General features: G+C 32.9%; 7 protein-coding genes across 12 annotated transcripts; 3 read left to right on the top strand and 4 right to left on the bottom strand.

Annotated features, from left to right (window-relative positions):
- Window positions 1-5,174: 5,174 nt before the first annotated feature.
- LOC11412767 (SPX and EXS domain-containing protein 1) lies at window positions 5,175-13,591 on the top strand. Of its 2 annotated transcripts, none has more exons than XM_039830755.1 (14): window positions 5,175-5,375; window positions 5,504-5,634; window positions 5,904-6,037; window positions 6,573-6,611; window positions 6,743-6,835; window positions 6,957-7,073; window positions 8,682-8,777; window positions 8,966-9,079; window positions 9,648-9,701; window positions 10,036-10,083; window positions 10,423-10,573; window positions 11,815-11,980; window positions 12,499-12,568; window positions 13,081-13,591. In XM_039830755.1, exons 2-14 carry the CDS (start codon window positions 5,565-5,567, stop codon window positions 13,336-13,338), a joined length of 1,410 nt encoding a protein of 469 aa, XP_039686689.1. In that variant the 5' UTR covers window positions 5,175-5,375; window positions 5,504-5,564; the 3' UTR covers window positions 13,339-13,591. The 2 variants fall into 2 exon arrangements, with proteins under 2 accessions (XP_039686689.1, XP_003597031.1); XM_003596983.4 differs by having other exon boundaries at window positions 5,176-5,370.
- Window positions 13,592-13,726: 135 nt separating this feature from the next.
- On the top strand, window positions 13,727-15,474 carry LOC11413228 (cyclin-U1-1). Its single transcript, XM_003596982.4, has 2 exons — window positions 13,727-14,539; window positions 14,984-15,474. Exons 1-2 carry the CDS (start codon window positions 14,118-14,120, stop codon window positions 15,261-15,263), a joined length of 702 nt encoding a protein of 233 aa, XP_003597030.1. The 5' UTR covers window positions 13,727-14,117; the 3' UTR covers window positions 15,264-15,474.
- A 2,743-nt stretch (window positions 15,475-18,217) lies between these two features.
- LOC11412766 (peroxisome biogenesis protein 22) lies at window positions 18,218-23,409 on the top strand. Its single transcript, XM_003596981.4, has 8 exons — window positions 18,218-18,530; window positions 19,500-19,736; window positions 19,880-19,927; window positions 20,719-20,775; window positions 20,864-20,965; window positions 21,657-21,722; window positions 22,665-22,766; window positions 22,887-23,409. The coding sequence occupies exons 1-8, from the start codon at window positions 18,420-18,422 to the stop codon at window positions 22,989-22,991; spliced, it is 828 nt and encodes a 275-aa protein (XP_003597029.1). The 5' UTR covers window positions 18,218-18,419; the 3' UTR covers window positions 22,992-23,409.
- A 1,970-nt stretch (window positions 23,410-25,379) lies between these two features.
- LOC112418982 (cell wall protein DAN4) lies at window positions 25,380-38,292 on the bottom strand. 5 transcript variants are annotated; one of them, XM_039830750.1, is made up of 13 exons: window positions 38,007-38,290; window positions 37,549-37,836; window positions 37,337-37,424; window positions 37,060-37,135; window positions 36,116-36,242; window positions 35,405-35,468; window positions 35,202-35,252; window positions 33,364-33,432; window positions 27,784-28,818; window positions 27,562-27,697; window positions 26,703-26,978; window positions 26,514-26,621; window positions 25,380-26,006 (listed from the first exon to the last, which is right to left on the bottom strand). In XM_039830750.1, the coding sequence occupies exons 9-13, from the start codon at window positions 28,812-28,814 to the stop codon at window positions 25,557-25,559; spliced, it is 2,001 nt and encodes a 666-aa protein (XP_039686684.1). In that variant the 5' UTR covers window positions 28,815-28,818; window positions 33,364-33,432; window positions 35,202-35,252; window positions 35,405-35,468; window positions 36,116-36,242; window positions 37,060-37,135; window positions 37,337-37,424; window positions 37,549-37,836; window positions 38,007-38,290; the 3' UTR covers window positions 25,380-25,556. The 5 variants fall into 5 exon arrangements, with proteins under 5 accessions (XP_039686684.1, XP_039686688.1, XP_039686683.1 ...); XM_039830754.1 differs by lacking the exons at window positions 26,514-26,621; window positions 26,703-26,978 and having other exon boundaries at window positions 36,116-36,538; window positions 38,007-38,292; XM_039830749.1 differs by lacking the exons at window positions 37,060-37,135; window positions 37,337-37,424; window positions 37,549-37,836; window positions 38,007-38,290 and adding an exon at window positions 35,558-35,636 and having other exon boundaries at window positions 36,116-36,538.
- LOC120578253 (uncharacterized) lies at window positions 28,924-33,009 on the bottom strand. The gene is made up of 4 exons (XM_039830748.1): window positions 30,451-33,009; window positions 30,062-30,373; window positions 29,886-29,985; window positions 28,924-29,807 (listed from the first exon to the last, which is right to left on the bottom strand). Exons 1-4 carry the CDS (start codon window positions 32,742-32,744, stop codon window positions 29,025-29,027), a joined length of 3,489 nt encoding a protein of 1,162 aa, XP_039686682.1. The 5' UTR covers window positions 32,745-33,009; the 3' UTR covers window positions 28,924-29,024.
- Window positions 38,293-41,234: 2,942 nt separating the features above from the next.
- LOC11411425 (histone-lysine N-methyltransferase ATXR2) lies at window positions 41,235-47,774 on the bottom strand. Its single transcript, XM_003596979.4, has 15 exons — window positions 47,564-47,774; window positions 47,413-47,488; window positions 47,099-47,184; window positions 46,654-46,997; window positions 46,331-46,443; window positions 46,206-46,237; window positions 45,485-45,636; window positions 45,185-45,272; window positions 45,060-45,108; window positions 44,908-44,962; window positions 44,648-44,717; window positions 44,435-44,504; window positions 42,286-42,362; window positions 41,932-41,988; window positions 41,235-41,728 (listed from the first exon to the last, which is right to left on the bottom strand). The coding sequence occupies exons 1-15, from the start codon at window positions 47,648-47,650 to the stop codon at window positions 41,618-41,620; spliced, it is 1,467 nt and encodes a 488-aa protein (XP_003597027.2). The 5' UTR covers window positions 47,651-47,774; the 3' UTR covers window positions 41,235-41,617.
- Window positions 47,775-59,662: 11,888 nt separating this feature from the next.
- Window positions 59,663-61,513, bottom strand: LOC11416048 (peroxidase 3). Its single transcript, XM_003596975.4, has 4 exons — window positions 61,177-61,513; window positions 60,907-61,095; window positions 60,604-60,766; window positions 59,663-60,375 (listed from the first exon to the last, which is right to left on the bottom strand). Exons 1-4 carry the CDS (start codon window positions 61,459-61,461, stop codon window positions 59,960-59,962), a joined length of 1,053 nt encoding a protein of 350 aa, XP_003597023.3. The 5' UTR covers window positions 61,462-61,513; the 3' UTR covers window positions 59,663-59,959.
- Window positions 61,514-65,738: the final 4,225 nt, after the last annotated feature.

Here is a 65,738-nt window from a genome sequence, read left to right as displayed (position 1 = left end):
GGTCACCCAAATTGGGTGTTTGCTATTTATGGTTATCATTGGTCTTAATTGAAAGCTTCAATTTTATATTCTAATTCACGTTAATTTTAATTTATTAATCTTCTCAAAAGTAAGGTCTGCAATCAATGGAGAAACATCACTTTGATCTCTACTCGTCGATGAAATATACGCATTGAAATCGAAAGCAATTTAGAAAGAATGACTTCAAGCAAATGTTGGGACAAGAGAAGGGAGAGGGAATTGTATGCGTCTCACTTTTGATTCCTTTTAATTTGATAGATGGAAGCCATTGGATTAAGTTAATTTAATGCTTAAGATTTGGTGTAAGTTATTAGACTTGCACTTGGTTACAAAGGATCTGACTTTTAACCTTTTAATGTATATTGTTCTTGATGCTTTTGGTCAACTTTAAATCGAATCTTGCTAATAGCTAATTACATTGAAGTAGAAATGTCACTCACAAGAAGATGGAGGATTTGAATTGTGACACTTCGAAATTTGGGCTACTTCTCAACTTTGAGAAGATCTTCAAAATTTGCTAATATGAAATATGTATCAAAATGAATTTGATATTTGACGAGATTGGATGAACGTGCTGCTTGCTTGTGAACTATCAAATAAATGAGAAAATGGATGGAGAAGATGACACAGTGAGGCTGTCAAAGTTCATCCTAACTAGGCTAGTCGAATCCCCCACAAACTGTGAGATTTTCCAATATGATGCTTGAGAGATCTTCTCAAATATTCCACTATTTTCTCTTGTTTTCTTGGTCTGCCTAACCATACAAGTTATGGACAACCTTATACTTCCCACAATCCACATTGAACACCCTAAAGATGATTGTGATGTTCTATCGGCTAATTACAATAGTTGTGTGTGATCTTGATCAGATTTTGATCAATTTGATATCACAATGACCTCTCTCTCTCTCTCTCTCTATATATATATATATATATATATATATAGGTCATATAAAGTGAGAGGAGTTTTTATTGTGAGAGGTGAGAGACTTAAATCATGACCCTTGGATGAATCTTTACGGTGGTACTTATTTTTTATAACTGTAGCATAGTATCTTTTCAACAACTTCTTCCATCCATCGTTCCCTTGCGTTGCGTCTTCTCTTGTCATCGATCAAAAATTGCAGAATTCCTTTCTTCAATCTAATTTCTCTTTTCGAGTTCTTTCAGAAGGTCGTAGTGTTGCATTAACTCTATTCTACTTTGTTTTAATAAAAGATTCACGGTTTTGGAATCAAACTAACAAAGAATCAAGAAGGGGATTAAGAACTATTACTTCACTGATTGGGAGAAACAAAGAAAGAAGAATGCTTGCGTACAAACAGAATAGACTTGTACAAATTTGATCTGATTCGTTAATATTAATTCAAGGGTCATAATTTAGTCCTCTCATCTCTCACAATAAAAGTCCTCTTATATATAAGTTCATCTCCGATCTCACTTGATGAATCTAAACTTTTCAAATATAGTTAAAATGATATGCTAAAGATATCGTTCAAATTGATGTTTTATGAAATTCTCATTCTAAAGTTCATTCTGATCTTGCTTATGATTTTCATGACTTCGATATCATGTGCTTCTCAACTTGCAATTCTAATCTACCTATCTGCAATCTTAAGTACACGTGATTTTAATTTTGATCTTAAAAAAATTGATCTTGACCAATAAGATGAGAAACACCATGAGCACCGGTCATCATCTTCACTGATCTATCTCATATTTCCTTGTTTAATCTTGCTTTTTCAATTTTATGCTTCTGATCTCATTTTGAAGTTTTCTCGATCAATCTGAAGTTTTTATTAACACATTCTAATGTTCATAATCATATTCATTTGGATACATTTTGCATCAATGCCCCTAATTAAGAAAAAAAATTCCGTGCAAGGTGTTAAACCTGGTTACAGATGGTTACCCTTCATAATTTTTGCCATTAAGCCACACAAGTTTTTGTTAAATTAATATCACTTTTAAATTATATATTCAAGACATCATGCTCTCATTAATTACACTTCATCAACAAACCTCTAAAACCGCCACCACTTCTTATCCCACCTTTTCCACTTTCCATAAACGGTCATTTTCTCTCCATTCAGTTACGCGCAACGTTTTTGGTTCTTAAACAGTGGTTCAAACAATTATTTCGATGAATTAAAATTAAATAGTTATTCTGGTGTGTTAATTGTTGTTAGTTGCACCCCCACTTCTTATCCCACCTTTTTCACTTCCCAAGAAATTGTCATTTTCTATCCCTTCAGTTACGTGTATCGTTTTTGGTTCTTTCTTTGATGTATTAATTGTTGTTAGAAGTTTGTTTGTACGAGTTGAATGACTTTTATTGAAATACATAATTCAAAGTGACCACAAGATCCATCATAATTTTTAGATTTTTTTCCTTTTCTCCAAATTTTGTGAATTGATAATTTTTTTTCTCTTTTTCTTCTATTGCTTCTTTACTCCAAATTTTCTTTTTGTGAATTGATAAATTGTTGTTAGAACTTTTTCTTCTATTGCACCAAATTTTGTGAGTTGATAATTTTTTTTCCTTTGCTTCTTTTCTCCACAGGAGTTGGGGTTCGAATCCCGAACACTCCACTTCTCCACAATTAAATTGTGTGAGCTCTAGCCACTAGACTATTTGACCGGAAAAAAAAAAAGAATTGTTCACAACAATAATGTTCATAGTTAAATATATTACTGAATTTCAAATGTATATGACTTACACTCAATCACAGCAAAAAAACTCATATATCACACACATTGGGGTTCGTCTTGTTCGAGAATTAGGAGGGGAGGGAAGAGGAGGGGAGGGAGATATTTTAATTAAAAATATGTTTGGTTCCAAGGGGAGGGGAGAGATTTTAAAATTAACCTTAAACTTAATTAAATATGGATAATAAAGTAACAAAACAATTGTACCAAAAAAAAAAAAAGTAACAAAACAATAACGATGTAATCGATAACAACATGATGTAGGCGATGAAGTATTGGATTAGTAGTAGAGTTGTTTCAAGTAGTAATAAAAGTTGTTATAAGAAAAATTTGAAATAATAATAAAAGTTGTTACAAGATAATATAAACTATAGCTTAATAATAATAATAATAATAATAATAATAATAATAATAATAAAAGTTGTTTAAAGGATAATATAACCTAATAATAATAAATGTTGTTATAAAGATAATATTGAGATTTTAAATTAATCTAAGGATAACTTTGACACTGCAATAAAATTTGCTCCGCTCCTCACCCCTTCTAAAAATTGAACCAATCACTTCAAATTAAAAATATTCCCTCCCCTCCCAACCAAAAGTCTCGACCCAGATGGACTTAGGGTTCGTTTGATGGTCAGAATATGATAGAGGCATGATATGATACTCCCTCCGTTTCTAAATATAAGCAAATTTTACTTTTTAGGTTCATTCAATTAATGATGTATGTGGTTCATATTATGGACCACATACATCATTAATTGAATATGAACCACATACATCATTAATTGAATGAACATAAAAAGTAAAATTTGCTTATATTTAGAAACGGATGAAGTATAAAGCTCGATACAAATAAGATATAATAAGGGCATGATAAACATTAATCATATCATGTGTTTGATGTGCACATGATAACAAACATAATACCATTATAATTAAATGAAAAAATTGCTCTCATAATTAATTAAAGATCGTAAAAATGACATGTTATTAATTATAATAGAAAATACATGTTATCATTATTTTAAAAATGAAAATATTTAAAAAAATGAAGAATATCTAATCCCATCAGGATAATTTCTAACTCAGCATATTCATGATAGAAATTACAAAGGAAAGTCAGGATATGATAGGAAAATGGTTTATTTTATCATATCTTTTTGGTGCATCAAACATGAGATTTAAGCAGGATATGATTAATATATTATATCTTGTCTCTCTATCCTACCATCAAACGAACCCTAGAGTCTTGTTATTAATAATTTCTTTAATAATATTATTAAAAAAAAACTTTAATAATAGTGAAAAACTCAAACAGTTCACATTTTTTTTTGTTGGTAAAATGGTACACCTAATTTAAGGTGTACTGTAACCATAGTTTTAAAAACCGGACCGGTCGGTCGGACCAGTCAGACCGGGAACCGGTGGTATGTCCGGTTCGAGCAGCTTAATGGATTGGCTGTGCACTTGAACCGGTGAAAACCAGTGTGGTTCGGACAAAACAGGTAAAAACCGGCGACTCGGCTGGTTTAATGAACCGGACCGGTTCAATGCATTGAAAAGTAAAAAAAAAATAAAAAATTTAGAAGGGATGTATGAAGGCGGTCATCTCTCAGGCATCAGCTTTCTTCCCAAAAGCTAAAATCGAGTGGTGACCCATTTTTTCAAACACATCACTTTGTTGTTTTAATTACATAGAGTTGAAAAAGATGATGAGAGAAGTTTAGATCTGTTCTTTGTTTATTCACATCTGTCTTAGATTTGTTGGAGAACCAGAGAGAATGTGAGTTGAAGAAAAGATGACTAGAGAGCCAGTAAAATAGCAGTGGCGGCAACAAACACTCCCATTTGAGAGATGATAATTTCCAATTAGGATTGTGAATAGAGGGGACAATGAATTTGGGCCCTTGTTTTCCTTTTTCACTTATCCTGAGATATTGGGCTGGCCCAAATTTATCTTTTTACATATTATATTTATATCAATAAATATACCATGCGTCCCTTCCCTCAAAAAGAAATTTACCATGCATTCCCTTAAAATAAAATAAAAAAATGTCATGCCTAACATTGTTTTTGACATTTTTTTATGAAGATTAAAAAAATTTAAAAGGGCAATCAATTAGGGAAAAAATATAATGAAATGAATTGGGAAAATTATATCTTAAAAAATGGTAAATTTGCAAGGAACTTGGGAAATTTTAAATTTTAGTCTTCGAGTCATTCGATTCAATCCGGTTTAATACCAATACAAATTTAATATAGAGACCGAGTCATCTAACCGAGTCATCCGGTTTAATCCAGTTCCATCATGCGGTTCGACCAGTGACTCAATGGTTCGATCAATAACCCAATGACCCAGTATCCTTACCGAGTCGACAACCGAGCCGAGTTTTAAAACTATGGTCGTAACCAAAAAATATTTAAGGTGTATCATTCTTACATGCGACGCATACATACATACACTACTTGAGTAAAACACTGCATTGCGTAAAGGCTGTTCTCTTTTCAGACAGTTGAAAATAGAATACAACGCATTTGATACTTTGATCTTCATTTCATGTGTGCGTTCTACTCAACCCCTTTCCGCACAGATCCACACTCATCGCTACGCTAATCGATTCAATTCAATTCCATCAGGTTAGGTTTATCTTTCTCCCACTTTTCTGGATCCACATTTTCAATTATCATTTATCATCAATTTTCAATAACGATTTAGTTAACTATATAGATTTCTTAATTTATTAATTTTTTGAAAATTTGCATGTTGAAGATTGCTAGAGAAGAATTGGAAGAAGAAGTAAAATCAATCGATATAGTTGATTGTGTTATTAATGTTTGCTGTTCCTGCTAATAGTCCTCACTTACGCAAATCTGGAAGTAGACCTGTTGTTTATGATCTTGGTATTATTTAAGTTTCCGAATTATAGTGTTATTCATGATTCTAGTTTCCGCAATTATAGTGTTTTTTTGTTTTTGTATTTTAAGTTTTTTTTTTTTTTTGTATTCGGTTCCTGCAAATTCAAAAACTCTTGTTTTAAATTTGCAGGGACTGAGTTGAAACAAAAAAACTTACAGGGACTAAAACCAAAACACTCTATAATTGCAGAGACTTAAATTGTATTTGTTTTTGGTGTTTGATTGATAGAGTTTATGGTCTGTGCTGTTTGTAGATGAATTTGAGGAGGAAAATGGTGCTGATGAAAGTTTATTGCATTCTGTTGAGGGAAATGATTCGAGGGGTGGAGCAACTCCAATGAATGGTTCTGGAATGATGCCCTCGCCTGTTTTGTTGTGGAGATTCAAGGTTTTTTTTGTTTTAAAAAGTTTTTTGAACTTTGTAAATTCTCTTCTATTACTATATTACTATAATATGTTTGATGCTTTTGATTGAGTGAATGCCAAAGTTGTCTGTATGATGAAATGGAATGTGTCTTTTTCCTTGGTAAGCTGTCACTGTTGTTAAATGGCAGCCAAGGCACTTCCATGGCGGAGTGACGCGGCGTATTTTTTTAAAACCGCCTGTCATGGTTGCGTCATAAGCCAAATTGGCGTGTTTATATGGAGTATTTTTGGCCTTATGCCATATTCCACCATCTGCCATAAACAACACCGGGAGCTGCTTTATATTTGATTGCTTTGGATAGAACAATCTAGGGTTGGTTGACAATATCTTATCTGAGAATAGACAGTCATTCAGTTATATCATCCTTAGACTTGGACATGTTATTGTAATTATGAGATGCAATATGACTTTAGGTCTATTGTGTTAACTGCTCTCTTTCCTTCTATTGTATTTTATTATAATAAATTTTCAAGAATTAATTGAAGTGAATGTCCAGGTACTGTTGTTTCTTATTTGGGGATGCATCTGTTGCAAGGTCAGTACTGTTTTCCCTCTACTACATTTCTCATCATTCCCTATAATGTGGTTTGAAATTGAGTTTGAGATAATATCTTAAGGATTTCACCATGGTACTTTAACCTTATATGCCATAACGGAAAATTGCAGATTGGATGGGATTCTGTAATGAGAATGAGTGCAGACAAACGGGAATTATTTCTATATGAAGCATTTTTGTATTTTAATCCTCTTCTTCTCGCGGTTAGTTTTTCTTCCCACTATTTCAGTTTTTGTGTGTGTATGCACATATGGATATATACTTTTATATCTTCTTTACATTCTTCATTGTATCATTGTGTTTCATCTCATTTTTATGTTCCAGGCTTTGATGGTTTGGCTTTGGGGAATCAACTTATGGGTTTTTGCTCAGGGTGGAGTTAATTATGCAAAAATATTTGATCTTGATCAAAATCATCTGACTCACGGAGAAATATGGAAGGTATCAACTCATCACTTTAACTCATGTAATATTTTGCGCATAAAATCGGTTTCTTTAGGACCATTAGGGAAATTAAAAAGGGAGTGGCATCGCCTGGAAATTTGAAGTTAGCATCCATTTTTTGTTCCAATATTTGGTTTTCTGAACAATGAACTTTTACTTTTCTTTTTGTTCAGTCTGTTTTTATGCTTAGTACATCAAATAAGCATTGAGTGGAAGTTTAATTAAAACTTGTCAAGACTAATAAAGTACAAAACAAACATGGATTTATTGCTGTTTGCAAGGAACGGACATTCCTGTGCACCTAGGAGAGAATAGGGTTTCCTTAAAAGGTCAAGGTGTAGAACATAAGAAACATACCATTTGCTTCAATATAAAAACACAAACCAAGGAACATGATTCCTCTGGAGGATGTTATGTTGGAATGGAAGGATCAATCTGTGTACTAAACGTGGTATAAGTAATCTTGCTTTTATTACACTACACTTTTTGTTAGTTTTGTGTGCTTTGTTTTCAATTTGGGTGCTTTTCTTTGATTAGAAATGACAACATTAGAGAGAGAGTTGGGGTAGTTCCTATAGTAAAAAAGATGGTTGAACCTAGGCTTAGGTGGTTTGAGCATGTAGAGAGAAGACTTGTGAATTTTGTAGTTAGGAGAGTAGATCAGATGGAGGGGAGTTAGATCACTGGAGGTAGATGAAGACCAAGAAAAACTATTAGAGAAACTATTAAGAAAGATCTAGCGATAAATGAGTTGGATAAAAATATGGTATTTGATAGAAAATTATGGTGTCTTTTGATTCATCTAGTCGACCCCACGTAGTCGGATAAGGCGTGGTTGTTGTTGGGTGTGCTTTGGTTTCAATTTAGTGTTATGATATTGCTGAACAATGGCCTGATGCCTAGAAGGTTCTAATGATATACGATATGACATGGACATGTGAGAGGATAAATTTAAAAATTATAGGATATAACATGGATGTAATTCAACCCTCAAAATTGGTATACAGTTAATATAAGAACAGAAATCTTAAATAGAAAAAGAGAACAAATATTTTACAGATTAGCTTATGGCATTTTAAATATATTAAAATTCTATCATTTATCTAACTGTTGTGGTATTTTTATATGTAGTGGTATGAAAGTTCAAAAAATTTGGAGAAAAAAAGTGTAAAGTACAATTAAAAGTGCCCCAAATGGATACAACACGACACGACTACTGTTTAGAAATCTTTGTGCTTTCTTGCATGATGCTATAACGCTCCCATCATAATAGAGTCTAGTGAAGGGTCAAATTGTTATGGTTATATTATTTGCAGCCTGTACGTTTTCCATAGGCTGATTCTATTACTCAAATCTATGATATTCTAGTCAATAGGCATACGATAACAAAATCAACCGCTGTGCCAAGAACCCACTTGCCTGGATAAAAAATCCAACAGCTGAACTGGAAAATTTTCATGGCTTTCTTCTCAGTTCTCAGCCATTCATTTCTCTAATTCTTTTTCTCTTTTTATACTTTGTTCTCCACTTTCTAATAAGTAATAATTCATCTCAAGTGATTGATTGGTATTTTTCCCCCTAAAATTTTTCCGTTGATTATTGCAGTGTGCTATGTGGATGACAATCATTGTTCCAACTAGTATGACAGCATACATTTATCTTTATTCTCATGGAGAAGTCGCATATGCTGCATCACAACCAGTGTAATAGATGCATCCACACTGATTACATTTGTTTGCTTGGTTATCACTTTTATCAATTTAATATTGTAGTATTGTCATTTATTCATTGTTTTATATATGATAGATGAATATTTAATTTTATTTTGTGCTTCCTTTTATGTATCTTATTTTTGGAAGATTTTGAATTTTGTATGTAACCTTCTGCAGGTGCTCTTGTATGCTGCTATTGTGATGGTTTTAATATTCCCCTTTGATATCTTCTATTTTTCATCTAGATATTTCTTCTTAAGGACACTCTGGCGAATAGTTTTCCCATTACAGGCAAGTTTTCTTTTATTTGGATGTATTGTGTTCTATAGTTCTTGATGTGCTTCTCTTGAAATAGTGGTCAGTTGTTGTTAACGTCTGAATTATATTTATGCTATGCATGTAAGGAAAATATATAAGTATGAAAATAAAATGCTTGATTCATGTATCATATTTACTTGTGTTTTCTCTGTGTTCACTGAAAACACTTAGAAGGTTGAACCTTTCTATGAGTTTTCTTTGAAGACGACCATAATTATTGCAGTGTTAAAACTTTTTTTTTGAAGAAGCTAAATTAGCCCACCCAAATTGGGACCGGGGAGAATCGAACCTGAGACCTTGAGGAGGAGCACACTCTCAGGTCCCAAGCCAATACCACCAGGCCAACCCAAGTGGGTTTGCAGTGTTAAAACTAGATGGGAATTATTGTTGTTCTTTATTTATTCAGATTCTTAGGACTTGATATCTGAGCCTAAATCTTACCCTTGTTTTTCTCTATCCCTCACCAACTTATGCTTTTGGCATCTTGTTGGGGAATTAAGCTTGCATATAATTTGACACTTTTCTATTTTTATTAAAACAGGCAATATCATTCGCGGATTTTTTCTTGGCTGATATTTTAACTTCAATGGTAAAGGTATGTTTTCCTTCCAATATTATATTTCTCTTGAAAAATCTGTTTTCTCTCCCATGTTAACCTTCATTAATGATTTTATTAACTAGGTTTTGAGCCTAAGTATTAGTTTATTATTTCTAGATCTAGAGGTATACTTTTGCCTGTCTAAAGGTATATACTTTTGCATGTATGTACCTTTGTTACTAATACAGAGGTCCAACACTGGCGCACACACATGACACAACCTGAGAGTTTAGAATTGGCATAATTTGTTGATCTAATCCAAATTTCAGTTCCTAAGTTTCTTACTAATGCATATCAATTTTATTTTGATTGTCATTACAATTTTATGCAGGTCTTTTCTGATTTGGAGCGTTCAGTATGTAGAATGGTCCACCAACAGGTTTGGTTCTTATAAATCCATGTCTCCTATTCTGATCATTCCATGAATTTGGTCAACTTGAATATATAATAAATTTCTTTTTTATAGAATTGAGATTATGGAACAAATTCCCTTTATCCCATGCAAATTGTTTTCTAGAGCTCAATCAGCTCAGTGATTCTATAATATTGAGCTTTGTAATTCAACTACAATTTTGATTGTGCTTACCGTTCTCCGTTCTTATATAACTTATTTACTAATGATTAGACTTTTGGACCTGTATACATAGATTTCCCTAAAGTTGATGCTTCAATTAATCATTTGTCTCATGAGAGGATGCATTTTTTATTTTTTTTGTAGGTTGCAACAATTGCTTGGTTGGAAGCTGATTCTGTTTGTGGCAGTCACTCTGTTGTAATTCCATTAGTTCTTGTTTTGCCTTACCTTTTCCGCTTCAACCAATGTCTCCGGCAGTACAAAGATACTGGAGAGAAAACTAGTCTTCTGAATGGTAAGATCTCTTTGTTGCTCTAATTAATGCCCTTTTCTGTTTCCTTTTAGAACTTGTATTGTATCACTCATCATCTAAATTTTGCAAGTTTATGCAATTGTTGTTATACATTACTACAACAGTCAAAGCCATTTTTCACAAAAGTGATGTTATGCATAGTTTAATATGGACATTTTCTTTTCCTTTTCTGTTTGGCTTTTATTGTGAAATTATGTTTGTAGTCAAATAAATACCACACCATTTAAGGTATGTTTTCCTCTAGTTTGCTTGTGTTGCTTCCAATTGTTTGGGACTTCACTTTGAGAGCTTCTGTTGCAGTTTGAAATAAAATTTGTCAGGCGAACTTAGGACATTTATTTTAGTCTATGTTGGAGTCATCTTTTGCGCACAGGTTGAGCTTAGTTCAACTCCGCTAACAAGTAACAAATTTATAAGGTGGGGATTGCCCAAACCTTATAAGCACCAACAAAAGTCATATCTCTAGGCGACGTGGAACCAAACTAAACCCACGCCTCACACATAGCACAGTGAAGGCGCTAGAGGATGCAATGAAGACAGCTAGAGTTGGACTGCAATTAAAACAGATTTTAACACATCCCACACCCCCCACCCCACCCACTGTAGGCCTAATAGATCAGAAGCATGAAGAATACAGGCAACCCATCAGCTTATCTTTTATTGACTTTAATATCATTTTAGAATTTTGGGTGGGACAAACTATATCCCACAAAATTGGTTTTAGTTCTAAGGTGAGGATTTCCCAATCCTTATATATAAAAACTATAATGGATATCTCTAGGCTATTTGAGACTAAATCTGTCCCTCATACCCAACACGATGAAGGTGCTGGAGGCTGCAATGAAGAGCGCCCGAATGCTGCAATTATTAATAATGAATTTTTCATGTTTTTAAAAATGACGTTCTTCGTTGTCATGAACCATCCAAAAAACTTGAGCTGTTTTCTGAAAACACAAGAACAGGGTTATATTATATTTCTATTATGCCCCCGCCTATTAGAGCTTTTTGAACTTGAAGCATGGCCCTTGCATAAGTCCATCTTCGTTAAGCTTCAACTCAACTTTTTATTAGAAGAATGGAACAACAAGGAATTGACCATTTGGTCATAAAGGATATATTGTTATGTAATGAACCAATTATCCTAAAAGCTTAAGCTTTCAGGAAAGACATATGAATGATTTATATATTATATTTCTAACAAGTTCTTTTGGTTATGGTTTCAGCATTAAAATACTCAACTGCAGTGCCAGTGATTTTTCTTTCTGCTCTCAAATATCATGTTTTCCCTGAACAGTGGACAAACTTCTATAGGCCTCTCTGGCTTCTGTCAAGTGTTGTGAACTCATCGTATTCTTTCTACTGGGATGTGACTCGAGATTGGGACCTAAGGTATGAGGAATGTTTGCCCTACATACACCTTTATGGTATTTCAAACTAAGCTAAGCTTTCTAAAATGTAGATTCTAATGTCAGGATCGATTTTATATCTTAGCCAAACACTTCTAAAAATGGAAGAAGCTGCTTTCATTCCCAATATTTAGTCTCCAGCTGGTACTTCATTGTTAGAATAGTATAAATATCTTACAATATCTTTTATATTATACTTGAGTATCTTTAGTTATTTCCTAGGATTAGTTTATAATTTTAGAGTATCTTGTAGTATCTCTTAGGATTATATTTTATATTATGATTTTTTCTTGATTGAGTCTGTGTATTCCTATAAATAGGAATATGTATTTAGTCTTTTGTATTAAGCTACTATCCAGTTAGTATCAAGTGATTATCAATAATATTTAAGGTTCTTAATATTTTCTCTCTTTTTTCTAAAATCCCACAACTTGAATGATAACTTTTTCGAACCGCTGATGTGACCTAGTGTGATATAAATATTCCTTTCTCTTTTGGCAGTGGCTTCACTCGAATATTCAAGTTCAGCAAACCACATCTGTTCTCATATTTGCTGTATGGAAGGAGATGGGTAAGTATAGTTGTATGGCTAGAATTCACTAGGTCCCTTTCCTTTATAATTTGTCAGTTGTTTTGATTTCAAGGTAACCATTTCGCAAGACTTCTCACTTTAACTTTGTTAATGAGCGTATCTTTACAGTTTCAAAAATAGGGACTTCATGCTTTTTAATCTTTTCTGGGGTGTGTGTGGGGGCCATGTTTATTTAGTTTCCAATTTTAAAAAATCTAAATAGGCCATCTGTGAATATAGGATTTGTAATTCAGTCTTTGCATTTCCTTCCAAATTTGATAAATGTTGATCAAGTCTATGATGCCTTAGTGTGATCAATGGTTAAATCAGAAAATTGTAACTCTTCACATGCGTAAAATCTTATTTACGCGGTTCTCTTTTTCTATCTGGTTTGTTGAATGTGTGAAAATTTACGTGGTAAAAGAAAAAAGACGAACAGTAGAGAACTGAAACAACAAAACAGATTGTTTCATCATTGTTCTGAAGTAGTTTTGATATATATGGAATTGCAGGTTTACGTTTGGGTGATTGGAAGCAATTTGGTTTTGCGTTGCACATGGACATACAAGCTTTCTGCCCATCTTCGCCACAATTACCTCACGGTGTTTACAATTGCTGCTTTGGAGATTTTCCGCCGATTCCAGTGGATCTTTTTCCGTGTCGAAAATGAGTGGAACAAGATGAATAACAAATCACACATGCAGCTCTCGACGAGTGAAAAATCAAATGAGGAAGAGAATTTACTTCATTCCATGAATTACAATGTATAGGCTAGAGAACAGTATGATGCATGTTTCAAATATTTTGACGATAGGGGAGCTTCATTCCGTTTTGCTTCCCCTTGCATATAGAAATGTCACTATTTTTTTACAAACTAAACACCTTGTTCAATTATTACAGTGCTTTTCAGCGGTATTTTGTTCCATTCCATAATAGCAATTGTATTATAATATCATGTAAACCTTGTTGTAATCCTCAGGGTTCATAACATTGTTTATGAATGACCAAGTTGCATCCCCAGTATCCCAGTCCTCAGATGTTAATTATGAAGAATCTGTGATTAATCTGCAACAAGCCTTAGTTATAGTAATATCTATAGTTTCATTGGTTGAAACAGCGGTGCATGGCACATCCTTAACCAACCAACCAACCGGTCAAAAACTAACAAAACATTGATTTTTCCCTTGCTTTTTGACTTGTAGCTATTGTTTTATAGTCCTTTGTAGGGGCCTAGTATTTACAAGGTATGAAGACGAACATCCAGTTTTGTTTTGTATACGAATCAACCAAGCCAAGTTGCTGTTGCCAACTGTATATTCTCAGGAATGGCTTGGTTTTTAGGTCACAAAGACATGGGACCACCTCTAAAGAATATTAGTGGCTTGAGATTTGCAAATAAGAAAAAAAATCTTCGCTACTGACAGAGCCACACACCTAAACCAGATAACATGCAGAGATGGAATTAGCTCCTTAACCATTCAAATAGCAAATATGAGCATCTGCAAGTTCAACTCCCCAGGGTGAAGCTGAAACCACCAAGATGGCCTAAATGTTAACAGCAAGTGAGTACAGCAACCATAGCCGGCAGAATCAGCCGGTAACAGGGCCTGCCGAGCTGAACTTGCCAAGAGTGCTGTGGATCCTCTCTTCCACCTTAGAGAAGCTGGTGTCTCGCAATGAAAAGCTAGTAGATGAGTTGAACCAGGAACTAGATAAGCTGAATAATGGCTCAGTAAGATTAGGGAAGAGCTTGAATTTGTTTCATGGCGTAAGAGCACCAGGAATAAGCATACCTAAGTACTTGGAGAGGATATACAAATACACTAATTGTAGCCCATCATGTTTTGTGGTTGGCTATGTGTATATAGACATGCTGACTCACAAGCACCCTGATTCTCTAGTCTTATCCTTGAATGTGCACAGGTTGCTAGTTACCAGTGTCATGGTTGCTTCCAAGATGCTAGATGATGAGTGAGTCCCTAACCCCATTTTACTTCTCCTAAAGCTTACTGTTTTATTGCACTATTAAAGGAACTGAAGTTGATTTAAAGGCCTATTTGGATTAGCTTATCCGAGTTTATCTATTACATAAACACTTATGAGACTCTTTGAGAGAGCTTATGAAAACTACTTGTGATATGTCCATTAGTTGTTTTTTTTTTTTTTGCTTATTATCATAAGTTCTCTATGATAGCTTAGAAAAACAATTTATAGTTTATATGAAAACAGATCGACTTTATTTTATTTTTTGTTATCGAAATAGTTTATGCATAAACACTTAAGCTATAAGTGCTTAATTAAGCTATTTATCCAGGCCTTTTAAGTAATGGTTAGTTTTACTTCTCTTTTAGCTTACTGTAATATCGTCTTTGTTCTGATTTTGTGCATCATGTTCTTTGGTTTTCTGAGCTGTAGACATTATAACAACGCGGTATATGCTCGAGTAGGAGGGGTTAGCAATGCTGAATTGAACAAGCTGGAATTAGAGTTACTCTTTCTGTTGGATTTTAAAGTTATGGTATGCCCTCGAGTTTTTGAGAGTTACTGTTTGCACTTAGAAAAAGAGATGCTTGTAAATGGAACTGGCTTGAAGATTGAAAGGATATTGTCACCAAAATCTTTTGAGACTGAAATATCAGTTGAAGATCAGCAAAGCTCTTCCCCACCTCCAATTGTGGATTATGGACTGACATAAGTACTTTTCTTTCTTTCTGTTGTCAATTTTGGGGTCCCTTGCCCTGTTTAGTCCTTCTCTTTTTCTTCATGGCTAAGCAATTATTGGATTATTCATTGGCCAGTTTCTTATTTATATGAATATGATTGATACGAACTTTGTCAAATTTGGCTTTAGTTGTAACAAAATACAATTATATTCATTGTTCTCTTTAAATTTTATTTTTCCTAAAGCTTGTTATTCTTGGAGTCATCATATAATGTACTTAATTAAATGATAAAAGTTATACAAACTTAAAGTGATGTATGTCTTCTTTTTCTCTCATTCTCACTTTTCTTTTTTGGTTAATTTTTTTATCACGTGATTTTGTCAAAATAAAATGAAAGATAGAATGATCAAAGAAATAATTTAATTTTCAAACCCTACTATTACATCAGAACCAATTATGTATGTGAGTTCAAAAAAAAAAAAGTTATAGTAAAAGTTTAACGTTTCTAATTTTTTTTTTTTTGAAAAAAAAAAGGTTCTAATCATCTAACATTTTATAATTGATTGCCAATTTAATTTACAATGTATGTTTAATTTAATTTAATTAAATACATAATTTGACGCACCCAATTTTTCTAAAAAGGAAAGATAGAAGAACGAAAAAAAAATTAATTTTTTTTAAGGAGAAAAAAAAATTATTATAAGACTAATGATTATTTTACTATTATTCTATATGAGATTCGAACTCAATTCCTTTTACTGTTGTTTTATGTGAGATTCGAATTTTGTTCCATGATGTTAATTTAATGCACTCACTTATATGAAGAATATATGAATTTAGCCAATAAAGGTTGGTTTAGATGGTATGAAGTTGAATGCATGTTAAGCAAAAAAACGAGTTCAACTCTTGCAGCCGTGTTTGATGAATGATATGTAAATATATTTGTAAGCCTCCTTTAAACCTTGAGATTTATCCTGACTCTAATGATCCCTCAAGATCCAACCAATCTAAACTTTTTTTAAAAAAAAAAAAAAAAAAACAAGAATATATAAATTTATCATAGACGAGTTCTTTCTTTGCAACTCAATTTTCTTCAAATGCAAGACTAGGCATGTCAATGGGGCAGGGTGGGGTCGGGTTTTACCTTCCCCGTCCCTATACCTGATTTTCATATACTTACCTGTTACCCTACCCATACCCAACGGGGATGAGAAATTGAATCTCATCCCCATCCCCGACGGGTTCGGGTATCCCCACTCCATCCCCATCCCCCGTATCGAATAATTTTTTTTAATAAAAAATAGAAGTGTTTTGCATCCCCAAGAGAAACGTTGTAATACATTATCCAACAATATGCTCACTTTAACATTTGTTAGACAGAATGATTTAGTTGATCCTTTAAATATCAATGGTAGTTTTTATTAACATGACAATTATCAAACAAAATAACATACATTTGTTAGACGGGTATGGGTTCGAAGTGGGTACCTAAATACCCGTTACCCGTCCCATACCCGTGTTTTGAAATCGGGGAAAATCCATACTCATACCCAAACCCAGTCAAAACGGGGAAAACCCGTCAAATTGAGTTTGGTTCGGGCGGGTAACTGCGGGTATGGGTTTTGTTACCATGTCTATGCAAGACGCATGAATCTAACTCGTGCTAAGTTACTTATGGTCTCTTTGGTTGAAGATAAATAAGGAAGAGAGAAAGAGGGAAGAGAGAGCAACTTTCTCTTGTTTGGAACGAAGAGAAATAGGAAATAGAGATTAAAAAGTAATGGGATCCATCACTTTTTGGTTTCTCCTCACAATAGAGAAGAAAATAGAGAAGAAAGGGGAGACAGAAGACTATTCACTTTGTTGTTCCATTGTTGCCCTTGCATTAAAATATTATATTCTCAATCTATTCACTTTATTGTAGGGGTATCTTGGTATTTTTATAAATAATCAACACTTCTTTCTCTTCTATTTCTCTCATCTCTTTTATAACAAACAACCCATCAAATCTACTCTATTTCTCACATATTTCTCTTTTCTCACTCTCTCTCTCTCTCTCTCTCTCTCTCTCTCTCTCTCTCACCTATTTCTCTCTTCACAACTTGTCTTCCAAACCAAACACACCCAAAGTGTCTAAATCCTTTATCACTCGAGCCAACCCACATATGAATTTACTTAAAATATGAATTTCTTGTTTAAGGGACTTGTGCTCCTTAAATATGTAGTTAGGGGTTCAATCCTATGCTCTTATGTGTGGAAAAAAATCAGATTGAAAATAAAGAATCCACCTTATATGTCTCACATGTTCTCCAACATATAAAAAACAATTATTTTTAATAAACTTGTCCATATTTTTATTAAAGAAATTAAAATATTTCTTTTTGAGTTTGTCTAACATTTGTAATATTGCACATGTTTAAAGCAACTAAAAATAGTATTTTTTTTATTGAAAGACAACAATAATTTATTAAAAAACTACATATTTAATATAAAATGAACAAGTTTCAAGACAAAGTTACTATTTTAAACTTCTTAACATGTGCAAATTTTCACTTGAAGAAAAACCTCTTTTTTTTTTATATGAGAAAATACCTTTATTTTTTATTTTTTATAAAACGGGTAATAGTAAAAAAAAAAAAAAAAAGGAGAATGACTATAATATAACAAAACTCTAGAATGTTATTTATTTGCCGGTAAAAGTTGGTTTAGTTGATAATGAGTTGAAATCTTATATCTCAAAATGAATAATATGATGAGTATTGAGACTCAATTTATCTAAACTTTCTTTTTGATAGCAACTCTCCCAAACTTTTTAATAAAAAAAAAGAATGTCATTTAGTTTTTATATTCTTTAATGAAGAAATAAATGTTTATTTTTAAGATAGATGCAAAAAAAAAAAAAAGTTTAATTTTAAAGCTAAAAACATGATTACTTACTTTTGTTTTTTATCTTTTAACCTAGGACGACATATTCATAAGATAAGATAAAATAATAGGATATTGGTAAAATTGGAAGAGAAACTTGGAAAGAACCTCTGACGACAGCTCATAGGCGCAGTTGTTGACGGCAAACGAACGGAGACACAAATAAAACAAAACATCATCTTTCTTCTTTGTATTTGAACAACGTTAATTCATTCAATTGTTTTTTTTTGTTCAAATTCCGGTGAGGCCTACGGTGGTGAAACATGGCCGTGTCTGGTGGTGACAACGATGATGCCTCCAAACTAGACCTCTTTCACCTCATCAAACGCTTTGGTGCTTTTGTTACTTTCAAGATCGGTCATCTCTTCTCTCTCGTATTCCTCTCTCTCTCTCTCTCTCTCTCTCTCTCTCTCTCTCTCTCTTCCTTTTTTCAATTATTGATCATTCTATTGGATCTGATATATGATATCAAAATATTGTTATTGTTTTTTTTTGTGATATATGATTGGTTCTATTTTCACTGTTATGTAAGAAATTTGATATTTTTAATGAATTTTTTTATGACCCTTTATCGTTGATTGAATGATTAGGAACCAGGGTTGGATAATTAACAACCCAAAGAGTGGAAGTTTGTTTTTTTGTTAGAAACTTTAAATGGGTTTTTCGCTTTTAATGTTGGGTGTGGGTAGAAACTAGGAAAAATGAGCTTTTATGTGTCATGGTTTTTGTCAAATTGGGGAAAAATTGTGACCTAATATGTATTTAAATAAGGTATAGTTTAAGTTGGATTGTACAAATGATCAATGTAATGTTTTGGTTTTTTTTGGAGGATGTGTAAATAAGGACTTTTACACTATCAATCAATAATGCTTGTTAAATTGTTAAAAACATTTGTCTTTAATCATTACTACTTATAAAATTACATATATGATTAGAAACAACAACATTAAAGAGAGAGTTGGGGTAGCACCGATGGGAGAAAAGATTGTGGAGACTAGGCTTAGGTGGTTGGGCATATATTGCAGAGAGAAGACTTGTAGATTATGTATTAAGGAGAGTAGATTAGATGGAAGGTAGTCAGATCACTAGTGGTAGAGGAAGACCTGAAAAAACTATAAGAGAAACTATTAGGACAGATCTAGAGATTAATGAGTTGGATCGAAATATGGCATATGATAGAACATTATGGTGTAGTTTGATCCATGTAGCTAATCCCACTTAGTGGGATAAGGCTCTCTCGGTTGTTGTTGTTGTCGACAATATAAAACTTTTGACACAAATAGTGTCTCAAAATTAAACTCGTGTAAATATTCCAAAGCTCATGATATTGTACTTGTTATTAGGATATTCGCACTATTGGGGCGGTAGCTGGTCTTGCTGTTGCGATTGTTTTCACTTGGAGGTTGTTGAGATCTCCTAATCCTACACAAGGGAGGCAACGGAAAAGGCAAGGTGGTGCATCTAGTAATCCTGGAGCTAGCACAAATTCAAATGCGTCGGTTGTTCCTTCTGATGCTTCTTTACCTTCAGATGAATTAAGGGCACAAAATGTTGTAGATGAGTTCTTTCAGCCAGTCAAGGTATGATGTTTTATTTTGTTTCCCACTTTCCTTTGCTTAATGATTCAGAATTCAGCCAATGCATGAATGTTTGTGGATTAATATCCGCTGTATTTTTTTATAGCTTTAGTATTCTAAGTTTGCTTTTTTCTCAATTTTTTCAGCCAACCTTGGGGCAGATAGTGAGGCAGAAGTTGAGTGAAGGAAGAAAGGTAATTAAACATATTCTCTCATGCACTCTTTATGTAGTAGTGATGTGTGTTCCAGACTTAGTTTTATGTTTATTATAGCCTTCTAGAAATTACCATCTCCTGTGATCATAAGAAATGACAATTTGGGAGACCACCATTGTCTTAGAATTTAAATTCTTAATCTACTTAAGGTTAAATTAACATGTCATGGCAAATTACCTGTTTATAGCTTTATAGATTAGAATTGTTGACATATGTCGATTGATTGTTATTACTCCTAGAGTATACAACTTCCTAGGCTAGTGCTTATTAATTAAGCATTCAATGTATTTATTGTAAAACCATTATAAATACAAAGTCTGTGATCTCATTATAGACCCACAAGAGACACGCAGAATTTACACGAAGTTTATATATTTTACCGACATCAATAACAATCTCATTACTTTAGGGAAACTTAAAATAAGTATTCATTAAATTAATGCTTTATAAGTTGATTTATTTAAAAGTGAAGGTTGTAAGTAAAGCCAGCTTTAAAATACAAGCTAATTTTATGTTTCTCTTTAGGTTAAAGGATGGTGCTTTAATTTGTTATATCTTTTATTTTGTCTATCTTAATAAGCGGCACTGGTACTATTCTTTTTCTCTTAATACACCTGAATAAGATTGTTATATGCATATCTTTGTGCAAAATAGTTGGGTACAAACTGGATGGACATGAGGAACATTTATTTACAAGTCTGTGTTGTTGGTTGTTAAACATTTGTTTGACCTATGTTTCCCGGCTATTATGACCAATAAGTTGTATGTAGGTAACCTGTCGTCTTCTTGGAGTGATCCTTGAGGAAAGTAGTCCAGAGGAGCTTCAGGTGTGAAATTGTCGTTTCTTATACTTTTGTTTTATTTTATGACATCAACACAGAGAGATAGCAATGCTGTTCATTCTGTTCTCTGCAGACCAAAGCCACTGTGAGATCCTCTGTGCTAGAAGTATTGTTGGAAATAACTAAATTCTGTGATTTATATCTCATGGATCGGGTTCTGGATGACGAAAGCGAGGTGTGTGTCACTTATCACCATATATTAATCACTCATCACGTCTTATGTAATGAACTTGATGGAAATGATGCACAATACTTCATGTTATATATGCTGCAAATTCACCATTTTTCAGTGTTATGGATATTTTTTTATGACCGAATGATTCTGTAAAAATGAACTGGGATATGGTAGTTACTTGAAGCAAAAACTCTTACCCTAAGATTCAGAACATGAAATTTAAGCTAGTTTTTTTTTTTTGGAGAAATGATATTTGAAGAATCATTTTTAAACAACTTTTGTGACAACTCTCTCATACTCTCATTGTACTTTTATTCTACCTCTCCTTCTTTCTCTCTCTATTGTTATTGTCCAATAAGAGAGGAAAAAAGGTTGTCACAAAAGTTGTTTCAAATTGGTTGTACAAATATCATGTTTTTTGAGGGAAAAATTTAAGGTAGTTGAGACATTAGATATATGAAATTTCGTTTTTATTTTATGATCTTTTCCTAGTTTGGAACACACATACTGTTAAGTTATTAATATCATGCAGCGGCTATTTAAGCTAGTAGAGAGTTTTCTGAAAGCAGTTAGTCTCAGATTTCAAACTAAATTTGATCTCAGGCCTAGTATTCTTCTTGCTACCCTGTTGTAGCATACAAAATTGTTAAACTGATTACATTCTATCTTTATGTATGGATTATTTCTGCAGAAAAGAGTTCTTGTAGCGTTAGAAGAAGCAGGGGTATTCACTTCGGGTGGTTTGGTCAAGGACAAGGTATGTCATGTGAACACTCCTCAAACAATTGTGTTTTTTCTTTATAGAACTTAACTACCTTCTTGCTGGGCAGTGTTGAACTTTACGTTTGTCAAGTTTGCCTATAAAAAAATATCTTTCATTTTTATGTAGTCATCCTTTTGTGTGCAGTAGTTTACACATGTTGATTGACAAAATGAGAATATCTATATCATTTTTATTTAAACAATTTTAAACATTATCTTTGACTATGAACATTTGCACAGATAGACTTCTTGATCAGAGATGTCCTGAGAAACATCTTTTGCCATTTTAAAGATTACCATTAGAGAGAGAACCTTTACTTTTATCTAATTATTTGTTTTTGTAGAAGAATTATGACTGATGTTGAGATAACTGAAGACAAATTCAATGTGAAATAGTCTAGAAAATAAATCGTCATCATGACTAGGGAGGGGTCACAATAATAATAATCATTATAGAATTTAATTACCATGCAAGGACAACGTAAAAAGTTTTACAAAAACATTCAATCATAGATGACTATCTAGAATCTAGAATCTATATATTTGTGAAGGTATTTTATGGACCAATATTATAACACGACACCATGGTAAAATATGATTGGAATCCTGTGTACTACTTTTTTATACTGGCAGTGCATAATTATTGAATTCATAATGATATATGTTTGTTGCCATTTGCTGGCTGTATACGCTCTTTTCAAGACATGCTTGGAACCTAAAATTCTGGTGCCTGCAAGAGTTGTATCTTGTCATTTGAGATGTTACAAAATTAGATGGCAACGAATACTTCAACAAAATTGTGATCTGTAGCAAATGTTTGTCTTGTGTATCTAATGAATGCTGTAAATGTCAATGAGCTCAACGAACCGCCTGCTGCATACTTATGTTTTGAAACAGCCTTTTTGTCCTCTATTTGATATCTCGTACCTCTATGCAGGTTCTCTTCAGCAGCACTGAGAATGGACGCTCGTCATTTGTTCGTCAATTAGAACCAGATTGGCATATCGACACAAATCCCGAAATTGTCACTCAGTTAGCTGTATGTTACTATATATCTTGACTTCAATCAGCTAGTCAAATTCATGCTCTGAATAGTATTAAATTATTAATAACCATATCATTATTTCTTTCTAATGATTAACAACAAATCATGTTGCAGAGGTTTATCAAGTATGAGCTCCACATAGCGCCGTATAAAACAGAACGAACTGCCGCTAATGTGTTCAGTGCTCCATCGTTGGAACTTTTCTTTGGATCTGCATGAGAACCAAAAAACACTACTAATCACATGTTATTCATAAGTGTCTACTAGTTTGGTTTGTGTCAGAATCTTGGATTCAACCTTTCACCATACATTTTTTCCCAGCTTTTCTAGACGGATGAGAAAACTAGGTTAGATTTTCTTCAAGCTTTGATGGGTTTCTCACACTAGGTTGGTGAAAGACCTGCTTCTGTGCATGTGTATGATGCTTTGAGGAAGAAGTTATATTGTTTTTTCTTTGTTTACCTTTTGTTTGAAAATTGTGAATTAGATTCAGACATTTTGAACTGACAAGGTAACAATTTATGTTAGATGTTTGTATTCTATCCTTTTACAAACATGATAATATGTCATCAAGGACAATGTTAATGACCATCCTTCAACCAATACTTGTCAATGTAAAAGTTTTTTGATGCTTAAACTTCACAATTTCGAAATGTTGGCGTACTTGATTCACTTACATCTCTTCATCTCTCTGGTGACCAATAAAGTTGCTGAGTTGGACATAATTATAAGTATTTTTTTGGTTTCAAAGAGACTAGCGCCGAAATTTACACAAGTTTAAAGAAGGATATTGTTGGTTTGACAATATCCCTACAATTTTTTTACCATCTGAGCTGTATATACATGTATATACAGACAAACAGCTATACAGTAATTGGTGGTTTGTTGAAACAGTGCAATTTAAGTTGTTAATGTTTAAATAGTTATGAAGTTTAGTTGTAGAACTGCATTATTTAAAGTAATTTATCTTCTGCATGTTTAGTCAAATATAATTTTCAAAGATTTTGTGGGTGAGAATGTAAAGAATGGACCTGATTCTTTCCATGACATTCTCATTGATGAAACTCCATTGAATTGAAGTGATGTTCTGATTCATTTTGAGGTAAACGTCTTGCAATGACATCGTGCTTTTGCTCTATTACATTTGAATGACTTGAAAAGGTATTGAAAAACATAAGCGTTGAGAGATCGAACCTATGAAGCCTGGATATTTGATACGATACATAACCAATACTACGATACGACATGAATACTTTAATAAAATATTAGTTAAATATCTAAATGCAAAATATATAAATTCAATAAAATTTAATCAAATATTTTTCTGATATGTATCGGGCAAATATCAATGGAGAATATGCATCAATACAATGCATCATCAATTTTGAAGCATATGTACTTCACCTGATCGAATCCATAATTCAACACAAGCTATACGCTACCTGACCCCACCAAAATAGATGTAGTAGCTTACAAGTTACAGCACACCCAAATTTCAATCCCCCAAAACAAATACACCACGACTACCCTGGGAACATTAAAGTTGTTATTTATATTTGTTAACAATGAGAATAACTGTTTGAAGTGAGACATTGTGATGGAGAGAAGGTTATATTTTAGAAAATAATAAAAATAGCTTTTTTGATATTTTCGTTGTTTTATAAAAGGGAATAAACAGGTTATTCTAGAAACATTTGGTTGAAAATTTCTTTCTCAACGTTGATGACATAATTCGACTCTGCAACCGCAATATAAAAAAACATAAATAATAAAATAAATGACAAAAAAACTGGATATTTAAATACTTCTTTGATGATATTTGTGATCTAATAGGATGCTAGAAATTATTACTCGAATTATATAATACTACAAAAAAAAATAAAATATATATAATTAATGCTAGGATATATCAAACTAAAGAAATAAAACTCTTTTTTTTAATATATTTTTTCTTCTCACTTCACTCTTTTTTATGAGCTTATGTTTGAATTAAAAAAAAAAAAAAAAAAAAAACAGCTCCTGTGAAATCTAACATCACTACTAAAAAACTCAGATTTAGCGACGGCAGTTTTCCGTCGCAAATGATTAAAAATTCCGTAGCAAACGACTTTGTGACGGGTTTTGCGACGCTTCGAAAATCCGTCGTAATAATGGGGGTCGGAAAAATTGACCGACGGAATATCAACTCCGTCACTCATTGCGGCGACTCAGATATGGTCGCAAACAACAAAATTCCGTCGCTAAGCCTCCCACATTATGGATATATGTCACCCAGTTTTCCGTCACAAAATACCGACGTTAAAAATATCCGTCACAAATTACTGAGGGAGGAAACCGTTGCAAATAACTGAGGGAACAATCCCGTCGCAAAATATCTGAGAATTTGATTAGCGTCGCAGTGGTATCCGACGCAATACTGCAAGATAAAAATTTTGTGACTTTCCGGTTTTCCGTCACAAATAAGTTTTTTTTTTTTTTTCCTTAAAATTAGTTTAGGAAATTTCTCAATTATTTCTCAAAACAATTTTGGAATATAATACAAGGTGATGAAAAATCATAAGATAAAATACATTAATATGATAAAATATGATAAAAATTACATTAATATTTGATTAAAAACCTTTTTGATTGCGTTCACAAGAATCACACTACTTATCTTTTGTATCAAAATATATTGAAATAATTATTAAATAGTATTAGAACATTTACTTTAAACTAAAAGTTATAATTAAATTTTCAAAATAATATGATAAATAATCAAGTAGGTGGACACAGATGTTAATCCTAACTCGAACGATGAGGTTGATAAGGAGGTAGATGCGAATGGCCTTGTGTAAAAGACTCCATTAATTTCTGGAACTGCTCTCGGAGCAATCGTGAATCCTCCTGTGACTGTTGTGCCTGCTCTCGAGCTAAACGTGACTCCTCCTGTGATGCACGAATCAATTCCTCGTTAGTCTTTAACCGCTCCTTGAGTTCCATGTTTTCAGCTGACATTTTAGATATTGCAGTCCTCATATGCTCATATTCAGATGGTGAGATGCCATCAGATGACCTGGATGAAGAAGGCTTGTATTTTCCTGCCTCTGTCCCCAAACCATAAATACGTCCTTTCTTGTCGACTCCTCCAACTACGTCCAAGAAGATGAAGTTGTCTGACTGATGGTCATTAGACACATCATCCCCCTCTGTTTGTTGTGAGTTCCTTTCAAAAATCCGTCTTTCATATTCATCCTACAAAATTAGAGTTTGTCTTAATTCTTACGTACAAAAATATAAAATTAAATCAATTACTACAATTAAATTCATATACAAACCAACCAATAACAAGTTAAACAAATTAAAACTAGTTTTTAACTAATAACCATGTTATCATGACTTCTTTCCAAGTGAAGAAACATAAGATTATAATGTTCTGATGTCAGAACCTGATGAACAATAATAAGCATGCATAACATTAAAAATTATGGCACAAAAGCATGTAATATACAACAATATACATGATTAAATAACTAAAAACAATTATAGCACATGATGGCAGAGTTATAGTGTAGCAGCATGCATCAATATACACATGAGGACAATTATAAATACTAATTTTAAAGTTTTTCCAATTACCTTGACTTGCCACCAGCATACCAAGTCCACAAAAGGATATAACTAATTCTAGATAATTTTCAATTGTTTTATGTTCATTTGACAAAGGGCTGAAAATGATAATATCATCGAATTGTAACTTACCGCAACCATTTGAGATTTGGAGGATACCCACTTTGATGGATCACCTTTCATTTTGTGTGTCTTTAGATACACTTCCCAACAACTTGGAGTCATGTTTGAGTCAGTTTTCTATAGTACAAAATAAATAGATTAGTATTATTATTAATTTAAATCACTATGCTTTACTGCAAATATAATTTGTTTACTTACTAATCTTTTAGAATGTTCAATTGTTGGAATTGACCCACAAGTGTGCAATGGACCATTAGAGGATCTTCTATTTCGCTTATTAACTGCTGCTTTGTCCTTCCATTTACTATCTTCCCAATTTTGTTCCAATTTTTCACGCAATAGAGCAGGGATCCATTCGCCTTTGTCCATTCCTCTTCGTACCCGATACATTGTATTTTGGTAACCATCAGATGCCTTATGATGATAAGTCTTCTTTATGTCTTGATCATGCTCAGGAAGCCACTTATATATCCTCTGCAATACAAGCAATGTAATTAATATAGGATAAACCGGACATCACACTAGGAGCTTTGCTCTGGAACTTGTAACTCTTTTGTGAGTTATTAATATTCACCACTATTCTCTTGTTTCTATTGATTTATTCTGTTTTATTAGCTCTGCTCTATCAGATATGTTCATTAAAATTCTCTCTTTTCACTTTTGAAATTGTTTTTTCTCCAACTGTCGTTGACCCAACAACAGTTAACCACCGCCGGACACTATTAAAGTCAGTTGAACAATTAGAAAAGTACTGACAATTAGAAAAGTACCGACGACAGTTGAACAATTAGGGTTGTATATATGTTAATTGGTCTAACATTTCATTTTATAATTTTGATAAGAGACTAGTAACAGATTCCAATCCATACCCTCCAAAATTGGGAGGGAGCCAAAAATGATGGTAGGCAGTGCGGTGGAATAGAATATATACAAGCAATTCCAAATAAAAAATGGACTAAGATAAATTCAACCGACAATTCCAAATAACAAATGGACTGAGCGACAAATCTAACAACGAGGACGATAAACACAAGTTGGAGGAAGAGAAGGACAGTACCTGAAACTCGTTATACCACAAGTCTGCAAGAGCCGTGTCATTTTTCATTAACTCTCCATAAGTTGCCCAAGTCCCTTGAAACAAACGTTTCATAATCTTTGTAATGTCACGTGGGGGCTTAACAGCAGGCTCAAACCTATAAAAATAAAATTAAACAAGTAGTAAAATACAAGGATACAAGTTATTATAGAATTAAACGGAAAATCTTATAAAAAATCTTACGTTAACTGTGGTCCCGGACGGATCCATATACGCCTATCAGTAGGATCTGTACTCCCAGCTATCGGATACGAATCATCACATGATGATGATGATGCATGTGGATCACCACCAGATACAACATCATATGGTCTATGTGTATTAGAAAGATGTGGTGGACTAGGAGTAGAGTGGGGAGATTGGATATTTGTAGGTATTTGAGAGGTGGGAGCATGAATTGTAGACATTTGTGGACTTGGAGTAGAGAGGAAAGGTGGGAAATTTGTAAATGTTTGAGATATGGGATGATGTTTCGGTTGCCTTGTAGGTTGTGGAAGTTGGATATTTGAAGGTGTGTTAGATGTAAGATGATGTGTAGGTTTCCTTGTAGAGTGGGGTTGTTGGGTATTTGTAGGTATTTGAGAAGTGGGAGCATGGATAGTAGACATTTGTGGACTTGAAGTAGAGAGGAAAGGTGGGAAGTTTGTATGTGTTTGAGATATGGGATGATGTGTAGGTTGCTTTGTAAATAGGGATTGTTGGATATTTGAAGGTGTTTTAGATGTAAGATGATGTGTAGGTTTCCTTGTAGAGTGTGGTTGTTGGGTATTTGTAGGTATTTGAGAAGTGGGAGCATGGACAGTAGACATTTGTGGACTTGAAGTAGAGAGGAAAGGTGAGAAGTTTGTATGTGTTTGAGATATGGGATGATGTGTAGGCTGCTTTGTAGATAGGGATTGTTGGATATTTGAAGGTGTTTTAGATGTAAGATGATGTGTAGGTTTCATTGTAGAGTGGGGTTGTTGGGTATTTGTAGGTATTTGAGAAGTGGGAGCATGGACATTAGACATTTGTGGACTTGAAGTAGAGAGGAAAGGTGGGAAGTTAGTATGTGTTTGAGATAGGGATTGTTGGGTTTCTGCAGGCCTAGGTGCTTGTAATCTAGAAGAATGTGACAAAGTAGTTTTATGCTTACCTCCCTTATTTCCCTTAACTTTGTTGATGCTTATACCAGCACCTCTTCCACTGCCCCTTGTAATATCATTGTCTTCCATCTATCTATATACATATAAAACTAGGTAATTAACTACTGTACATAAAAAAAAAAGTTAAAAGGCGCACAAAATTAGACATGGGCATAAACAAGTTAAAAGGCACACAAAATTAAAACATAAGCACAATTAGCATTTTCCATTAATATGCATAAGAATCACACATAAGGATTTGTTTAAAAAATTTAACATAACAAAAGAAAAAAAGACTAGTCATATTGTTCTCCTTCTTTTTCCTCTTCTAAATTCATCATCTTCTTCTTCTTCCCCTTCTATTTCTTCTTCTACTTCTACTTCTACTTCTTCATAATCCTCCTCGTCCTCCTCCTCAAACTCGTCATATTGTTCTTCTATCTCTAAATCAAGTTGGTCCAAGACAGAGATTGGTACTACTTCTTCTTCTACACCATTAGTGTCAACAATGCATTGTTGAAAATCATCATCTGAAACAAACACAGGCATTTGTTGTTCAGCATCATCCTGGTATGCATGAGTTGTTTCGGGTACATTTTTTTCCGAATATTGAATTGTGCTGCGTGCTTTGGTTTTGATGACACCGAGCCAACCTTGTTTCCCTTCAGGAAAGGATGTAAAATACACTTGCTCTGCTTGTTGGGCTAATATAAAAGGATCATAATTGTTATATCTCCTAGATTTTTTTATTTCAACGTTTCCATAGTTATCTATCCTTGTCCCTTGAGAACTAGGATCAAACCAATCACATTGAAATAAAACCACCTTTTTTGATGGATGGCATGTGTACTGTAACTCAACAATGTCCGTCAAAACCCCATAGTAATTATTTTCCAAAGATTCATATTGCCCTCCTCGAACGCATACATTGCAATTTGTTGTACTCATCCCTTCATTTTTAGATTTTGTCACAAACTTGTATCCATTGATAAGATAATTAGGCCACTTGGTGACTGATCTACTTGGGCCCCATGCCAAACTTCTTAAAAGCGCATCATCTATCGCATTTTTGAAATCAAGCACCTAAGCGCGAAAAAGTTTTGTTAATTTCAACCTAAAAAAGAAGGTTAATATACTTTTAACGAATAGAGATTCACATACATATCTTTTAAACCATGCTGGAAATGTCGTGGATACTTGTTTGTCCAAATCTGCTTCGTTAAGCTCTGGATCAAGTTCCCGTAACATATCGGAGTACATGCTACATATATAATAAACAAATCAGACTTCAATTTACATATGATAAAGTAGTCATGCTATGTTTTGGAAATACTTACGTAATATAAGGCGCCACCTCGGGACAATTTAAAAGAATATACAAATGTGCAGCTTTCATTTCCTTATCATTTATGAAAGAAGTGGTACATTTTCCATAAGGACGGCCTCGATAGTTAAAGATTGACAACGGAGGATTCATAGAAGATTCTCCTCCATCATCATTCCGTAGAACTCTTGTTCTCCTTGATAAAATATCTGGGGGATGATAATACGAAGCAAATGTTGTCGACTCCTCCAGTAGGTATTCTTTACACATTGAACCTTCAACATAGGCCTGATTTGTTACCTTTTGTTTTAAAGACCGTATGAACCTATTGACCAAATCAAGATTAAGCTTAGGCAAATGAAAAGAAATAAGAAAAGTAATGAGGAGATTGTATATTCTGACCTTTCGAATGGATACATCCATCTATACTGTACGGGACCGCCAACTCTTGCTTCATAAGCTAAATGAATAGGAAGATGTTCCATTGAGTCAAAGAAGCTTGGAGGAAATATTTGTTCTAATTTGCACATAATGATTGGGATGTTTTGCTCCAAGACACGCAATTTATCTTCCATCAATAACGATGAAGTAATTTCTCTAAAGAAGTTGCTGAATTCAGTAAGTGTGTTCAATATAGGTTTGGGCAAGGCTTTGAATGCTAATGGTATAAGACGTTGCAAGAATACATGGCAATCGTGACTCTTCATACCAGATAACTTTGCTTCCTTCAAGTCAACACATCTACTCAAATTAGAAGCATAACCATCCGGAAGCCTAAGATTTTTGACCCATTCACATACAGCTATTCTTTGTTGTTTGGTTAACGTATATGGTGCCTTTGGTTTTACAATGTTACCATTCTTACCAGGCTGCAGCTCTAGGCCCTTACGCTTACAGTGTGCTTCTAAGTCCTTCCTAGATTTGTAATTATCTTTTGTCTTACCTTTGGTGTCCATTACTGTGAACAAAATATTAAGAAACACATTTCTCTCTATGTGCATCACATCAAGATTATGTCGAAGAAGATGAGTTTTCCAATACGGTAGTTCCCAAAATATACTACGCTTTGTCCAGTTATGCTTAACCCTATAGTCTGAAGGATAATGTTCTACAGATTCCTCAACGCTTGGTAAATCTTTAACTATTTCCCACACTTCTTCACCGCTCAGCCTTCGCGGAGGAGTTGACGTCTCAACTGTATCTTTTGTAAATGCAGTCTTATTCCTTCTAAACGGATGATCTTGTGGTAAAAACTGTCTATGACAATCAAACCATGAGGTCTTTTTACTAGTATCAAGGGTAAATGCCTTAGAGCGCTCCATGCAAATTGGGCAAGCTCGTTTTCCCATTGTCATCCATCCACTTAACATCCCATATGCTGGAAAATCATTGATCGTCCACATTACAGCCGCCTTCATCAAAAAATTTTGCTTCAACGACACATCATAAGTCACAACTCCATCCTCCCACAACATTTTCAATTCATCTATCAGAGGGCGCAAATACACGTCAATTCTCCTCGTTGGGTCGGAAGGACCAGGAATTAAAATGGTCAAAAACATAAACTCCCTTCTCATACACATCCACGGTGGCAAATTGTAAGGAGTAATAATGACAGGCCATGAAGAATAACGCCTTCCTGTTTTATCAAATGGAGCAAAGCCATCCGAACATAAACCTAATCTAACATTTCGAGGTTCTTCAGCGAAAGAAGGCCATGCTTCATCAAAGTGTTTCCAAGCTTCTGCATCTGATGGATGAGACAAAGATCCATTCACCATTGGTTTCTCACGATGCCATCTCATTTCGCGGGCTGTTTGTATCGAGGAATACAAACGTTGTAGTCGCGGAACAAGAGGGAAGTACCACATATGTTTTCGTGGAACTAATTCATCCTTTCCCCGTCTTCTGACATGTGTATATCGTTCCTCTCCACATATTTTACAACTTTGGAGCACTTCATCCTCCTTATAATACAGCATACATCCATTTGGGCAACATTCAATCTTCGAACATCCCAAACCTAGCTCCTCAATTGATTTCTTCGCTCGATAATAATTTTTAGGCATAGTGTTACTATCTGGCAATGCATTTCCGATAAATTGCGCCAATGCATTAAAGCAACCCTGGGAAAAACCATATTCTGCTTTTAAACTTAATAACGTTAAAGAAGCTGACAATGTGGAATATTTACTACAACCATCCCATAATGGAGTTTGCGCGGCCTTCAACATTTCAAAGAATCTTTCTGCTTCTTCATTAGGATCTTCTAGCATTGTTTCTCCCTCGTCTTGACCTTCTTGCTCTAGGTAATTACCAATTTTTGGTCCTGCAGCATCCATTACTAATTGCTCATAATTTCCAAATAATTCTCTACGGCCTCTACTTCCATAATATGAGTGACTTACAACCACCGGGGGAATTGGGGGACTCGGTTCACCATGGCTCGTCCAATGATAATAATTACTCATAAATCCCATCTTACAGAGATGTAACTTTACCATGTCTGGAATTTGAAATTTCGCACACTTGCATTTCTTACAAGGGCATCTAATACTCCCTCCTCCAACGTTATCTTTATCATGTTCCAAAGCATACTCAACAAATTCAAGAACTCCGATTTTAAATTCTTCAGTAACTTCCTGATTAGGATCAGTACGGTTATCGATCCACTTTCTATTATCAGGTACTTCCATTGCTAATGCATTATTTACACAACACTACAATATTAGTCATGGACAGTATATCACTTGATAATTTAATATCAAGTGTTAAGAACTTACGGGAAACTAAGATTTTGCTTATATCTTCTTCTTATAAAGACTAATCACGGAAATTTCAAATAAATTGGTCTCTCTGTAAAACTAATCATGGACACAGTTTTATGTCAAAGAACATAACCTAAAGCATAGTAAAAATACTATGAAAAAAAAAAGACCAACCGTTCTCCCTAATTACTCATTAAAAACAAAAACAAAAGAGAAGGAGAAAAAAGAGTTTAAAAAAAAAAAAAACTAAGATTTGACATTTATTAGTCTAGATTTTATTTAATTGGTTGACCGTGATTTATTTTTTTCACTGTCAGTATTCTAATTAAACTCAAAACAAAAACAAAATTATCTATCCAAAATCTGTTCTCCCTAATTACTAATTACAAAAAAAATAACCATGAAGCAAACAACACAAAAACATATATATCTATAAAACAGCCCAAATCAAAACCTTAACATATAGGCATTCAAATTGTGCATACCCAATTCAGTTAGCATAGTTTACAACATAAAAACAAGAGAAGGAGAAAAAAGAGTTTGGAACCTGTTTGCAGCAGCCAAGTGAGATGAGCTAAGTGAGCAACGGCCCGAGCAAAGTGAAGGATTTAGGAACCTGTTTGCAGCAGCAAAGTAAGATTAACGATAATCTGATCGAAGTGACCTGATGATTGAAGGTTTTGGGAATTAGATTGATGAAGTGAAGATTTAGGGCAAATGAATTTGGAAATTAGAGAGGGGAAATTAGATTAGGAACCGATTGGGGGACCTGTTTGGGAGTTAGATTGATGAAGGATGAATGGATTTTGGTATGAGCGATTGCTGGTTGATGGGTGAATGAGGAAAAACTTTAGAGTTTTGTTATGTATCTGTTTGTTATAATAAGAATGAACGATGCGAGGGAGAAAGTGGTGTTTTCTTATTTATATATAATAATAATAATAATACAAATAAAAATAAATAATAATAATAATAATAATCTATCACAGTATATAATTGGGAGCAAGAATGTTCTATTGTTTGTGTTATTGAAAAGATAAAATAAATTATTATATATTTTTGAATAAAGAATTTTTATTATATTTGTTATTATTGTTTTTTGAATAAATTTTATATTTGTTATATTATTGTTAAAAGATTAACGTAATTTGTTACCTACAATAATGAAACCGTTGTATATGAAAAAATCCAAGTTTTTTTTTTTTTATAACAAACTTTTTTTTTTGAGGGATTTTATAACAAACTTTTGTTACATATAATAGTGAGAGTAGAAATTATATAAATAAGACTGTAATGTTGTTAAAAATTTAAGTGCAAATTAGAATAACAAATCTGATGGCAAAAATAAAAGACTCTATGAATATTCAAAAAGAAGAAAGAGTGGAAGATTCGTTTGAAAAAAGTGAAGGAGAAGGAGAAATAGTTGAAGATTCATTTGACAAGATACAAGAAAAAATTTGCAACGAAGAAGGAGAAGTTTCATCAAGAGTTCTAATGGATCATGATTTAACCGAAGAAGAGTATCAATTTGAGTTGAAAAAATTTCAAGATATGGTTGAAGCTGTGTTTAAAAAGATACAAGAAAAAAATGGCAACGAAGAAGAAAAAAAATTACCAAGAGTGCTAAAGGATTTTGATTTAAACGATGAAGCAGATTGCGAATTTGATTTGAACAAATTTCCAGAAGAAGGAGAAGAATCTTCCCATCACGAGTTTCAACATGTGATTAGGAAGATGTTAAGAAAACTTCTTCCTAAATTTTATTGAAACCCATTTTATTTTGATTTTAGATTTGAAATAAAGAGTAACTTTGAATCAAAGTTTCAACTTTGAATCAATGACATTGTCTAGAGTCTAGTACAACATAAAAACATTTTATGTTTAATATTGCATTAGTTTATCTTCTTTTTGAGAATTACATATTGCTTAGCCATAACCTTGCTTTTCTATAGTTGGTGTAATTTACTTTTCTTCATTTAGCCTTAATTTTTTTTACGTATTTTCCACTTCTTTGATTTAGGTTTGGTTTATTGTGTAAAGGAGCCTCTTTCGCTAATTTCTTGTCTACGTAGTTTTCTAAGAAGCTACTGAAAAAATGCTTATGATTTTAAGCATTTGTTCGATTTTTCTTTTAGATGCTTTTTTTTTTTTTTTTTTGTAAATATTTATCAAACTGGTACAAAAGTGATTATTTTGTTTTAAAAAAGTAATCTTTTTTTATAAGAAACTAATATAAAAGTGATTATTTTGCTTTAAAAAGAGATTTTTTTTCTTCGAAAATGGATACCAAACGAGGAGTTCAGTGAATAGGTAACAAGTTAAATTTACAGATTTCACTAAAATAAATAAACAAAGTACTAATCACTATTGATCTCAGAAACTTACCCATCGCCACGATTCAGCAAGGCAGGACCTCCACCTCGACCGCCTCTAGGCCTGGAACATCCCAAACAAAAAAGTAAATATGTGATTAAAGATTTCAACAGAATTTCAATAGAATTTTCACCATTCACAAATAAATATGTACTCCATCCAGGGTGAAACTAAGTGTCCAAATAGACATTCCCTCAAACATGTTATGTTCTTACCTTAGTTTTGGGATACCACATGAATATGAACAGGGCAAGCTTCAATTCTCCATACATGGGCAACCTTCATAAAGTTCCGGCGTTAATTTTTTGTACAAATCTTATTGATCAAAATTGAACAATATACAAATGACTAAAAACTCAAGGACTCACCACCCAACATTATCATATCATATAATTATGTATGCTGCAATTGAAGTGCTTAAAATGAATGCTACTACCAAACATGCTTCTGATAAAATCACAAGCCACACAATTAGATGCCTCATCCGCATTTACATAAGACTAAGAGTGCAGGAGGTCACAAGAGAGCAGTCATGGTTTATCAGATCTCATATCAGATAGAGACAATGAAACACAAACAACAAAGAATGATAAAAAGGGGAAGATAAAGAAAGAAGAGCTTGAACACAAGAAAATCACAGACAGTTCATCACAAGAAAATACCAATCTGTAACTTTTCAGTGACCTTTTCACAGTCCATTCGTGAAAGACAATAGATGATGACACATTCATCAAATTGATTTTCCCTGATAAAGCAACTCACGACCATGTAAACTCTCCAATTGATGAGAAATTCGATACATCAGATTTGTTGATAGCCAAAGATAAAAACACTATATTTATAGCATTTAAAATATGTCAACTTACAATCCGATACATCAGATTTGTTGATAGCCAAAGATAAATATCATGAAATATATCTATTACCTTGGAGATCATGCTTTTGTTGTCCTGCTTAAACTTCATCAAGAGGTTTATGGTAATTCTTAGGATATATTTAAGCCCGAAAATTGATTAAATCAGCATGACATGTAGTCCATTCTTCATGTTTATGCTTCAAGCATGTTAATATCACCAAAAAAGCGTGTTAAAATCAGCATGACATCTAGCCTAAAAGTTTTGATTCCATAAAAAAAAAAAAAAAAAAGTCTATGCTTCTTTATAACCAGTGCTTTAAAAATCAATGCTTCTCTACAAATTCATGTCAAAAGAATCAGAAGCAAACTTCAAAGGACACTCTTGATCAACATCTAACTAAAAGAAGGAACATTAAATTTTAGAAAAACATATTTTAGCCTGAAAAGAGTTACCATGAAGTTGTTCTAAAAGAGCCAATCAAAAAGACAAACCCTGTTTAGTAAAATTAAAAGAGTGATAATCAGCACCCACAATCAGTTATGATTTATCAGATAGTTCTATTGGCATTATTCTCATGGAAATAAGCTTTGCTCAGTTGCTGCAAATAATTTGAAAAGAGATGATTAAAAATGAAAAAGACACCAAATGAACCGTTGTTTCAACATCTGGAATGGAACATTAAGTGAAAATCTAGAACCAAATCAGCTATAGAATAAAAAGCATTGGCCATGATAATATTAGACATCAAAAACTCTTAAAATAACAACAGCACAAAAGGAAGTGCAAATGTTGTAAAGAATGGTTTTTGGTTAGCCTTTATATTAGCCTTCATATTACTTCCTCTAGGTTACTCATAAATCATCTTAAATCGAACATATCATTCAGCTGAACATTAATTATTCTCAGTAATGGATATATCCTAACATTGCAAATTTGAAATTTATCTAATACACATGGTCAAGGTTTTTCTTTTTATTGTATGAGTGGGAGAGATAAAAAGTGAAGATTTTTACCTATTATTGTGCATTTCTTTCAACTACCAAATGGAGCCATGGCATATTGTTAAAGCTTATTTCAACTTAACAGTACCTGCAAGGAAAATAGTAAAATTAAATTTAAAATCTCAAAATTAAAAGGCCTAATACCCTAAAAAACCGACAACAACTTATCAATGGTCTTTGATGTCATCAACTGAAAATCTAGAACCAAATTAGCTATAGAATAAAAAGCATTGGCCATGATAATATTAGACATCAAAATTAAAAAACAACTACAAAAAGATTAATTTACCAATAATCAATCCATGTAGATGTCATCAAGTCCATATTTGCAGCAGACTTTTTATAGGACCTTGTACTGCAACTTCATTCATTTGAATCTTTATCCTCACAAACCAAAACAAAGTATGAAAGTAAATCAATCGATTTTAGCTTTACCTTGTATAGACTTATGATTGAGTCTATCAATTACACAATTAATTGAATAATAACTACAAATTTTACCTTGTTTAAGCCCCCATGAAATCCATTTAAATTAGGAGTTCTTGAGAACCAAAGCCACATTTTCAACCTATTAAATGTCATATAACTTACCAAACCAAAACTATAAGAATGCATTTGAAAACAAAAAAAAACTGAAATGAAGTTTTAGTTCCAAATATATAGCAAAATTAATCCCTATTCACATATCTATGAATCCTTACAACCCAAAATTGTTTCACATATATGACGAAAGAACTCAATTCCTAGTGATGCCTTTCCGAATGACCACCTGAGCAATTTCCACCGAATCTGAACATCAATAATATTTTCTCATGAATTAGAAACTCATTCTACCACTTCTCTAACTAGAGTTAACCATAAAATCCCTACATTATTCATTCTAACCTACAAAATAATTTCTAAACGAATCTTCATGTGTAAATAAACACTAATTGAGAATTGTAAGTCGATAAATATACCTCAAAGAGTCTCAATGAGCAACTCTCACAATATGGGTATTCTCCTTCTACTTCAAAGCACAAACCCTAACCCCCAAATTTATACCAATAGAGCTTGAATATGAAGTTGCTTTACTTAGATGATCAATTATTCTTAAGGATGATTGATTTGGTGATGAAATTGGTTGATTTGGGAAAGGAAGGAAAAAGAAATGGAAGAAGAGGAATGAGGGACAGAGAGCTAACGGGAGTGATAGGAGAAAGGAAAGGGAAAGTTATGTGTGTTATGTTTTTTTTTTTTTCCCCACGTGTGTGTCTAGTAAGTTCTGAGTATATCCATTATCATTAATAATTCTCATACTTAATTACTTTCTTTTTTTTTTCTTCCAAGAAACGGTGCAACCCATTTCGGTGTCGTTCATAAGAAATTTCAACAAAATAATACTAAAAACCGATCATCATATTCAAAGTGATGTTTTACGCATCCCGACTTTTCATCTTAACTTTTCCTATTATAACAGCTTCAAAATCAACATAATTTCAAAATCAACTAATAATACATGGTTTGAATGTTACATCAATTCTAATAACATTCAAATTTCATAATAATAGCCGGTTTCAATTTCATTGAAATAACATAAATGATTTCAAAATGAACCAATTTCACTTGATTTTCATAAACACAAGATGATGATAGCTGAATTCAAAAGTTGAGTCAGGTTTGATAGATCTTTCTGATGGAAAATGCCATGAATGTTGCTACTTTTCATGACAAGTTGCTAGAACATGCTAGTCATATACAAAAAAACCAGACACTATCAAAAATAGAGGAAAATTAGCTCATCTAGGCATGCTAGAAGTTGAAGATATGCTTACATTTTACATTTTCTATAAAATTTATCTTGGACTGTCACGTTATTCAGTGGAATTTGTGTATAGAAGTCAATGTGTGTTTTTCTTCTTGTTTTATGGTATTTTTCACATTCACCATCACAATCTAATTCAGATAAAAAAATTACAAAGCATGATACTTGTACAGTAATAATAAAGTGATATTGAAACATAAATTCACGAGTAAATTCACATTCACATTTTTCACATTCCATCCTTTAGAGCATCCATAATGGTAGTTCCTTAATAGGGATTCCTTAAATGGACCCCACGTTACACGTCACTTATTTATAATCTATTAAAAACAGTATCTATTAAGGACTTAATGACTCCAATGGCAATACACTAATAAGGATTCAAATGAAAAATACTTAAATATGCCCCACTAACTTTGCATTATTAAACAAAAATAATTTATTAATTAAATTATAAATTAGCTCATAATATTTAATTACAATCCTTAAAAAAAATTATAAAATATTTATTTATTCGTATGAACTTAAATTTCTACGACATTTGATAATAATTTGAAAATGGAAAAATTAACATTACAAATTTTACATTGCTTGTTAAAAAATAATAATAATTAAAGAAAGGTTGGATGGGTAGAAAATGGTGCAAGTTGTCCAACTATTCCTATTTATTTTTTCTTTTATTTTAATTTTTTTATAATAATGGTGTAACGGATATAATTTTCTTTTTAAGGGTTTTTTGTACACACATTTTTGAAGTTTTTTTTTTTGGTCGAACATTTTTTAAGTTTTAATCCCCTATTTTAAAAACCAACTTTTTGATCCCTATATTAAGGAAGTCAACAATTTTTTTTTGATCCCCCACAAATTTTGATGATGTCACATCCTCGTTAATGACATGGTGCTGACCGCGTATTAATGAGGTATAAAAAATATTTTCCATGTCATTATTATTGATTAATATTATTATTTATTTTATTTTTATATTATAAATTAATTAAAATAACTGCCTCCATCTTTACCGTCAACATTCAACACTAACATAAGATTAATCACAATCCATCATCAGCACTCTTAAAACTCAACCCCCAAATGTGTATGTGGTTGTTGGTTGTTGAAGAAATTTTTATAATGAATACTAATATTGATATATATAAGTAAAATAAAAATATATTTTTTAAATCATTGTGCCAAGTCAGCGTCACATCAATGAAGTTGTTGGGGGACCAAAAATATCCGTTGACTTTCTTAATAGAGGATCAAAATATTGGTTTTTAAAATAAGGGTATTAAAACTTCAAAAATATGTAAATAGGAAGACCAAAAATACATTTAAACGAAATTTAGATTTGAATAAAAAATAAGTAAAAATGAAGAAAAAAAATGCAAACTAGTGAGGTCATGTGTGGAAGAAAAGGAAAGATTTTCAACAAAAAAAAAAAACCAAAAATAACTTAGTACTAATAAAAATCAATTAAAAAAATCTAAAATAACTTAGTACTAATAAAAAACAATTAAGAGAAATAACAAATTAGTCACCATGGCCTGGTGGTAAATTGCATTGATTGCAGTTCCAAGGTCATGGGTTCAAGTCTCATCTCAACCATAAGTTTTCAATTAATTCATATTTTTCATCATTTAATTAAAAAACGCTAAATTCATTGAGATGGCATTCAAGGACGTCGCAAACTATTTGGGGAATCTGCGACGGAATATGTAACGGAATAGTTATAGATGGAATAAAACCCTCGCTAAATCCCTCACAAAACTACGTAATGTCACATTTCTGACGGAATTTATGACGGATCCGTAGCGACGACACACCCCCTCGTAAAACCCGTCGCTAATGACATCAAAAGTGTACCCCTCACAAAATCCGTCACAATTTGCGACGGAAGTTAAACCCTCACAAAATTCCGTCGCTAAAACTGAATTTTCTAGTAGTGCATGATACCCGCACCAAATTTTTGATGCCCTTTGTACTCCCTTTAATAAAAATATTTTTGATTATAAAAAAATATAACTTATGATTTTTATTTCGGTTGAATAGCTGTCATACGTTTCTACTTAAGTTTTTGTTTGTTATATACTTGCTTTTAAAAGTTGCATGTGAATGTTGCTTTTAGAAATTACTATTTTATAAATTTGTTTAAATTTATAAAATAGTTAACAAATTGGTTTATATTGTCGTCTCCTACAAATCTAAAAACAATCCATTCACTTTTTTTCTACTGCATAACATTGTTCTGCATCTAAATATTATTTCATCATGTGCTGCAATATTGGTATTTTTCCTTTTCATGCATTCTTTGCATGAAACCCCTCAAAGGATCTCTCTGAACAATTTTCGTACCATCTGTTTTTTATTTAGCAACAATATTGAAATGTCAGTATAATGAGCAGTTTCAAAATCTATAATTAATCAGTTAATCATGGAGGAATCTCCACACACATTTTCATCTCTTGATCTATGATAATATAACAAACAATTCTAAATTTTCAGTATGTGAATCAAATGCAAAATTCAAATTAAAATGAAACGTGTAAAAATGCTATGAAAACCGATGCTGGATTCCCTATTTCCAAGCATGGGAAATAAAAACTTGAGAAACCACATTGTAAAATTCATTGTTGAACTTGAACCTTGCATTCCTCCTCTTTCCTATGCATTTTAACCAAGTGATAGTTAAGAATTAAGAAATGCCTCGCACCATCTTGTAAAATAGTTGGATTCTGTGGTATGTATGAACGATTGGACGTCGTCATAGCATTATGGCTCTTCTTCAATGCACTTTGGACATCTACATCTGAAACCATAGTCTGCAAGGGATGCTTGTCTCTCTTCAAATGGAAGGTCCTCATCAACATATGAAATGGTTATCTGTAAAGTCCTTCCAAATGTTAATTAGTTGATCATGGCAATATATTTGATAAAAACATTTGGTTGTGTCTATGGAGAACCTTCGATAACAACCTTCAAATATATTGGTATTTTACAAAACATTTACATTTAGTATATAAAATCTCATCAAAATTGTTTAGTTTAAAAAAAAAAAGGGCTATAAGATATAGGCATAAACAAACCTCTTCTCCTTTACTGATGGACCTCAGTGCAATTATTATTGCTTGGCCATCTCTATCCTGCATGCAGGTAGTAAAATCTTTAGATTCAATGTTACATTGCATACAAAAGATGTAAAGAGAAAAAATAAACATAATTGGTTTTTCTTTCTTTTTTCCTCTCGTAAAATCTTTATCTTTAGCGATATGTTTTTTTTTCTTCTTTTTGAAGTTAAACAATAACATGAATAAGAAATCAACTGCTAAAGAAAACAATGGAATCATATACTTTTTTGGCATTAAATGAAGGCAAATAAGCCATCAACTAAAACTGAATCGAAATAGAAGATAAAATCGAGATAGTTCTGTCCCACATACCTCGTCTCTTTTGAAAGCTTTAGCATTAGGACAACATGAATGGTTCAAACAGCTTTGCAAAGGAAAAAATGCAGTTCCTGCAATACAAGTTAAATAGATTTATCAACCACTGTTTAAAAATAAATCAGGATATATTCTAACTCGTAGGGATAATAATTAAAATGAAACTGCATTAAAGTAATCACAATTAAAACTTCATGAAGGCATAGCATTTGTAATTAAAAGTTATATCTAAATAAATTCTTATGGCAGATGCATAATTTCCTGATCACTCAATTTATGTTTAAGGAGGGAAGTGGAATGGGGGAATTTAAGCTGTTGGTTGTTGAAAAAACAGTGTAATCACTAGAGAATTGCAGAAAATAATGAAACATCTAAAATCCTCTATATCACTAGCGGAAATTGCATAGCCCGTGAAATAAGTCAATCGTATATAAAAAGAAGGCATACATCATACAAATAAAAAGGGAGTGGACGCAACGCATAGCATAGCTTATATTGAATGGCTTACATATTACGATGAATATAGGAGTAATACTCATCAACTCTTCAGTTTTTCTATTTAAAAAATAGGTTAAGTTTGGCAGACATGCAAACTCTTTAGTTTTATAACTTTTTTATTTTACTAAAAAGAGGCATTCATTCATTCAAATTGATAGTCAGATCACAAGAGGAAGAGGAAGACCTAGAAAAATTATAAGAGGAGCTATTAAGAAAGAATTAGAGATTAATGAGTTGGACAGAAATATGGTTTATGATAGAACATTATGATAGAATATTCAAAAAGGTTGGCACATGTTTTGTCCGTGTGGCCAAGGACAGCAAGTAAGAAGCTAAATGTGCCAATTATTAGATATTTAAACTTGGCAGTGATTCAAGCTCCTCCTGGAGTATCAATATTCATCTCTTTTTTTGATGGTGAGTTGACATCGATTCGGACCCTCAATCGCATAAACCTTCTATGAGGAGTATTTTTGGGATCATATGCCTTGAGTTCACCTAGGAAAGCTCCAAAACTTTTGTCAACCTTCTCTTGGATGAATCCAAAGGGTAGGTCATGCACTTGAGCCCAAATATCCCATTTGTCAAGAGCCACTGCTTTCAAGACAGCACCTAGCGCAATCTTTTGGAGAACGATGTTGAAGTTCTCAAAAAATCAAGGATCTCCATTGAGAACCTTCTCGGCATCAATCTTATGTTAAAATTGGAATAAGTACTGTTCTTGATCCACAGGAATAATTTCTACACCCTTTCCCGGTTGCCACAAATGGTTTGATCGTTCTTGGAGGTGCTTGAATCGGATCCGTTTGTCGGTCAAGATCCGACCAATCAAGCAATGATCAATGATGCTAATTGTAGCCATATCAGCGTTCAAGTTCAGGGTCATACACCCTTCATCGAGCGCAAGACCTTCAAGGTTGAGTTCCATGGTGGCAGAGAAGATAAGAATAAGGGTGGAAATGGTAGAGATAGTGACACTATGCATTGCACAGGTACAAGGGCAGTGGCCAGTGGGGACATCTAAGGACTGAAATTTAGTTTGGATTTGCACTTTTTGGATACAGGTATTGTCAGACAACGATGCATGCCATATATAGGCACAAACCCTAGCCACAAGAAAGCAGCACACTCAAAAAAGAGCAGTGGCGGCACAATGCTTAGACAGCAGCACAAGTTATTTGACTCGGCTGCTAGGTTTATTACTTTTAAAACCCTAAAATTCTCCTTTTTCCAATATTATGCTAAATCTTCTACCAGAAACTGGAATAGTGGCTGCTATTGCCCTAATAGCGAAACTAAAATTGTCACAGTTTTCATAGCGGATTCGTCAAAGTCTCCAATGCTAAAGTGCTATAGTACCACTATTTGCAACACTGTGAAAAACAAATTATAGCTCCCTCCTCCAAAACCAAAAAACATAATTGCATAATCATTCCATAAAAGGCTAACTTCTAGCCACTTGTCAAATAAAAACTATCAGTCAAAAGGTTTTGAATCAAAACCTGGTGTCTAGCTTAAGACAATACAGACAAAGCAAGAACTTCAGTAATGATAAGGCAGATCAATAATACTAGGGAAAATTGAGGTAAAGAACAAAAAGTTGAACTATGAATAGACAAAAATAACATGTCTGCAGTGAAATTGGTACCTTCGCAACAAGTAGAGTAGTCTTCGCCTAGAGCATCTAGAATTGGTTGTGTAATTTTCTCAGCTTCTTCCTGCCATCATTGATAACAAAAAAGTAAAAGAACTCATTCATTTGAGATAAAATGTTTTTTGAAGAGGATTTTTTGAGATAAAATGTTTTTTGAAGAGGATTTTTTGAGATAAAATGATAAAGCAAGGTGAACAAAATTCTAACCTTATCAGGATCCGACATATCATTGATGTATAAAAAGTAATCCTCCACAGGAGAAGCAACAACCAAATCACTGCAAAACATAATTAAGGTATTAATATACGTTTCATGATCCGAATAAATTAGTATTCACATTTTCAGTTTACTTCAATGGCTGTACCTATATCACAATACTTTACCGTTATGTTAACGGAAGCAAACACAACAAACATATGGCTAGACAGAATAATAGAAAAACAAAGTACCACAAAGTTGGCTCTTACAGATTATTCAGCTCAAACATGCCAATGATATGTCCATAGATTTCAAGAGAGAATACTGATAAGAGTCAAGGGCTTGGAGCAAAAATTCCGACAAAAAGGCATTGAGCATGCACACAACGAATATATCACCAAATTAACATATTTAAGGATACATGGCTCACATTCCTGGACAAATATTCCTTCCTTAAGAAGTTGGAGAGACTGAAACATCAAATCAATGAAAAAATAATTAGATGCAATATATTAAATCGGCAAATAAACATGTGAAGAATCATACCTCAAATGCCAACTCTTTAATTTGCATCCTGAATGATGCTTCATCGGAAGAATCAATATCATCTGGTAGTGCAATGCAGTCCCACCACCTACAGACACTTTGAGGTCACTATTCTGACATATTTTAAATGAAATCATATAATAATGCTAAACATCAGAAGTCAAAATAAGATAAAGGAATTATATTTTCAAATGTAGGATATTTCAATTAAAGTCTTTCATGTAAAACTATATTTATTCTTTTGAACAATGTATATATGATTAGTAGATGAGTTTTACAAAAAAGGTAGTCAGTAACAACCTTTTTTTGTATCCCATTGATATAGGTCTCCAAGCTTCCATAAGAAGAGATATATTATAGTGGTCTGAAACACAGGATGCATCATATTTCTCTTTCTCTGCAGGATAATTTGCTTTTAACTTGCGGTACCTTAATATGGTAGAAGAAATGACCTGGTGATAAAATACAACCAGGTTTCCAATCAGATAAATCTAGTAAGGATAATGTATGCAAGACTGAAGAACATAGCTTGATTGATAAGTTGAGCATATCTGTAAATACATGCAATGCAAGTCTATCTATATGTTAAATTAAAGGGGACCTTAGACAATGAAAAATTAATATGTTAAATAATTAAAAGCAATCGTGGATTGCAGAAAATAGCAGTTTGTTCAAACTATGCTACGCTAGAGTGCTAAAGCGCCACTATTTGACAACATTTTGTACGAGATAGTGTATCATAGAACAATAGCGACTTGTTTACGCTATAGCGCCTCTATCTGACAAAACTGGGTCTTATAGTTTATAAAATGAAATTTTTTGCAAGATTGATTTTTATGTTTAATTTAATGTGCCAGACTACAAGCATTTACTGCAGAATAATACTTATTGAACTCTGATGGTAATAGTGCCAGGTAAGATTATCAAATACACATGTATAAACAGTATGTCTGTTGGCACGTGATCATGTTTCATTTCACAAAGCACTAAAGAAAAGAAACTCGGCAAAATGAAGCCCTACCTTTGCAGCAAGGAGGAATATATCATTTGTTTCTGTGAGAAAAAGAAATTAAATAAATAAGCAAGACATGAAACAAAAATGTGGATTGTTGAAAATTATCGATGTCCATAACAAAGGAGTCTTACCATTAGCATGTTTCACGAATTTAAGGAGTGCCTCCTTACGTCTTGGATCAGAACTCTCACCAGTACAGAGTAAAGAATGGGAGGACTCCCAATCAGCCTCTGCACATGACATGCTACAAGTATGGATAACATTATCAGACAAGATTTTTTCATACTTTACACTCAAAATAATCATATAATAAGTGTGAGTTTTTTAAACAACAGCATTTTATGTGAGTTAAAATTAGCTTATGCATCTCAGTTTTTTCGGATGCTCCCATTTACATGTCAAGTTCTTATGCTGGTAGATAAGCTCAAATAAGTCAATCTAAACAGGCTTTTACCTGCAGTAGTAAGCTTCTCCACATCCACCATGGCATGGAACAGCTTGAGGCAAAGAGAACTTCTCAGAGTAAGGCAATCTGAATTGGCCATTCATCAACAATTCCACAACACCTTCGGGTAAAGGAACTTTAGTTTTGGAACTTCCAGAACTACATTTCCAAGTACTCTCCTCTTCATCAGATGAATCCATTTCATGACAGTTTTTTGAAGACTTTGAAGAGCTTCCTACATCACAATCATGACTCTTGTTGGCCCTTAATTCTTCCAAGTAAAGCCTCCTACCAATTTGAATTTCTATGGAACCAATAAAACGAAAGCAGAAGCTACAGACAAAACAATCAATCTGCAAAGTAAAGTAGAAAATAAGACAACGAAACAAAAACTTTTAAAATGGCTACACAAGAACAAAAATCATGAGTACAAAAAAAAAAAAAAAGCAAAAACCTTGTTGAAAGAGTGTTGATTCCCAACAAGCATTTGGTCCTTGAGAACAAGTTGATCCTCTTTGAAGTCCTTTACAGCATACACACCTAAAATTTTCCAGAATCAGAAAAGAAACGCATTGTTTGGATAAACAACTTAATTAAGCGTTATAAGCACCTAACATTTACTACCTATGTCTCTAAAATAAAGGACCCTCTTCTATGTCTATATATGAGTGATACATACAGCTCAACAATTAAAAACATGAACAATAAAATAAAAAAGAATTGGTGTGATGGAACATAAACAAATGATATAATGAATAAAATCATCACCTTTTCCAAGTTGGTCATCATGTTTGACAGTGATGTCATTGCAGTGCCTTGAAGAGAAAATCTTTTGATAATATTCCTGCATAAAAAGAGAGGAAAATGAAGAGAAGATGAAAATGGGTTGATGAAAAAGATGAATGAAGAGATTGAATACCTGAAGTTGGTGAGGTGAGGGAGGAGAGAGAAGTGTGGTAATTTCATTGGCACAACGCGAGGTAATACAACAAATTGGTGGTTCCATTGAAACAAAAGTTGGAACTTTGGAAGAGAGTGTCAACAACACAACACAAACGTGACGGCGCCAATAGTATCAACAACGTTGGACTTTTATTTTTCACTTCCGTATCCGTGTGTGAGTGTTTGTGCTTTAGATTTCACACGATTGTATAAACTATTTTTTTATATATAAATTTTGCAAAACAATAGACATTTAATATGCCACCAAAATAAAAAGTGTAACTAAAGAACTCTAAAATATTTTCACCAACTTTGATTAAAACTTCATGTTTTAAAAAGATTAAACAAATCTAAATTTTAGTAGTTTTAAACCATTAATTGTCCCCAAATAATGAAAAAGAAAAGACACAATTACACACAACACTTTATAGTAACAAATTGACTCATAAAACTAATTTAGATATGATGAATATCATCAACCCTCAGGAATACTCTAGTCAAGTAATAATATTTTAACCTTTATTATTTGATCATCCCACTCATTTTAGTGTGTGTGTGGCCCTATATTGTGTGATGTAGAACAGAATAGAAGTTTAGGTGAACTTTTCATTCTGAAAATTTCCCATACTGATCCTTCATCGCAAGAGCGCAATGCTACCAATCGCTGGGGAAATGCGACCCTTATTATTTTGGTATTATCTCCCTGCTTAATGACGCGAATAACAACATATGCGATGTTACCCGATCCCTCTACAAGAAGATTGTGTAAGTATTAATAATGAGCTGCATTTGTTTTATTTATTCCCCTATGGCAATATATATTTTTGCTTCTACACTCTTTTGATATCTATTCCAGACCTAGTTTGGTGCATTCCTAGTTTAATGCAAAAGTCTCACCTCACTCCTAAACTAAATTACCTACAATGTTTCACACATAGGGTATTGTGTCAAATAAGTGGGTATATCAAATAACAAAGAGTCAAAATATTATAAGACATCCTTAAGCATTATTTTCATCATTGGGTTTGAAAAATACTACGATTCAAGATGAGTAGGGAGACAAACTTTTGAAAGAACGGAATTTCTTATCGAGATTCTTCTTATGTTGTTCAATGTCGACATTGTGGTTGGGAGCAGTGGATTGTTTACGAACAGAGTGAGTATGATGGGTTGATGAATGATTATGGGTAATGGTTTTTGCATTGCGTAGGCGGAAAAAGCATCCGAGTTGGATAAGCTTCTTCATGATAATTGCTAGGCTTAAATTGAGAAGAGAAGGTTTAAACTTGAGAAGAGTATATGTTCAATATATATAGCAGCATGTGTAACTTGAAGGGCAAGTCTCATCTAAAATATAAACTATTTACTCTAACAGAAAATATAATTAAATTCGAAAAATAAGGAAAGAGTAGGTGTGTGTAACACAATCATATTCCGAAAAATCTAGATAAATTAGTTAGTTAAAAGTGCGATAAGGCCAAACTTTTCAAACCAAAAATCCAACAATAAAAAACTTAAAATCAGGAGTAAAAATAGGATATATAGTCCTATGTGACTATGCAAAATATAAATAATTAATTAAACTAATATTCTATTGCCATAAATATCTCAACAAACTTCATTTATTATTTTGATCTTATCAACTAAGTATTTTAATTAAGTTTTTAATTTATATTTAATATTTATGTAACATAAATGTTTCAACAAACTACTCATTATATTTTAAATTTTTCTAATCATCAATTGTATCGATGAATAGTCTATCTTTTATTTTCTATTTATGATATTTTTCTGTGAAAGAATCTATTTATGAAAGTTAAAGACCGACACAAATATAATTTTGTCTCATATTAATTATTTGACACATCAACATATTTTTTTTATCTTTTTGTATCTTTTGTAACAAAAATCATATCTGGAGGAGAGATAAAAGAACTATAAAAAAATTGAAGTGTTACGGTGGGTTGGGGGTTAGGAAGTTGAGGGAGTTTAACACCGCTTTGTTGGGGGAAATGGTGTTGGCGTCTGTTAGTTGATAGTGATGGGTTCTGGCGTAGGGTGTTGGTGGCTAGGTATGGTGCGGAGGACAGGAGGTTGGAGGATGGGGGCCGGAGTTGTTCTTCGTGGTGGTGGGAGTGTGTGAGAATTCGGGACGGGATAAGAGGTAGTGGTGATGGGTGGTTTACGGAGTGTGTGTCGAGGATGGTGGGGGATGGGGCGGCCACTTCTTTATGGCGTGATGTGGTGGCACTCCTTTCCATGACCGCTTTCGTTGTCTTTAAGATTTGGCCGACAACAAAGCGATCACGATTAGGGATATGTTTTCGTTAGGTTGGGAGGATGGAGGGGGGCATGGAGGTATCACTGTAGTTTGTGGGTGTGGGAGGAGGAGATGCTAGTGGAGTGTAGGGCATTACTACATGATGTTTCTTTGTAGGAAACTTCTTCTGATATGCGGTAGTGGCATTTGGACGCGATAGGGGGGTTATTCCATTTGCGGTGTTTATGACATGCTGACATCCCAAGAGCATGCACATATTCAATCAAACATGAATTTAATTTGGCATGAGCAAGTCCCTTTGAAGGTGTCAATTTTTTTCGTGGAGGCTGCTACGTGATAGACTACCAACAAAATCAAATTTGGCGATCTGTGGTGTCATTCCAGTAGAGGCGCGACTATGTGTAGCTGGGTGTGGTCATGTTGAAGACGCTCAATATATGTTTCTCACATGTACATCTTTGGCGTCCCTTTGGCTATTGGTGCGAGCGTGGATTGGTTTTGATGGGGTGGATACTCAGGTTATTTATGATCATTTCACCCAATTTACTTATTACACATGTGGTCTGAAAGCGCGGTGTTCTTTCCTTAACTCAATATTAGGTTATTCAAGAATCAGGAAAGTTCTAGCTATCAATTACCAAACAAAGTAAAGTCATACTCTTTGTGTGGTTGAAAGTTAAAAATGCTACTTTTATTTTTGGCACTCATTTGTGATGGTCGAGCCCCCTGTTGTGTTTGGGCATCGACTAGCACTATTGTTATTTTTTGTGAGAGACTGTTTGTATTTTTGGTAGTCTCTTCGATACATTTTGTGCTGAGGAGAATGCTTTTTTAATAGTAGTATAATCCATTTTTGCTTGTTTTATTCAACAAACTATTTTTTTATAAAACAAAAAAGTTAATTTATTACGATAAACAAATAAAAATAGATTCTAATTTTTTTACAAAATGTCAAAAAAAGAAAAAATCTAAATTATTGAGAGTCAAAATCATTTCTATTCTAATCCGTAGCAAACAAGCTCTATGGGGCCGTTAGTTACAACTTTTATAAAAAAATCGCTTTAAAGAACAATTTGTTTTTGTTATAGTTTAAAAAAAAAACAGGATTTATAAAGAGGGAAAAAAAAAATCTAAAAACAGTTTGAAATGAAAATATATTAAGAGTAGCTTTTCAAAATTTATAATTTATTTTAATAAGCCAATGATCATTATGAATTTATTTTAACAGTTTAAAATGATCATTACGAATTTGACATGATCAATGATAGATTGTTACCTCTTGAAGTGCAGAAAAGATTCTCGATCACAACAAAGTAAAAAGAGCAAAGCCTCTACTCGTCCACACGAACGGTGCTCCTTTGGTTCCCGATGCTAGCCAAGCGTTCAGAGAATTAGGGTTTCTAAAAACGTGTAACCAAGACTTCAGCACAAGGGTTCAATTTATAGAACTCCTAGTGTGCTCTGCAAGTCGGAAGTCATTATTGGGCTTCCGTAAGCCCATTAACGATTTAGTCTTTTGCTAACTAATTAGCGTTATTTGCTAAACACTAAGTCTTACTTATATTTCTCTTTTGATCGTTCTTTTGCGTGTGATCCCATATGTTGATGAGGACTTTCCATTTGAAGACAGACAAGCATCCCTTGCAGATTATGGTTTTAGATGTAAATGTCCAAAGTGCATTGAAGAAGAGCCATAATGCTATGACGACGTCCAAGCGTTCATACATACCACAGAATCCAACTGTTTTACAAGATGGTGTGAGGCATTTCTTAATTCTTAACATTCACTTGGTTAAAATGCATAGGAAAGAGGAGGAATGCAAGATTCAAGTTCAACAATGTGGTTTCTCAAGTTTTTGTTTCCCATGCTTGAAAATATATAGGGAATCAAGCATCGATTAGCATTTTTACACATATTTGGTTTTAATATGAATTTTGCATTTTATTCACATACTAAAAATTTAGATCGTTTATTATGTTATCATAGATCAAGAGATGAAAATGTGTGTGGAGATTCCTCCATGATTAACTGATTACTTATATAGACATTTCAATACTGTTAATAAAAAAAAACAAATAGCACTAAAATCGGTAGAGAGATCCTTTGTTCAAATAAGGGGATTCATGCAAAGTGCATGAAAAGGAAAAATACCAATATTGCAGCACATGATGACATAATATTTAGATGTAGAACAATGGTATGTAGAAGAAAAATATAAATGAATGGATCATTTTAAGATTTGTAGGAGACCATAATCTTGAACTATATTATTCAAAAGAAGTTTACAATTAATTTCTTCGAATACACAGAATCAAAACTAAAGTGACAAAAAAACTAATTGATAGGAAATTTTTTCATATTTATAAAATAGCAAATTAGTCTTTTAAATTAAAAAAAAAATATCAACCAATTTAATTCCTTCGTTAAAATATTTTCTTGGTCTTTAAAAAAAATTATTTTCTTGGTAAACACTCAAAAAATAATATTGTAACCCAATTTGTTAAATTAGCTTTGATGTGAGTCAGATACAAAGTCCCCCATTAATGTGTTAAACATTCAATAAACGTTTCCTATTTAAATCAGCCTTGCACTCTAAATATATTGCCCAAGCTATGAAAGACTTTTCAACCAAAATAAAATCATAAGGTTTTTTTTTTCTTCATAAAAACCATAAGTTATTTGATTTTGTACTGGTCCTCTGTGATGATGCTTTCGACCTTTAATCCTTTCTATCTCTAGTATAAATTATTCAAGTTCAAACAAACATGACTTAATAAATCATGCATTCCAATCGCAAACACCACCACCAACTACATGAGCGAACCACCAGTATATTTTTTTTTTATAGAGTTCATATTTCCTTCACTTATCATATATTAAATATGACTCTTTGAGTCATGCATGTTATATGAGAATAAAAATATTATATATGTTAAAAATAAAATTGATTATAAATTCTAACTCTTACTACATTTATGAAATACATATCTATTATCTATCAAATAATCTTTTATGATTTATAAATAATTATATAAAATTTTGTAACGTTCTACTATTTTATGGAAAAATTATATATTATATTATTGAGCACATTACAATTAGACAAGGAACATCAACAAAATTGTCTTTCATTCGTTTTCATCTACTTGTATTTTATTCTTTTTCTCTCTTTCTTTCTTTCTTCTTAAGAAACACTTTTACAAAAAACGTGAGTACAAGTTATAATTAACATATACTATTATAAAAAATTTAGCATCCCTCTTTGGTAATTTTTTTTTTTTTTTTTTTATAGTTTAGCATCCATCTAAGGATTTATATCTACTATATATATGTTTATATTGTAAAACAATTTGATCTCCCTTTATGTATGGTCCCTGAGCGGTCGTCCATCCCGACGGTGCTCAAGGCCACCACTATTATGACCAATATATTTCGTACTTTTGATAAAATATTATCGGAAAATATACTATGAGAATAGAAAAAGCTTATTAAAATATGGAGAACACTAAAAAATTATATGGTCAAGTGATTAACCGAAACAATCTATATATATAAGTCTACTACAAGAACATTTTTGAGATAAACAAAGAGAACACCAACGAATATATTCCTCTTGGACTTTCATTTGCTCAAAGTTACCACAACAGTACACTCTAGAGCATCCAATAACATTTTCTATTTCATATGAACTTAGGTCACAGCTAAAGAACCCTAAAATATTTTCACCAACTTCGATTAAAAAACTTCATGTTTTAAAAAGATTAAATAAATCTAATTTATATTAAACCATTAATTGTCCCCAAATAATGAAAAAGAAAAGACACAAATACACATAACACTTTATATCAAATTGACTCAATAAACAACAAAACATAATTAACCTCATAAAAGTAATTTAGATACGACTATCATCAACCCTCAGGAATACTCTAGTCAAGTAATAATATTTTAACCTTTATAATTTGATCACCCCACTCGATTTTAGTGTGTGGCCCTATACCACTACAAGAAATTAGCTTATTACTAGCGGAAATAAACCCTCAATAATGTACAAAATCTGTCAGTAATGGATATTACTGTGGGATTGGTGTCCCTCATTAATACTGACGTCAGTAATGTTATCGGCGGAATATTCACTCAGTAGTGTTGGGGATGATTTGAGGAAGTAATATTGAGGGATTTTTCCTTCAGTAATTACTGGTGGAATAATCTGCCAGTAAATACTGACGATAAAATCCGCCAATAACGTAATATAGGAAATGTAACTAATTAATATTGGCCGTTTTATTCCACCAATAATGTTACGACCAATAATACTATCCACTAAATTCACCAGTAATTTTGCTTCCAATTAATATTAAATATTAAATCCGCCAGTAATCACAAACAACAATGGCATAAAAATCGGTCAGTAATACTCTTTTTCTTTTTTTATTTTAAAAACGAGTTAATTAATTAATTAAAAAGATAAATTAAATTTCCACTGTTTTTTTTAGAGCACTTCCTAATGAAATAAAATTAATTAGAAAGATAAATTAAAGAAATAATTGTGTGGAAAAATGTTGAAGAAATTTAGTAAGATGGTAGAGAATTGTTTTTGAGAGATGATGTTTGTTGTGAATTAGAGCTACTGGCGAAAAAAATCAAATTGCATTACATTACTAGCAGATTTGATTATTAATGGCAACCGACCATTACTGACGGATAAGGTGCATTACTGACAGATTGTTTGCTTTAATTACTGGCGGATGATATGGTTTACCGACGGATTCTCAAGTAACAGTGTTATTGGCGGATGCTCGCATTACCGGTGGATTATTGAATCTGTTATACTATTACTGACGGATTTATATCCCTCAGTAACGCAGAGCCTTGTACGTTTACGTTATTGGCGGAACATTTCCGTCAGTAACGTTATTGAGGGGTTTTTTTGGATGTTACTGAAGGTTTATTCCGTCAGTAATTACCGAGGGTCTAAATCCCTAAGTAATGCAATTTTGAATTGGTTAGTAAATTGAGGAATTCTTGTAGTGTATGTTGTGATGTAGAACAGAGTAGAAGTTTAGGTGAACTTTACATTATGAAAATTCCCATACGAATCCTTCATTGTAAGAGCGCAATGCTACCAATCACTGAGGAAATGCGACTCTTATTAATGAGCAACACCTTTTTATTCCTCAATGGTAATGTATAATTTGCTTATACACTCTATTGATATCTATTCCTGACTAGTTTGATGCCATTCCAGTTTAATGCAAGTATCACCTCACTCCAAAACTAAACTTACCTACATTATTTCACAAAATAGGGCATTGTGTCAACGAAGTGGTGGTATATCAAGTAATAAAGACTCAAATATTATTATAAGACATTAAACATTATTATCATCATTGGGTTTGGAATTAAAAAAATACTATGACTCGCTGTGATTCATGAGACACATATTTGAAAGATCGGAAATTTTTATCGAGATTTTTCTTGTGCTTTTCAATGTCGACGTGGTTGGGAGTGGTGGTGGATTGTATATGAACAACTTGAGGATTTGATTTATTGATTATAGTTTTCACATTGTGTGGGCGGGAAGAAGCATCCGAGTCGGATAAATTTCTTCATGATATGCAATTGTAGGTTGTAGGTTTCAATTGAGGATATGATATGTTCAATATATATACTACCATATACTTGATGTAGTATTTTTCTATCAATCAAAAGTAAGTGTTTTATATCGTCTCCTCAGGCACTAGTGCGATATCATAAACCGTTCAACATCGATTATCATTTTAAGTTAGGGTTTAATTTGTTGTTTGTTATAAAGACTACGAGAACTAAAATACGAGAATAAAAACGGAGAGTAATAAGGCGTAAAAGCGTTGGGATTAGAGTTCGTCAATCAAACGTCGAATATAACCTAATGACCACATATATGGATTCTAGTGTTTTACCGATATTATCACGTATCACTCAACAACATCATTCATGTCTAAATGATATTGTGAGGGCAATCGTATCATTTAATCAACGATTTCTCAATCTATTAAACGATCTGAAAGCTTTAAGATCCGATACTTTATGTGATTATCAAAACATCAATCCTATGTCTAGAATCATTGTTTTGATAGATAAATATTCTAAAACTAGATTCAAAAGTATTTTTCAATAGCAATTAAATCAAAGATAAAAATGAAATGCAAGAATAAACTCAATATCATGTAAATTGCTAGAATCATATATTCAAAGATCAAAAGATTACATTCTAAGCTTGATCAAGTACCTCTAATCCCAACAAAGGAGATTTAGTTGATCATTGTCATGATAACCATACAAAAGTGGAAGAAAAGATGAAGATCCATGCTAAGAGATTGATTTCTCAAAGATTCTTAGAGAATCCACAATCAAACACTCTTGCTCTATGTAAAACAGATAACTTCGCCCTATTCTCTGTCTAAAGAAGTAATAACATATTGTCTTAAATGAAGGAAATGAGATTTTATACTTCTGCATAATTTTGCTTTCTAGTCAGGCAGGATTTGCTCACTCGGACGAGCTGAGCTTTCTTTGCCTGTGGGTTTCTACCACGTCATCCTTCAGTGTTCCAAAATCGCCTTAGCTTGCCAGGTAGGAAAATCTCGCAATGGAGAACTCAAAACTTCAAAAACATGGTCTCTGGAACTCATTCACACCCTCTTGCTCGCCCTTTCCTCGCTATGGAGACATCTCGCTTTCTGGTTTGCTCAGGCAAGCTTGAGTGCGAGCTGGATGCTGGCATTCTCGAATTTATTCCCACCATGGCGACATGGTTCGCTGTGGCGAGTTGGGCTTTGCTTCTCTTTTTAATTTTCATTCTTTGATTCTTGCCTTGGTGTTACTATTTTCCTGCACAATTGGGTCAAGTAAGACAAAAGGAGTATAGAAATGCATTTTATCACTTTTTCATGTTATTTCCTTAGATAACTTCTGAAACAAGTAATCTAAAGTGCTTAATATATATCATGAAATTAACACTTTCTAGCACTTATCAATACTTGAACCACAAATATATAAAATTAAACTTATCTTATGGTTTGTTTTTTTTTTTTTAGAAAACTTATCTTATAGTTGTTGACATAACTATTTACTCTAACCGAAAATATAATTAAAAAAATTCCAAAATTAAGGAAAGAGTGTGTGACAATCATCGGAAAAATCTCAACAAATTAGTTAGTTAAAAGTGCGATCACAATCTCTAAAAAAAAATAAAAAAAGTGCGATGACAAAGCCAACCTTTTCAAACAAAAAATCCAACAATAAAAAACTAAAGAAAAAAAAGAGTAAAAATAGGATTTTTTTTTTTTTTTTTTGTGGTGGCTATATTTTATGCATTGTCTTAATCAACTGAGCTAAACAAACATAAATAATTAATTAAACTAATATTCTATTGGCATAAATATATCAACAAACTTCATTTATTATTTTGATCTTATCAACTAAATATTTTATTTAAGTTTTTAATTTATTTTTAATATTTATTTATGTAGCATAAATGTTTCAACAAACTAACTCGTTATATTTTAAACTTTTCTAATCATCAATTGTATCAATGAATAGTCTATCTTTTATTATCTATTTATGATTTTTTTTGTCAAAGAATATATTTATGAAAGTTAAAAGACCGACACAAATATAATTTTGTCTCATCTTAATTATTTGACACATCAACATATTTTTATCTTTTTGTATCTTTTGTAACAAAAAATCATATCTAGAGGAGAGAGTGAAGAACTATCAAAAGATTGAAGTGTTACAGTGGGTTGGGGGTTAGAAAGTTGAGGGAGTTTAACACCGCTTTGTTGGGGAAATGGTGTTGGCGTCTGTTAGTTGATAGTGATGGGTTCTGGCGTTGAGTGTTGGTGGCTAGGTATGGTACGGAGGATGGGAGCCGAAGTTATTCTTCATGGCGGCAGGAGATTGTGAGAATTCGGGACGAGATAGGAGGTAGTGGTGATGGGTGGCTTGCGGAGTGTGTGTCGAGGAGGGTGGGGGAAGGGGCAGCCACTTCTTTCTGGCGTGATTGTTGGTGTGGCCGCACTCCTTTCCGTGACTGCTTTCGTCGTCTTTACGATCTGGCTGACAACAAAGCGATCACAGTTAGGGATATGTTTTTGTTAGGTTGGGATGATGGAAGGGAGGCGTGAAGGTGGCGCCTTAGTTTGTAGGTGTGAGGGGAGGAGATGCTAGCGGAGGGTAGGGCGTTACTACATGATGTTTCATTGTAGGACACTACTTCTGATATGTGGCAGTGGCATTTGAACCCGATTAGGGGTTATTCCGTTTGTGACATGCTGACATCCCAGGAGCATGCACACGTTCAATCAAGCATGGATTTAATTTGACATAAGCAGGTCCCTTTGAAGGTGTATATTTTTTTCGTGGAGGCTGCTACGTGATAGACTATCAACAAAATCAAATTTGGCGATATGTGGTATCATTCCACCAGAGGCGCGGCTATGCTGTATGAGTTGTACTGCCTCTGGAATTGATGTTATTGAATTACATGTAATAAATAGACCGAAATTTAGCTTAAAAAACATAGCAGAACTTGTTGTCTGCATAATTGATCTCATCGATATTTAACAACCGATGCATCCGGCGGCAATTAACCGTCGAGGAATTCATAACTGGCGGCAATTAACTGCCGAAGGACATAAAGGTCTTTTCTAGATGTGTTTTAGGTTTCAGCCAAGTGTGAACATCAATTATCAAGCAACACACTCTCTATAAGTGGTACACAATTGTCCATTTATACAACTATTAGGGCGCTTACAAAAATTAGTCAACAAAAATTGATATATTTGATTTGATAATACAAACATTTGTCTGTTATAAAAAGGATCGAAGAGAGTAGTATAAATTAAAATAAAATTTCATGCTTCTGAAAGAAGAAAAAAAATCATTAAAAGAAACACAAACGCTACAATACAAACAATGAACCTCAATCACTTACTTGTAGTTTCCTCCTTTGTTGTTCCTTTAAGGGTTAAACTTTATTAATGTAATTTATTAATGTAATTAGAGTGGGCATATATTATTAGGTTGTTGAGCTTAAATTTATATTGGTGTCAAAACTCAAGATACTCATTTCATCCGGAGTTGTTTTGCTTCGATTCAGTGTGTTGCACACCCTCCATAGCTGAAATGTCTGAAATTGAAATTATTTTTCCTTCTTAATTCTTTACTTCGGTGTGATGTATATTTTATGCTTTCAAACATTATATATATGAGGTTTGCTAACTTAGACCAACAAAAAACATGAAGGCCCAATTAACAAAAAAAACATATTATTTCTCTTTAGATTATATGAGTTTTGCTTATATATAGGCATGTTTTAGATTATATAAATATGAACCGTGTTTTTTGGTTGGAACTATATAATATGAGTGGAGGCAAAATGAAAATTTTGGAAAGTATGATTTAAAAAGAAATCCTACTTAACTTCCTAAATTTTCTCTTTTAACGACTACTTAAAATCATATTATTTCTCAAAAGTTGGTATAAACTATATCTCATTTAAACGAGAAAGTTAATACTTTTTAGATCTAAGTTATTTTAAAATGCATAAACACAAGCACGATCAAAATTCTTAAATATTATTAGTTCTGTAGTGATAAAAAAAAAAATATCAAGTATTAACAAATGGGTTTTAATACAGTTGACTTCAAGACATAAATAATAAAAAAGATACATCGTACTTTTTCTTCACCTCATTGTAAGAAACTAATGTATTGAAATACTAGGATTCATTTAAGGATACACCTTGGTTTAGAGAATTTCTCATTGAATTAAAAGTGTTCATAAAAAGAAATACACTAATAATGTAACCAACCTTTTACACATATATTATTGACCTGCTTTGGCTTAAAACTAGAAATTTTCTCTCAATCAATTCTGCTTTATTACAACAAGAACATAATGTACCACCAAACCAGGAAATAAAAATTACAATTGATTGAACCCACTTGTTCTTAAAATTATTACAGCACACATATTGAGACACAACATGACATGGAATAAATAAAAAACCAAACCTAAAAACACAAATCAACAGCAAAACATTCTTAGTTATTTACAAGTGCACAATGCTTCCTAATCACACCTTGTGACCCTGTCTTAACTTTAATCTGTCCCATTTTCTCAATTGATTTTGCAAATTCAGCATAGAAATTTTCAAGTGAGCCTTGAAGGAATTGAGTCACTAGAGCTTTTGTAACTGAATTTGTCAACAAGGCAGAATCAGATTCAAACAAACCTCTTCTCTTGACAACTTGACTATAGTAACCAAGATCAAATGTGTTTCGACTTCCGGGGTCTAGCTCAACTATTGTAGTATTGTCATTGATGTTCTTACACTTGAATGTCTTTAAATTTTTTGCATATTCACTATCAAGTGATGGATCTTGATCACCCTTTCCGGTAAAATTGTATAAACGGTTTGAAAATGATGTGCAAAGGGAGATACCAATTGTGTGAGCACCTGAAAAAATTTCAAATTATGGTCATTAAAGTTAAAACCACATATTTCACCACTAGAAAATGTTGAATCAGCGACGAAAATTAGAGATAAGATAAAATGAAATAAAAATTTGTCACAAATTATTTCATTTTTCTGTCTCTAATTTTTGTCGGTAACATTTTCTTGTAGTGATTTAGCGTGGACGACGAAAGTGCTTAATGCTAAGGAAATTGTTGAATGTAATTATACCAGATAGGAGCACTAAGTCTTTCATATCAAGTCCTTGATTGGCAAAGAGAGTTTGGAGGGTGGTGAAGTTAGAAAATGGAGCAGGAATGTTTTGGTTTGCTTCCAACAAATTTGATACGACTCCATCCCTTCTACCTGTTGGAACTTTCCAGTATGGACCACCCTGAAATCACAAATCACCAAATGTATCAGTAGATAAGCTTGCAATCTTAAGCTACTTAAAGAGCTTATAAACAGTAGATAAGCTTAAATAAGCCAATCCAAACAGGCCTTAGTCTGTTAAAGATAGAATTGAGCACTTACTGTAGCTGCAATAGAGTCTCTGGCAGATAAAGCTATGATATCAGCACAAGAAACAACACCAGGGCATTCAGCTTCAACAAGGCTCTTTATTCTGTCAATGAAGTCAAAGCCTCTAACTGTAAGATTTGGAGGAGCATTTTTTTCAGCTTGCTGGTTTGTTGAGTTCAAAAGGACTGATGCATCACATCCCTGAATTAAAAAGCTTAATGTTAGCAAATAAATTTTAATGAAGTGAAAGCATAATCATATAAATAAGCTTGAACTTCATACCCTAACAAAGCAATCATGAAAGTGCATTCTTATTAATGCAGCAGCAAGTGATGGAGCATTGCGGATATGTTCATGAACAAAGTTCGCAACGATTTGTTCAGCTTTTGGACAACTTTTAGTATAAAATCCTAGCTCCAATTGAGCATGAGTTGATGCTGCTAAAATACAAAGAATCAAAACCTTGAAGTAATTACACTGATTTCTCATTTTCATATGTATATAGCTGGCAGCTACAAGAGTATGAGATACTTGAAAAACTTGTATTTCTCTTGTTGATGAATACATAACAGTGGTAAGTGATTTATATATAGTTGTTTGGTTTAGGTAAATTAAACAAAGAAAACGATAGAGATATATGGTCCATGCAGCTAACAAACATGCTAGGTGATAACACATGCTACTTTGGTATCTTTTTGCACTTAATACTAGTTTATAGTCTAATTTAAAATAGGTTAGTTGGGAATGTCTCTATAGGACAGATATGGTGAGTACCATATTATTGGATTTCTGACTGCTTCAATAACGTCAGTTCATTTATTTAGTAATTTATTACATGTTGAATATTAATGCTTTTTTTTTTTTTTTTAAGTGTTGGATTCTCTTCCGGTGCTCCAAAAAATTTCACATTGTTTGAGAACCAAGATTAAGGTAGTTTATAAGCATTTACACTTTTCACCCTACCGAGACGTCTTTTAACTAAGGACAAAACTTGAGGTCTTATACAAGACTTAAAGTGGTCAATGCATCAAAAAAAGTGTGCATGACTTGATCTTTGGAACATTGACATTGGCTATGGAGATCGAACCGACGACCACATGGTCGTTAATCAGTCAAGACTAAGGCGTTGAATGGTTTAAAGGGTTTGTCGGCCCTTGCACAATACTTAGGGTAAATGAACAACGTTTACATTTTTAGACTAGGTATGAGTTTACTGGCTAGATAAGAGGAGAGTATGTTGAGAAATCCTTAACTCTGGATGGACTCGTAATTCGGATTAGGTCTAACATAGATCTTGGATAAGTTTGAAAGAAACTTTATATCATTTTTTCTTAATATATTTATTTTAATCATCTATTCGAAACCACATAGTGGAGGAACTAGAACGCTAATTTAGGGGTTCAAACTTTTGAATTCTTAGATCTTTTGAACTATATCTAAGGGAGTTCAAAACGCAAAATATACAAAGGTCTATTTGCCTTTTTTTTCAAAGTTCAAGATGTGTCCTGAAACCACATGCCTCCTCAAACTCAATTATGCTCGATGTAAGTGTCTTTGATAGCAAATAACTACGATTTGTTAATGTTGTGAGAGATTAGTCTCTTTTATAAAAATAACCGACGAATGTAAGTTTAGACTTCTCTCTTATTCCTTTTTTCTTTTTGCTAGAATCCAAGAGGAATTGAAGAAGAAAGTATGGACTTTACCTGCTCCTATGCTATGAGTCAATTACTTTAGTGATGCATCACATTGAGACAGCCAATTTTCAAATTAAATTAACAATGATTACCTGCTGCCACCTGCAGGACATATTCTTAAGAAATGGAAAACTATGACGAATGAATTAAAGAGTGGGTAAAAAGTTAATAAAAAAATGTTGCAAGTAAGATCTAAATCTTAGCGAATATAAGCATACATTGATTAATTGAATACTTTAATTAGTGATGATAAAGATAGAGAAACATTTTGGGAGTTCCTTTTGTATAGAGAAAGTCAAATTGATTCCCACATACAATATGTGAGGTATAGTAAAAAAAAAAAAAATTGATTATTTAAGTTAAAGGGAAATTATTGTAATAATTTAACAAGAAAATAATTGTAGTGAGACTTAGAAGTCAATAATTGGACACAATTATGGCTACTGTTAAGGAGGAAATCATGTTGCCATAGCCAGCAAAATTTGCTTATGCATATAAGTATGTCGAATGTCAAATAGTGAGTGGGTCAAATTTCAAACCGATGTGGATAAGAAAGTGCTGAAACTCATTATGAGTATCCATATGTTGACAAAACTTAGCTGTATTTTTGTTTTGACAGTTCTCCAATCATATAATGGTCCAATTGTGCAAACATAATTATTTTTACACATAGTATTTGTAGAAATATTATTGGAACTAACATAAAATAGTGGCATCATCGTGAATTTGATTGAATGCATGTGTATCATACAAAATCAAATTATTTTATTTAAAAAAAAAACTTAGGAACAAAACTCAAACACATTAAGTACTAAAAAAAATAGGACTTGTGGCATTGTATCACTATGTATATGTATATATAAGAGACAATTTAATTAAGGTTTAATAGCAGTTTTCGCCCCCTAACTTCCACGAAGTTGCGATTTTGGCCTCCTAAGAAAAAAACTACAAAACCGCCCCTTAAGTTTTGCAACTGTAGCATTTTTGGCCCCCCAAGACAAAAAAAAATAAAATAACATGTGGCACCTCACTTAGGGTGCCACGTCAGCGTAGACCGAGTCAAAATTGGCCTTGGGGGCCAAAACTGCCACAAATGCAAAACTTAGTGGGCGATTTTGTAGTTTTTTTCCTTAGGGGACCAAAACTGCTATTAAGCCTTTAATTAATAATCATAAACTATGCACCTCAATAACGTTTAGTAAATGTGAGGTGGAAGTCTCACATAAAACTAAAGATTGAACAATATATAAAGTGAGGGAATCCATAAACAGAAATGTTTTAAAGTTTTAGGTTAAGATATGATGTTCAACTCATTTGTGTGACTGTTATTGGTCCAACAATGATCCATTCGACTCCCCTCATAATCCAACAACTAATGTATCAAATGGTTTTAAAATTATGTAAAAAAAATCATGCATAGCGATGTAGTATTGGTATAACATTACATTGATGTAATTTAATCTTTTATCATGTGTGTATATTTGAACTAACTAGGTCAGGGCCCATTTCCTTAGCGAACCGAGTCACTTCAAGCCACTAGCGCATACACGAACCACAATATGGAACTGCCCTAAATTCATCAAATTAGGGTCATGTAAGCCAATCAGGATTGTTCGTTCTAGATCCAAGGTTTGTTTTCTCTAATATGATCAAATGTGTCCCTCTTGGTCAGTTGTCTGGATTAGGATTAAAAGAATAAAAAAATCCTAATTCACCACTATAAAGAATAACTCATAACCTTCTTTCACATACACACTCTTTCTACTTTAAAAATCTCGCATATTTGATGCATTCTTGCTCAATTGTCGAAATGTTTGCAAACATATCACCCCTTTAGAGAGAAAGAAGCTACCGTTTAGAGTCCGACCATCACCACAAGACCATAAATCTCAAGTCCAGATGGATCATATATTAATCACAAAGGAACACATATAAAGAGACTATTTAATTGTAAAACATAACTATGAGTACAATACATGCATTTAAAATTGAAGTGAATTTTATGGAACGATACGTAACTAAAGTGTAATGGGACCAGTTTAATGTCACTTCTTGTCCTCATACATATGTTGCATACTATAGCAAGCTGGCATGTAAATTGTAAAGCAGATTCCAAACTCCAAATACATGTGCATATCAAAAGTAAGATTATTTAGGACATTATTATTCTTAAACATAAATAAAAGGCAAAGCCTATAGAAACCCCTTAATCATGCAAGATTTTGAACCAATCACGGTTTGGGTAGTCCATATAAACCAATGATTGATTTTCATCAATTAAAGAAATGGTCTGGTCTCCAATATTGGAACGTGATGACAAGAAATCAAAAAAGGGAAAATTGAATGAAAAGGAAGGTTCATTATTGATCAAGTATGTTTTTCAAATAAGTAGGTGGTGAAGGCTTTGTTAGCTTGCAATTTACTTAACTGTTTGTCATGCTGCGAGAGAGTATATACAAGACACAGGATAATAGATAATATAATAAAAAAGAAAAATGTTAACTAGTGCCTCAGACACCAGTTAAGGAGATTAATATAGAAATTTTATCTTAAAAATATAAGTAATGTTATTATTTAAGTAATAATTTCGTTATTTTTCGATACAATTTTTTTCTTTAACCAATATCTTTAAACACTTGCTACTTACTATTTTCTTTTTATTATATATGCTTAAATTTTTAATGTTTAATTTTGAATCAATAAACGATGTTCTTAAATCAATTACTAGGAAGTAGGAAGACCTTTATACATTTTTTTTTTTGGTAGTGGAAGACCTTTATACATATTCATACTAATATCAAGAAAGAATAATCCCTATTCTATTACACTGGGTCGTGAGATATCTTTGTGTCGGTAGCCAGCCGTGTAATTTGTCTGTGAGCGATCCAAAACTTTCTTATAAAGATGATTAAAATGATTAAAAACAGATACTATTAATTAAAGATAAGTTGAAGAAAAAAATAGTAAATGCTTAAAGATTTACTAATGCAATGTCCTATCAATTGTTTTTTTCTTTTGAAGGAACCAAACTATTTTATTTTGTTAACCTTAAATATTAAAGCTTTACTACGACCCAATACAATCTAAAATGTTACACGCCGCCGGTGCCCCACTTTCTAAGGAGTATCATCTTGTATGTGCAGAAAT

Source organism: Medicago truncatula, chromosome 2 (assembly GCF_003473485.1).
Source record: "Medicago truncatula cultivar Jemalong A17 chromosome 2, MtrunA17r5.0-ANR, whole genome shotgun sequence".
Classification (NCBI taxonomy): domain Eukaryota; kingdom Viridiplantae; phylum Streptophyta; class Magnoliopsida; order Fabales; family Fabaceae; genus Medicago; species Medicago truncatula.
Note: the sequence above shows the minus strand (reverse complement) of the source record. Positions and strands in the feature narration are given on the sequence as shown.

Excerpts from the sequence above, each read along its gene's own strand:
- LOC11412767 (XM_039830755.1), top strand. The coding sequence starts at position 5,565 with ATGTTTGCTGTTCCTGCTAATAGTCCTCACTTACGCAAATCTGGAAGT. Across the intron at positions 6,612-6,742 it reads GGGGATGCATCTGTTGCAAG|ATTGGATGGGATTCTGTAAT; the intron begins GTCAGTACTGTT and ends GGAAAATTGCAG. Across the intron at positions 8,778-8,965 it reads CATATGCTGCATCACAACCA|GTGCTCTTGTATGCTGCTAT; the intron begins GTGTAATAGATG and ends AACCTTCTGCAG.
- LOC11413228 (XM_003596982.4), top strand. The coding sequence starts at position 14,118 with ATGTTAACAGCAAGTGAGTACAGCAACCATAGCCGGCAGAATCAGCCG. Across the intron at positions 14,540-14,983 it reads TCCAAGATGCTAGATGATGA|ACATTATAACAACGCGGTAT; the intron begins GTGAGTCCCTAA and ends TCTGAGCTGTAG.
- LOC11412766 (XM_003596981.4), top strand. The coding sequence starts at position 18,420 with ATGGCCGTGTCTGGTGGTGACAACGATGATGCCTCCAAACTAGACCTC. Across the intron at positions 19,737-19,879 it reads AGTTCTTTCAGCCAGTCAAG|CCAACCTTGGGGCAGATAGT; the intron begins GTATGATGTTTT and ends CAATTTTTTCAG. Across the intron at positions 20,776-20,863 it reads GTAGTCCAGAGGAGCTTCAG|ACCAAAGCCACTGTGAGATC; the intron begins GTGTGAAATTGT and ends TGTTCTCTGCAG.
- LOC112418982 (XM_039830750.1), bottom strand. The coding sequence starts at position 28,814 with ATGGAAGACAATGATATTACAAGGGGCAGTGGAAGAGGTGCTGGTATA. Across the intron at positions 26,622-26,702 it reads TTGAACATTCTAAAAGATTA|AAAACTGACTCAAACATGAC; the intron begins GTAAGTAAACAA and ends TTTGTACTATAG. Across the intron at positions 26,007-26,513 it reads CCAAATCTCAAATGGTTGCG|GATGAATATGAAAGACGGAT; the intron begins GTAAGTTACAAT and ends CTAATTTTGTAG.
- LOC120578253 (XM_039830748.1), bottom strand. The coding sequence starts at position 32,744 with ATGGAAGTACCTGATAATAGAAAGTGGATCGATAACCGTACTGATCCT. Across the intron at positions 30,374-30,450 it reads TGGATGTATCCATTCGAAAG|GTTCATACGGTCTTTAAAAC; the intron begins GTCAGAATATAC and ends TTTGGTCAATAG. Across the intron at positions 29,808-29,885 it reads CAGCATGGTTTAAAAGATAT|GTGCTTGATTTCAAAAATGC; the intron begins GTATGTGAATCT and ends TTTCGCGCTTAG.
- LOC11411425 (XM_003596979.4), bottom strand. The coding sequence starts at position 47,650 with ATGGAACCACCAATTTGTTGTATTACCTCGCGTTGTGCCAATGAAATT. Across the intron at positions 46,998-47,098 it reads ATCAACACTCTTTCAACAAG|ATTGATTGTTTTGTCTGTAG; the intron begins GTTTTTGCTTTT and ends TTTACTTTGCAG. Across the intron at positions 45,273-45,484 it reads TCAATGGGATACAAAAAAAG|GTGGTGGGACTGCATTGCAC; the intron begins GTTGTTACTGAC and ends AAGTGTCTGTAG.
- LOC11416048 (XM_003596975.4), bottom strand. The coding sequence starts at position 61,461 with ATGTATTCATCAACAAGAGAAATACAAGTTTTTCAAGTATCTCATACT. Across the intron at positions 61,096-61,176 it reads TTCATGATTGCTTTGTTAGG|GGATGTGATGCATCAGTCCT; the intron begins GTATGAAGTTCA and ends TTTTTAATTCAG. Across the intron at positions 60,376-60,603 it reads AGACTTAGTGCTCCTATCTG|GTGCTCACACAATTGGTATC; the intron begins GTATAATTACAT and ends AAATTTTTTCAG.